General features: G+C 41.7%; 1 long non-coding RNA gene across 1 annotated transcript; it reads right to left on the bottom strand.

Moving 5' to 3' along the window:
- Positions 1–17,391: 17,391 nt before the first annotated feature.
- On the bottom strand, positions 17,392–47,023 carry LOC135983989 (uncharacterized). The gene is made up of 3 exons (XR_010601889.1): positions 46,831–47,023; positions 46,144–46,253; positions 17,392–17,545 (listed from the first exon to the last, which is right to left on the bottom strand). It is a non-coding gene; the product is annotated as an uncharacterized LOC135983989 (long non-coding RNA).
- Positions 47,024–72,089: the final 25,066 nt, after the last annotated feature.

The raw sequence follows: 72,089 nt of genomic DNA, 5'->3' as shown, positions 1-72,089 counted from the left end.
CTGACATCCCATTGGCAGAGTCGCAGAGCATCTGACTGGCCCATCGGCCCTACTTAAGCCAGCAACAGGAATAGGAAGCTGTCTGAACAACTAGGATCCACCCTGCTCTGGACTGTGTGCCTCTTGCTTCTGCTCCCCAGCTTGACTTCCTGATGTCCTGATCTGGCTTAGCTCCTGGCTCTGACCCCCGGTATCTTGACTTGGCCTGGCTCTGGTTATTCACTTGTGCTTCTGATTTACAGTTTGTCCCTTGCTTCTAATCTTCCAGTATCCTGACCCAGCTGACTCTTGAGTCCTGACTGTGGTCTCTGGCTTTGACCACTAGGTCAGGCTGCCCACGACCCAGCCTTGACAGCTTGTTTGGACCACAAGAAGGATGGGCTTTCCCATTGTAAGCATTGGACTCACCTGATTGGGCCCTCTGCCTCCATGTGGAAAATCAAGCCCTGCAGGTCCAAGTCGTGCAGCTGATTGGGCAGCACTGAGAACATCATGCTGAGAGCACTGCCTTCAGTGCCTTTCCCAGAACACAGATGCCTGTGATACCCTTGCATGAAAGGTTCGACAGGAACTACCAGTAGTTCTGGGGGTTCATAAATCAATGCCACCTTCTGTTCCTGATGCACCCCAGAATCTATGCCTCTGACCAGTTCAAGGTGGCCTTGGTAATCAGTCTGATGACAGGAGATGCCTTAGACTGGGCCTCTTGCCTGCTAGAAGGCCATAGCCCAGTGCTGTTGAACTGGGATGCCTTTCTCCAGTTGAAATCAATCATCTTTGATGACTTGCACCAAGCTCAAATGGCCAAGGCCACCCTGAGGAGACTCTAGCTGGGCCAGGCATAGTTGCATCCTATGTGGCACCCCCACCACCTCTCAGCAGATACTGAGTGGAATGAAGCAGTGCAGCTGTATCAGTTCCAGCAGGGCTTGCAGGAAGAGATCATGGTTGGCTATGAGAACAAGATAGGGGAAAAGCGGTTCCCTCCAGTCCCTCTCCTTGTGTGTTGGGACCTCACCTTCTGTATCACCTGCTGAACCCACACACCCCATTCTGACTCATCGGCGGTTCACCCTGAAGAAAAAGAATGGTGCCATCATCACCACCTGCACTTCTACTGCGGCAAACCTGGCCATGTCATCTCAACCTGTCCAGTACAAACACTGAGGTGCTTGTGGAAACACGCCAGTTCAAACATAGTGGGGGAACTGGCCTGGTCCTTGAGAAAAGAGAATTTCCTTGTAGCCTAGTCCTTACTAAGATGGCCACCCCAATCCCCATCAGGGGGCTTCCCATTTGCAGGTGCCTATCCAGCTGTGCATCCCAGGGGACCTCTGGCAGATCCCCCTCCAACAGGCCCACATTAATTGGGGAGCAGTGGATAATTTTATGGATGCAGCTACAGCTCAGGCCTACAGATTCCCCTGTGACACAAGGCCACACCAAACATGATTGAAACTCTTGATGGCTCCCCACTGTCTTCAGGTCTGGTTGTGGAGGAGACTGTCCCTCTACAGGTCACTATTCAGGGACACAGAGAGCTAATTTGATTTGGTGCGATCCATTCCCCTCATTTTCCACGATCCTTGGTATCTTCTGGCTAACTCTTCACAACCCCCTCATTCAGTGGTGAGAATGGAAGGTCATTTTCCCATCAGAATTCTGCAATCAGCATGGCCAGGGACCAATGAGTGTTGCATCCAGACCCAAGAAGGTCCAAGTAGATTTAGTTGCCCGCATCGAAACACTTACTGAGGAAACTATGGAACTTTCTTCCAAGTACTGCGACTATGTTAACATCTTCAAAAAGAAGAATGCCGAAAGCCTTCCTTCCCCACATTGGGACTATGATAATCCCTGGCTGGAGTTCTATGGGGTAAAGATACCATTTGGGTGGATCTACACAAGACATCTCAGACATGTCTGAGTCTGAAATGGTAGCTTTGCAAGAATACCTCCAAGAGATCCTGACCCAGTGGTTCATCCACCGGTCAACCTCACCAGATGATGCCCCAATCCTTTTAATAAAATATAAAGATAGCAACCTCTGTCTTTGTGTCAATTACTGAGCCCTAAATCAGGTAACAATTTGGAACCCTTACGCACTACCCCAAATCCCTGAATTGTTGCCCTCTCCAGTACAAGTATAAGGTCAGAAGGGATATATCATACACAAAGTCCTCAATTCCAAGGTAAACTGTAGTACCTGATTGACTGGGAAAGCTATGGCCCAAAGGAATGCCCTTGGGAGCCAGCAGAGAATGGTCATGCTCCCGTCTTGGTTAGGGCCTTCTGTAGAAGTCATCCCAAGAAACTTGGACCCAGGTCACGCAGAGGGCACCCTTAAGGGTGGGGGTGATGTCATGAACCATGGGCCTAGAAAGTTGGTCCATGGGGTTCACATAAGCAGCCACGCTTCAACCCTCCACTTGGCACCCTGCTGACAACTGCTGACCCAGGACTCATGAAGTCAAGACCCAGTTTGAGGCTGTTCCCCTGACATCCCATTGGCAGAGTCCCAGAGCACTGATTGACCTGCTGGTCCTACTTAAGCCAGCAACAGGAAGCTGTCCAAACAACTGATATGTGGTTCTGATCTCTGGTTTGTCTCCTGCCTCTGACCCGGCCTGACTCAGTAACCGTCGTGTGGTTCAGATCTCCAGTTTGTCTCCTGCATCTAATCTCCTGATATCCTGACCCAGCTGACTTTCGACTACTGAGTATGGACTCTGGCTCTGACCACTAGATCTGGCTGCCCATGACCTGGTCTTGGCATTTGACAGTGAGATAGTTAGGAGAAGATGTCAGAGAAACCAGCTGAACAGTGGGATTGGATGGAGGGAGGCAAGTCAGAAATGGAAAGGTAGATCTGTCAGTCATCAGCATAAATATGGTAGCTGAAGCTATTGCGCTGATTCAGTACTGCATAAGAGGGAAAAGGTCAACTACACAATCACCATCACTACTTACTTTGGGGTTTTGAATGTCTCCCATCCAGATACTGACCTTCTTTATCCCAATTTGTTTATCTTGTGTGATCTGTTGGGATGACAGCACTGTTTTACAGGCTACACAACAATTACTTGCATTTAAAAAAATAGTTTGTGAGCAGGACACCCATACTTCGTTTTGGATTAGAACTCTCATCCAGTTCTGCTTCTTGTCTTAACAGCTTTTCTCACTTAACTTCACACTTGAACCATCTGCAAATGCTTGCCAGCTGTTTAACACTGTTGTATTAAATTAGATGGACTATATGGGCCCAACGAGTCAACGGTGTTAATATAGTCCTGTCACTCTCCAACATAACACAATTTTAAACAAGATTTGGGGTTGGTATACAGAGACTTCAGCCTGCTTAGTCCCAGGGCAAATACTATTAAAAATCCTTTAAACCTTTTATTGAAGATTCAGAAAAAGAAGGAAAAAAGATTTAAAACGTTTGAAATGTAAGGTATTAAATAAGGCCTTCATTTTAATAACATCCCTTGCTCCTTTTCACTTTAGCTGGAGAAAGTCTTTAAAGGTCTCCACTGTTTGACAGGCTCTTATATGTAGAGCCCTGAAAATCTGCGGATATCTGCTTTATGTCCACAGACCATGTTTGCTGATCGTGGATGGATGCAGATCCAAATTTTATATCTAGAACCCTGCAAATCTGCGGATATCCACTTTATATCTGCAGATAGCCATGGACCATATTTGCCAATTGCAGATCAGATGCAGATACAAATTTTTTATCTGTGCAGGGCTATACTTACATGGTATTAAAAATGGTAATAACTGTCCTTTAGGGAAAAAGAGAAGACATTAGTAGAGACTGGACTGGAACTGTCATTGTTCGTTAAAGTCAATCTCATTTCCTAAAAGACAAGACTGACAACTACACACAAAACTGGGGAAAGAAAATAACAGCAAAGATAGAAAATTCAGCTTCTGTCTCTACTATGGACCTTCACTTGCAACCTCACTGCTAAAAAAACTCAGATACAGCACATGTTTTTTTCAGCCACTCCCAAACTTGGCAAACTATCAAGCTGTTTAGGGCATTCCATTTAGTGGTCTTTCCAGTCACTGGCTTACAGCAATTTGCTAAATGTGCCATCTTGGCTGGTTAATCCAGTCCCTTATTACACAGAAGGAAGAAGGAGAGAGATAGGAAAGAGAAGGACAAGGACATTGCTGGAGGGGGAGGGAGGAGACAAAGTTTCACATCCTAGCTGGTATTCAGGATTTATTTGCAGCCAGTAAAGATAGTGATGTCATTTGGTTCACTCTCTCTGGCCTCATCTGGTCAGGACATCTCAGGATTAGGATGAAGACGGCCCGGAGTGTCAGGAGATCATGGAGGTGGTAGTCAGCCTGCATCGCCATAGCCTGCATTTCCTCTCAAAGTCTCTTTTTAAGGACCCTGTTACAGAGCGCCTGCCCCACACTGGCCCTGAGAGGAATAAAACCAGTCTAGGGCGGCTGAGCGGCAGGCAGCCAAAGGAGTGGCTGCAGGAGAAACAGCCAATTAGGGCAGCAGCTGCAGACAATTAGGGTGGCGGCTGGACCAGCCAATTGGGGCCCAGCCAGCCCATATAAAAGGAAGATGTAGACCAGAGCGAGTTAGTCTGCTGCAGGAAACCTTAGGGAGAAGATTGGCTTCCTAGAGGGCACCTGGCAGGCTGCCAGGACTTACAGTCTCGAGGCCCTGGGAAGAGGGCAAAGGAGCTGGAGCTAGAGGCAGGACCAGAATGATCTGAGGCTGCGGAGAAGTGGCCCAGGGAATAGAGACAGTGGGAAGGAAGAGGCACCAGGAAGCTGCTGTTTGCAGGGGTTGCCCAGAGTAGTGGGCAGGCCTGGCCCTGCCCCCATTAGCCGCTGAAGGAGTGGCCTGGCTGTAGACTGCTAAGCAGCTGTGAGGAGCAGCTGGACTCTTGTTGGAGGAGTCCCCTGGAAGGGGGAGAAACCGGATGGTGACATGGCTAGAGGACTGTGCCACAAAGCAAACGCCGAGAGAAAGGGGTCGTAACAGATCTGCAGACGGAGGTGAGGACAGGAGAGCCGCCGACACCCGAGGGCGCACCCACTGGGACTGAGCTGGGCCAAAACGCCCAGCAGCAGACGCCAGTGCGGTGAGTGACCCCGTGACAGATCCCAAAAGTGAGTGTTGGGCAGAATGGTCCCTCCTCTCATTATTTTGTCTACCAATAGGCCTAATTTCCAACACACCTATTTTGATTAATTGATTTCCAGACCTCTGCTCCTCTGATTTACCAGTTATAATCTCAACACAGTCCTTGATTGTTAACAGTATAACACTTTCTGTTTGAATTAATTTAGTCTTTCTGTCTTCTTCTTACTTACATCTTTTCTTAAACAATTCTATATAATACATCGTTACAATTTATGGACTTTCAGTCACTTTTTACAGTTGAGCTTACAGTCAGGATATATTTGTAGGCCCAATTATCACAACAACTCCCTGCTATACTCTCCCGATAAACTCAACTGGGGTCAAAACCTTCACCTTTTCCTTGGTTCCCACTTAAAACATTTCAGGTAGATCTAGAACTGATGATCTAAAATTACTATTATGCAACTAAATTAAAAAAATGCTGTATCCATTTGCTCAACACAGAAATCTGACAGTTTTAAAGCTAAGAAACACTTCTCAGCATGAATAAACTCTGAAAAGTATTTGAAAATTAAGCTTTTAATTAAAATTAGCATTAACACTTTTTTCTCCCAAAATGCATTCCAGAGTCTGAGCAAGATATATACAGTTTTCCAATAAAGAACTTGAAAAATATTGGCGCATGGTTACTTCTGACACAGAAGAAAATACTATATTTATATCACATTGCAATCCATTCATTGCTTTATGGACCTTTGGTTCTCCTGGGAGCATCCCTAATTCACATGATTCCCCAAGTGCAGGATTTTGCATTTGAATCTCTGATCTAGCTGAAAGATGTATAAAAGACCCATGTAGCCAGACAGCTCCCTATTGACTACACATCTAAGGAGGCTGAGGAGCGCAAGTTATTTCAGCAAGGACATGGAATAAATTATGCTTAATAATTTGCCCCTAAATCAGCCTTTTTCACACAGTAGAATAATTTATTTATTTGGACAAACCAAACCCCTCTTTGGAGATCTTGTTATCACAAATGCAGAGGATATGAACTTTTAGCAAGAGAGCAAAATACTAGTTGATCAAATATTTGGTATGGAGGCTGTTTTCACAGCATCTTGAACACAACTTATTTCAGTTTGCAGAGACAGGCGGCGTGGATCAGAAAATTCAGCTCTTTGTATGCATGTGTGACAGTCTCATTTGGATTAATAATGGCTTTGAAGAAACCTCCAAGGAGACTTTGACATTACAGGCCATAATAGCCAAGATGGTGATAGTTATTTCAAATTTCAGGTACTAATCTGTGATGGGAGAACCTCAAAAAGTTTGGCAGTTTGGTTAATATAACCCCCCAAATGTTCAAACAATTATCTGAACATGATCAGAATTTCACAACATTATTCAGCCTCCCACTTCACACAATCCTACCTCACTGATCTGCTGCTTGAATGGTACATTCTGTTCTTTACAGTCAAGTCCATTGTAGGGATGAGAGGATATCCCAGATTTCCATTGCTTGCAGTCCAGAATGCACATATTTGCTTCTAGAACCCCAGAGAGTAAAAGATTTAATAGGCTCCAGCACTACTGAAATTCCCACTGAGCTCTGGAGCTCAAGGAACAAGGTGACTCTACAGTGATAGTTAAATTGAGAAGAGCCATTACTGCAGGGTCCAACAGAGAGGTTAAAGGCTTCTGCTGTTACGGTATGTTGGCATCCTGGCATCTGCCCCAAAAGAGGATCTTCCATTGCAACTCACCCAACAAGGACTCAGTACTGGAGAAGACAAAGTCTGCCCAGAAAGGAAAAAGGGCAGTGAAGTCATAGGAAGATCCACATTCCATCTGTAGGATGATTGAAAATTCATGTTTCTTATTTTTTCTAAAGTGGTTTGCCCATCTAGAGTACCAATATGGAGAATCAAGAAGCCTTTGACAAAATAATCCATTATAATCCCTGTGGACAACTATGGCAATAATCTGTTCAAGGAGACTGGAATAGGAATGAGTAAACTAGTCCACTTAAAGCCTCATAGAACCTTTTCCCATTTCTCCAAACCTTTCTGATCCTTCAGAATGTTCAGCTCTCTAATGCCTACATAAAATGTCAAAATATTGCCACAAATGCTGTTTTCAGAGTATTTCTGACAGAGTCCAAATCACAAGGTATTCAAAACCTTATGAGAAAGCCTGCTCACATGGCATCAGCATACCCAACCTCCCATAAGCCTTCTCTCACCATATGTGCACATCACTCCTATTGACATCACTGGGAACTACACCTGGGAATGGCGAAAATAACCCCATAAAAATTAAGGTTCTTTTATATAACATTAATCTTCAGTGTGTGACACAAGGAGTTAGCTTTTCACACCATACAAAAAATATGTACATATTACAGGAAAAAACAAACTAGCTGCAGCCTAACTTTAAGAAAAGAGGAAGGGAGTATCTCTAGTACTCATTTTTGGAGAGTGTTGAATTCCATTTTTGATTATCATGTGTGGGCCTGGGCAGAAATTTAGAACCCCATGCTGCCCTCCCATCATGGTGAATGGGAGGTTTCCACAAAGGGGAGGCTATTAGTTATCTAATAACTAAACTTTGAGTCATCATCATCATTATTTATTAAAGTTACAGTCAGCCACGCTCAGTGAGAAGATATGCTGACCTTTAGGACCAGCACTAGTTCTACCCTGTGTTTCTCTCCATCCTTCTTTTCCTGTTACTCAATCGTAGGTAACAGAGAGAGAAACTTCTTTCCTTCCCTCTGAATTTCATTCCCTGAAGTAACAAATGATTTTCAGCCCACTTTGGACTTTATTCTTATCCCATTCTCTATCCCTTCATATAAAATAATTAGCAAAGGAATAGTTATATAATGACATGTAAAGCATCATCATTAGGCTTTAAATTAGACACCCCAAATTAGATTATTGGTTGGGAGAGTTCACATCACCCAGTGCCATTGTTTTAGGCTGTCTACAAACAACATTTATTAGTTACACTTGCTCTGCATTTAGAAGAATTACTCTGCAGCCATGAAGTCTAGAACATATTTCTTTTTTATTATTTATTGAATGAAACTTAGGCCTGATTGACCTACAGAAATTGCACTGATTTAACTAAATCAGTTTCTAAATCCATGTAGTTAAATGGATGAAATTCCTTTGTGTAGACATGTATATTACAAAATTCATTTAGAAACTGATTTAAGACTGTCCACAAACCCGGTTTAGTTTCTGTGGGTATGTCTACACTATGAAATTACTTCAAATTTATAGAAGTCGATTTTTTTAGGAAGCGATTGTATGCAGTCGATTGTGTGTGTCCCCACTAAGTGCATTAAGTCAGTGGAGTGCATCCACAGTACTGTGGCTAGCATCAACTTTCAGATTGTTGCTCTGTGGATAGCTATCCCACAGTTTCCGCAGTCTCCGCCGCCCATTGGAATTCTAGGTTGAGCTCCCAGTGCCTGATGGGGCAAAAACATTGTCACAGGTGGTTTTGGGTACATGTCGTCAGTTGCCCCTCCCTCCATGAAAGCAATGGCAAACAAACGTTTCGCACCTTTTTTCCCGTGTGGGCGCCATACTGCTTTCAGCAGACGGTGCAGTAGGACTGCTAACCATCGTCATCGAACGACTGTTTCCACAGCCACTCTGCTCTCCTGAATCCACCTCGTGGGTCCTCTCGTCATTCTGAATAAATATCTATTCTCGTGGCATCCGCTGCAACTCCTGCTCTTGTCTCGCCATACCACGGCAAGTGTGCAGCCCGCTCAGCTCAACTAGGGGACACTGCTGCTGTTGTGTCCTGGTGCTGCTGGCAGAAGATGGTGCAATAGGTCGGCAAAACTAGCCATCCAACCACCGCTTCCACTGCCACTCTGCTCTCCTGGTACCATGAATGCACCTCGCAGGTCCTCTATATGACCGTCGTCATCCACCGCTTCCGCTGCAATTCTGCTCTCCTGCTCTTGTCTCGATCGATAGCGAATTTCTCTATGTTGGCTGTCATGGGCTCCCACTTCCACTGCAACTCTGCTTTCCTGCTCTCATGAATCCACCTCGCAGATCCTCTCGTCGTTCTCTATAAATATCTATTCTCGTGGCATCTCTCTATAAATATCTATTCCTTCATCCACCGCTTCTGCTGCAACTCTGCTCTCCTGAAGACACCATAACATGGCAAGCACGGAGCCCGCTCAGATCACCGTGGCAGTTATGAGCATTGTAAACACCTCACACATTATCCTGCAGTATGTGCAGAACCAGAACCTGCAAAAGCAGGCGAGGAGGCAAAAGAGAGAGTGGTATTTAAAAAGACACATTTTTAGAGAACAGTGGGTAGACTCTTTCACAGTGAACCAAGCTGTTAACATTACATAGCACATCTGCTTTCGGTACAAGATCGCATTTCGCCTCTGAATGTCCCCTTAATAAAATTCCCCTATTTCAATCAGGTGACCATGAATGATATCACTCTCCTGAGGATAACACAGAGAGATAAAGAACAGATGTTGCTTGAATGCAGTCCAGTAGCTGTACTGGCCGCAAATTCATCCTAAGTCTTCCGGGCAAATTAATCATTAAACACGCTTGCTTTTAGACCATGTATTATATTTACAAAGGCACACTCACAAGAGGTGCCTTCTCCGCCTTCAAGGTCCGGGAGCCCACCTTGGGAGGATTGGGAGGGTAATGTCTCCAGGGTGATAAACAGTTCCTGGCTGTCAGGGAGCACGCTTTCTCTGCTTGCCTGCTGTGCGCTACCCTCCTCCTCCTCATCATCATCATCTTCCTCATCCCCCAAATCCTCATCCCTGTTGAGTGAGATTCCCCCCTTGCAGGAGTCCACAAACAGGGGTGGGGTAGTGGTAGGGGCACCCCCTAGAATTGCATGCAGCTCATCATAGAAGCGGCATGTCTGGGGGGTTTGACCTGGAGCGGCTGTTTGCCTCTTTGGTTTTTTGGTAGGCTTGCCTGAGCTCCTTCAAGTTTCACACACTGCTGTGGGTCCCTGTTTATAGCCTCTGTCCTTCATACCCTTGGAGATTTTTTTCAAATATTTTGGCATTTCGTCTTTTGGAATGGAGTTCTGATAGCACGGATTCATCTCCCCATACAGCGATCAGATCCAGTACCTCCCGTTCGGTCCATGCTGGAGCTCTTTTGCGATTCTGGGACTCCATGGTCACCTCTGCTGATGAGCTCTGCACGGTCACCTGTGCTGATCAGCTTGCCATGCTGGCCAAACAGAAAATGAAATTCAAAAGTTCATGGGGCTTTTCCTGTCTACCTGGCCAGTGCATCTGAGTTGAGAGTGCTGTCCAGAGCTGTCGCAATGGAACACTCTGGGATAGTTCCTGAAGGCCAATACCGTCGAATTGCGTCCACACTGCCCCAAATTCGACCCGGCGATGTCGATTTCAGCGCTAATCCCTCAGCAGGGAGGAGTACAGAAATCAATTTTAAGAGCCCTTTAAGTCGACAAAAATGGCTTCGTCATGTGGATGGGTGCAGGGTTAAATTGATCTAACGCTGCTAAATTCGACCTAAACTCATAGTGTAGACCAGGGCTGTGTGTACAAGTTTAACTAAACTGTTTTACAAACTTTGTAACTTCTGTGTGTACAAGTTTAACTAAACTGGTTCTGTTAAACTGGTATAATTTCTGTGTGTACAAGTCCTTAGATTCAGTACAATCTGAATATGTTATGCAAGCCATTTATAAACACCAAGATGACCAGATGTAGCCAAGACACGTCTGCTCCAGTGGTTAGAGCAGACTGTAGGTGAGATACGGGTTCTCCTCCTGGTTCTACCACTAATGCACCATCTCACCCTTGGCAACTCACTTAACTTTTCTGTGACTCTTTCTCCATCTTTAATATGGGTCTTATAAAAGGGTACTGCATGAGCGTTAACTAACTTGTTTGCAAAATACTTGGAAAACTTTTACTGAAAAGCACAATGTAGAGGCAACGTATTACTATTCTAGAATTATTGTAAAACAACGTCATGATAAAATAAAGGAAACAAAATGTGCAGCTTTTTTCTTCATTGTGATCCACTTCTTGTCAGTATGAATAGTTTATTTTTCTGTATTTTGCAAGGCAGAAACACAGAATAGATATCTGTGATTCCGACAAGAATAAGATACATTTTGGGCACTTTTAAAAAAAGCTAATTAAACAATTAAAAAATCTGTCACTAAAATCACCAAATTAGAAGCTATTTCAGTTCACCTTGTTCAGACCCCTTTATGATATTGCTGTATGGTATTGGTGAAAATTCTTATGACCAGTGTTTTGTTCATGTAAGTGTTCACAAAAAGCAAATTTCAGGCCCGCCAGCGGATTACCCTGATGGGCCAAGTGCAGCCTGCGGGCCGCAGGTTGCCCACCACTGCTCTAACAGCAAATTCCAAGTATGCATTATGATACAGTCTTGAATGACAGGATCACAGACTATTTTTTCCCACAAGACTCCGGCCTCATTGTGCACAGAACAAATGATGCTCACTCAACAAGCAGCTATTCAGTATTCTGTTTTCTCCTCATTATTCAATGTGTGGCTGTGTGACGGTGTCTATCGGACCTTCTGCCCTGTGCTGGAGGCATCAGCACCTGGACACTCTCCACCCAAGGAAAATCCACTCACACTGGGTGACCAATAAGCCAGTCCTCCAGAGGCCTACAAGGGCCAGGAGGAAATACTGACCAATCAAGAAGCAGCTGGCCAGTTAAGAAGGCTTGCCTGCTTTTGCTCATGGGCAAAGCTGAGTGACAGTGGGGCAGAGGAAGAACTCCTCATTGTTAACTCAGAACCCAGGTCCAAGCCAGGGCCTTGCCCTTGCTCTAAGTGCTGCAACTAAGTACTTACATTTGAAGGTTTTTCTCTTTGTTTAAAGGTGCAGACAGCCAAATCCCGAGCTGCTATTTTGTTTCTTGGTTGTTTAGAGACTGATGCATAGCATACAACATAGCCTACCCCAAGCAGGAGGCCAAGCCTTGCAGACTTGAGTGCCTGCAGTACCATGAGTGGACCTGAAAGGGGCACTGCAGAGCAGTCCTACCTCCCATAGGTTCATAGTTCAATGTGTGACTATTATCAAATTTCTGTTCCCCTTATGTACTTATAGACTGTGATCAAGCCACCTCTTTAACAGTCTGTAACCCTTCTTTCAGGTGATCTCGGCAGCAACAAGGGCCAGGTTCAATATCTAGAAATTCCTCTTAACAATACAAAACAGAACCAGCTCAAGCCCCCATCCAGTAATCTGGGAAAACTCAACACCACCCTGGGCGCCTCTAAGGGTACGTCTACACTACCCGCCAGATCAGCGGGTAGCCATCGATCTATCAAGGATTGATTTATCATGCGTAGTGTAGATGCAATAAAATCGATCCCCGATCGCTTTCCCGTCGACTGCTGAACTCCAGCTCGGCGAGAGGCGGAAACAAAGTTGACAGGGGAGCACCGGCCATCCATCCCGCGCCGCGAGGACACGAAGTAAGTGATTCTAAGTTGATTTAAGATACGTCAACTTCAGCTACGCTATTCTCTTAGCTGAAGTTACGTATCTTAGACTGATTTCCTCCCCCCCTCCCTCCCGGGTAGCCCAGGCCTAAGAGACAATGCTTCCCCACTCACAGGCTGTGTATAACAAAAGTTATATTGAAAGGGAACCCAGAATTAATTTGTGAAAACATCACAACCAGGCTTCCAAAGCATGTAAACATAAGCAAACACCCACCCCATAGTACATTGGGCAGCATCCTTTGCCTCAGTTTCCCACCATGTATTGTGAAAATCCAACAAATGAATGTCTCTCTAACACCCCACTCCCCTTCCCTCTGCTGCACCCCACTCACAGTTGGTTGTCCTTAGCGAAGATCCAGAGTTCAGAGGTGTGTTCACGTGGGTTCACCTCCCACCCCGAAAGAGACGGGGGTTTCAAGCAACATCTCCACTGCTGCCACATGCCCTGAAACTAGCTTATTGCTGCTGCTGTTATGATTAGGTGAATTTTAGGGCATAATTTGTCTAAAGTCTAAAGTATTCAAATGGCTGAGATAACTCTTAGTTTAAAATATAAGGAGATGGGCTGCTCCTTAGATTTGAATTATGCTTACAATTTACCAAAAGAGAAGAGGTTTTTTGTGTCAGTGAGACAATTATTTAAACTATTCTGTTACCACTCTCAATAGTTTAATATGATTTTTTTCAGGCAACTTCTGTATTAGAAGTAACACAGTGACCATAGAATTATTGAATTTATTAAATGTTTTACGAACAAGAGTATATGGCCTCTTCCCCACAGCTCTATCTCTGACTCATGTACACTGCTAGATGTTCAGCATCAGTAATCTTGGGACTACAGAAGTGGAATTTAGCCAAATGAAGAAATGAAATATTGTATCTCCAAAAAGGATCAAGAATATTCCTTTATTTTGAACTTAGAAGGTAACAAAAGACATTTGCACTCTTCAGTGTTCAACACACTTTGGGATGAGCCAGAAAATGTCACTTCTTTTTTGATGTACATTTTTCTTCTTTACACATATTTCCTCTCAGAAGTAAAGATGTATCACTGAAACACAAGAGAAGAGAAGCTATCCATATATGGTCATAGTGGCAGTGCCCTGAAGATCACAAGAGTGATGGAATGGGGCCTCTCTTTACCACTAGGTAAAATGATTATTTGTAAACTGCAGTTATAAATATGTGGAATTGGATATAATTTAATGTATTCCCTCTGTTATAAGTAGTCACGGAGGATTCATAGTGTAAGACAACTGTTGCACCCAGTTGATAGAGTATTTAGAGAAAAACAAGAGGTTAGGAAGATCAGAATGTAAGAGTGGCCAAGGTGTACATAGATTACAATGTTGAACATGAATAGAAAATATTTTTTAAAACTTAGTTAGCTCCTAGAGCTAATAGGCCCTGTGGCCTAGAGGCTAGGGAATTAGACGGGGAGTCAGAAAAGCTGGGTTCTATTTCCAGCTCTGTTACTGGCCTGCTGGTGACTTTGAGCAAGTCACTTCATCTTGGTGTGCCTCATTTTCCCCATCTCTCAAAAGGGGATAGTGATATTGACCTCCCTTTGTTGGGCACTTTGAGATCTCCTTATGAAAAGTGCTATATAAGAGCTATGTATCATGATTAACTAATGGGTGGCATTTTCAAAAGTGCTCAGTGTTGGTCTAACTTTTGTATTAATGCCAGTTAGAGTCTTATCTTTGACATCAATGGGAGAAGAGGTACACCAACTCTGAGTGGTTTTGAACATCCAATATCAAATGTTTATATTGACAAATGCATTTTAATTTAAAAACAATTCAGTTCTTTCATTTATTTCTTAAGAAATGCTTGAGTCAGTGTTCCGAGGGTTCTGCTGAAATCATTATTTTTTGTTATTATTTATATTACAGTAGATTCCTAAAGGCCCAACTAGAATTGGGGACCCATTGTTGTAGGCACAAATTTTTATTGGGGGCAGGGCCCAGGTCATGACCAGTCAAACCAATGCAGACCTAAACCGCTGGCAACTCACCCCTAAAGAGAGAATGAGAGAGAGTGCTGGTGATGCTTAACTTGTGCTAGTACTCTGGTCAGCCAGACCATACTATCTCCAGTTTCCTCACAAGGAACCCAGTCCAGAAGGAATCTGAGAAACAAGTCAACCCAGGCTCGGTGAAGTGGACTAGCCTGGGCGTTCTGAGAGAGTATGCCCTGAAGCTCCAACTGAGGTCCTGTCAGGGACACGTGCTGGCTCCCATCAACCAGCAATGGACTTACAAGTCCCAATCGAGTTGCAAATCCTGGGGCTTTCCCAACCACTCCCTCTGCAGCAGGCCCTCATTGACTTGGCTTGGCAGACAATTTCATTGATGCAAAGGTGGCCCAGGCACTACAGATTTTCCTGCAGTCCAAGCCTGTTCCAGATCTGATAGAGACAATCGAGGGTCCCTCTTATCATCTGGACAAGTGACTACAGAAACTTCCACTTGAAGTAATGATCCAGGGGCATTGAGACATCCTATGGTTTAGTGCCATCTGTTCCCTGCACTTCCCTCTGATCCTGGGTATCTCATGTCTGGTCATCCACAACCACTTTTCTGCTGATGTGAACTAAAAGTTGAATTCCATTCAGAATTCTGCCAGCAGCACTGCTTTACCCCAGGAATTGGGCAGCGCGCAATAGGTCCCCAATGGTCACATGCCAGGATAGCAGGCCAGCAGAGCCACTTATCAACTCTGGCCTTCAACTTCCATCCAAATACAGTGACTACAAAGATTATTTGAAAAAGAAGAATGCTGACACCCTGCCCCTACACAGGGACTACAACTGCCCATTTGAGCTACAAGCAGGGGCAAACATTCTGTTTAGGGGTATATATGATATGTCAAGCCTGAACTAACTGTGCTGCACACTCTCCTTCAGGGAAACCTAAACAAGGGCTTTATTCATATATCCATGTTGCCTGTCAGGGCACCAGTCCTCTTTGTTAAAAAGAAGGATGGGAGTTCTATGTGTTGCCTATTGGATCCTAAATCAGATCACCATTAGAAACTGGTACATGTTGCCAGCAATCCCCGAGCTAATGGACTGTGTGAGTACTGCCCAGGTGTACACAAAGTTAAACCTCCAGGGGGCCTACAATCTTGTGCATGTTAGAGCTGGGGGCGAATGGAAGACCATCTTTCAAATAGGTTGTGGCCACTTTTAGAGTATTTGTGACGCCCTTTGGGTTGACAATGCACCCACGATGATCCAGCATTTTATTAAATTATTCTGGACCAACATGTGGTGCCTGGTTATTTCCTTGGGCAATGCTGAACAGCACACTATGCACATCTGTTCCATCCTATGCCAACATGGCCTCTATATCAAATTAGAAAAATGTGCTTTCGATCAGTCCTCCATTGAATTCCTAGGATTCATCATATTTCCTGCTGGTATCAAAATGGACCCATGCAAGGTAAAGGCAGTTCTCAAGTGAGCAGTGCCATAGAATGTTGTGAAATACAACTCTTCTTGGGGTTCACGAACTTCTATGGTAGGCTCATACTAAAATTCTAGGAATGAATTGACCCTCTCACAGCCCTGCTCTGCAAAAACACCCACGTTTCTCTGGTCTCTCAAGGCCCAACAGGACTTAGAACAATTAAAATTTGACTTTACCACCACTCCCATATTGGTCCACCCCAACACCATTTAAGCCATCAATCTCAAAGCAGGTGCTTCCAACTTAACAATCAGAATCGTACTAACCGAAAGTCACAGTCATCAACAACTGCTACATCCATTCTCCTTCTATTCCAGAAAACTGCCCCCAAAGTTCCCAACTGGGGGGAACATACAGCCCCAAGACTGGCTGAGGGACTCTATCTAAACCAAGAAGTAACGACAGGAAGTTGTCTGAGCAACTAGGGGAATCCATGGCTGGCTGCTACTATGGAGCCCTCCTGCGTACCTGACTCCTGAGCCCTGCATTCTTGTCCTCCTAGCCCAGACTTCTGTCTACTCCCAGATCCTGCTCTCCTACACTACTCCACGTCCCTGCTCTTCTGTCTTACCCCTGGCTCTAACCCCCAGTCTGGCACCTGACACTATCTCTGGCTTTTCAGCTTGGTAACTGATGCTGTTTTCGGTTTTGACCCTTGGCTCTGACCACTAGGCATGACTGCCCACACTCCAGTCATTGCAAGGTCAGGAGGCCAACTTGGCACAAATTAGCCCCAGAATCAGGGAAGAATAAAAGTGGCTTAAAGCCACATTTGCCTACCCTTTGCCTAAGAGCTGTGCCAGACTCAGTAAGGAAGGGAACAAAGTGCTGGCCATTGAGGCTAAAACATGATTTCCATTCTAAAGAGATAAGCATGTCAAACTCCTAGATGCGTAAACAAACCAAGTGTTTGTTCACCTAAATATCACTGGCTAGATTTTGAACTGGTGACTAGCAGTGAATGGTTCAATATCTGATTACAAATTTCTGAAGCCATTTGTCTGCACTACTAGTCTAGGATCTAAAACAGATGTTTTTAAAGCTTTGTCAAATTGCAGTTATAGTATTGATCATTGTTCAGAGTATAAAAAATGCAAAAATGTAAACTAATAAACCACTGCCATGGTATTAGTGAAGATACAAAATGGTCCCGGACTAGTTTCCAGCAAACAGGTCTCCACATTACAAAAATGCTGCATCACACAGACCAAAGACTGACAGGACACAAAAACCCCTTCACCTTTAGAGACAGCCCCTTTAGGTTGTGTTTGAGACACTTTGGTGGGGTAGCTTTCATTGCCCACATTGTTATCAGTTCTGTGGATAAACATGGGATTTCAGTCTCCATTGCTGTCACACCAGCTCCTTTCACAAGCACTTTAAAGTCACAAAGATACAAGCTGTAAGAGAAACATAACAGTCTGGTTTTTCAGCAGTAATATGTTCACCTCATGGGAACTAGAAACTAAACTCCAGAACTGGCCTACTTCAATATTAGAGAAAGGTTTAAAGATACATTAGGAGTAAACATTTTTCTATTACTTCTATCATATTATTTCTTGTGAAGGAAAGGAGAATTCAGAAAAGGAGGACGAGATGGGGTATACAGGCCACATCATTCCATCCCCCAGCCCCACATCTACAGAGGACCAGTTCTCTAGGAGCAAAAGAAGCAGAAACCCCACTGCCCAGCACTGATGTCTCCAAAAAAGGTACTTTAAAAAAAAATCTTAGAAATGAAAGAGGATATTAGATTTCTGACTATCCCAATATTGTATGAATATTTGGGGCTAGACACAGGTATTATAATATATTTCACCAAATAAATCCAGATATTTGATTGTTTAAGAATTGCTGCTTCCTGGAATGATCAAGGGAGATTAGCTTTTAAAGTGCCATGTAAAAGTTTATCTTTTAATAGGAAAGAACACTCATTGTGTATATCTCTTTAGGAATTTTTATATGGAAAACAATTTCCTTATGAAAAATATTTGCCCTTCCATTGTAAATGGACTTTTGTGTATCACTACAGGAATGTTTTGCTAAAAACTTATGTGAAAAAAGGTAAAAAAAAATACATAGCAGAAGTTAAAAATACTTACCAGCTGGAAGCCAGGCAGATGCAGTAAGCAGGAGCCAGTTTCAAAATGGTCACTTTAGGACTGGAGCTCTTTGGCAATGCCACATTTAAAGAGCCACCTACAGAAAGGCATGTTGAGAAAAAACGTTCTGCTAACAGGGCATCCCTGTATTGGGAAGGGTTAGTGTGGATTAGTTAGCCATAAGGGAAGGTGCTCCACTGTCTGTTACGTACCACTGTTGTAGAAGCATTTTACGAAACTATTACTGAGGAGTAACAAAGGAGTTGCAAAGAGTTACTAGGACATTAAAAATAAAATAGTAATTGGCTGTCCTACAAACTCTGCCAGTATCCTCTTAAAGTGCCAATTGTTTTTTTGTCCCTGGAATCCCACTGACAAAATACACTAGAAAAACAGTCTGTGTTAAAATAAGTGAACGCGATAGATAATACGAAGCATTAAAAGAAGAAAAAACATGTTGTAAAGATTCTAAGCATTAAGCAAAAATTATATTAATTAGTATTATGTATTATTTGTATTATAGTAGTGCTCACTGGCTCCCATCAGCATCTGGGACTCAAATTTCAGTTGTATCTCCCTGGAATATTTCCCTTTTAAAAAATAGGTTTTGGAGAAACCACTCATTATATCAATACGGCGTTTGATCTTTATCTTCACTTAAAAAGCAAATTTGTAAGGTATGTAACATGCTAACACCACTGGATTGTTTGTGTTTTTCCAGCATAAAAATGATTCGCAATCAGGTAGAAATTATTTGTTTTTCCTTTAATGGTTTCCATTAAATAATCATCACCTTCATTAGTGTGATCACTAGACAATTCGCTTCCTCATCCCATCATCTCTAGTTAGCTCTCATTTCTGTTGGCTCTGAATGGTGGAAAGAGGCACTCTTCTTGGTTGTCATATAGGCCATGATTCAGCAAAGCACTTAAGCATATGCTTAACTTCAAGTGTGTAAACAATCCCATCCCTATTCAGAAAGTATTTATGCAAATACTTAACTTCAAACATGGGTTTAAGGCCCACTTGCTTTAGTGCTTTGCTGAATTACCTATATGTTTAAAGTTAAGCCTGTGCTTAAGTGTTTTCTGAACCAAGGCAGAGGAAATGTCAGAGCAGAAGTAGAAAAAGCAAAGTATGGCAGCAGAGCAAAGACTCCACTGAACATCTCATCAGTGTAACTAAGGGTTTGCTTTTGTTTTACATGTCAGAATATATACTATAGAAACAGTTGTTTTATAATTCCTACAGTGGGCAAACAGGAGAAGACAAAATTTGTTAAAAAAATTGTTTATATAAATGATTCACTCATTTCTAATGATAACCTGTCTAGTGCTGGTTGGAACATGATCATTTTTTCTGCAAAAAATTCTATGGCTGCCCCTACCCCGGCACCAGAGCTTGGTTGGGTGGAACAAAGGTGGCTGAAGGCCACTTTAGTCTCCTCTTCCTCCTAAGTTGCTGCTTGTGCGCTGTATTTCAGGAGACTAAATTCATGTTTCATGTGTCATTAGGCTGCTGTGCAAAAGGCTCACAGCAATCTAGTGATCAGGTCATTTCTGGCTAGGTTGCCTCTCTTTGACTGCGTCATTTCTTGTTTGATGATTATCACTGAATACGGGTATGTCGTTATTGCTTGTTAACTGTGTATTGCTAAATCAATGAGAAGAATAGAGACATTAGATAGTAGATAAGGAATCGCTCTGTTTGGAAACTGAAGAGAATTAGGATGCCTTATCAGTCACAGAGTTTAGCTTTAAAAAGAAACACCAAGAGAACTATTCTTAATTCTAATTGTCTCTGGTTTTGACATGATAAGTGTGAATGTGATGGAGAGGGTCAAGGGGGCTCATGTGGTGGAGGATAAAGACAAATCTTCTCCCACTGAAAGCTACCTAAGAAGGGAAAAGTTGCTCAGAAAACTCAGAGGAGATGAACTCCATGAAGCTTCCTCTTAGGAGACTGCACAAGTGGGAGGGAATGGTGCCTGGAAAGCCTGTGGAGCCTTAGGTTCTGAAAGGACACCAGACTTCTGCACACCCTGTGTGCAGTGTTTCCCTAGCTCTGCTCTTCCTCGCAGCATAGCTCTCTTGGAGCCTGTGGAGCTTGAAACCAGAGCAACAGGAGTGGAGGGAGGAGGGAAAACAACTGAGAGAAAATGGTACTTTCTCTCCCTTCTTATGTTTTTTTAATCGTACTTCCCCAGTAGAAAAAGGGGAGAGGGAGAGGAACAAAACAAAACGACCCAAAACTTTTTGAAACAAAATGAAAACGTTCGTGTCATTTTGCAAGTTCTTAGCTAATAAAACAATTCTGCTCTTCTCTGCTCCCCACAACAGGCTTTTTCTGACCTATTCTGTTCCCATCTCCCAAAGTATCTAGGGTTGGGATGCGTACATGCAAATATATTTTTGGTTGTGAGAGTGAGATCTATACATCAGCTCCAAACAATCCCCTTAAACATCTATCTATATCATGTATAAGTGATGGAGACACCCATTAAAATTTCCCAAGTGAAATAAATGGTGTATTGAACCAATGAATGACCGAAGTTGCCTTTACTATAGAAGCTTGAATTTATAAAGGGGAAAGGTACTGCTGTAAAAGCTAATTTTAAATGTTGTCTCAGGAAAACATAAGGCCCTGATACTGCAAATGCTTATGTCCTAAGGAACTTCTCACTATTAAAGATAAGCACACACTTAGGTGCTTGCAGGATATGGGCCTAAATGGGAACTGGTATTAAAATTCTTCACCAAGAAAGATTTACCTACCTTATTCACATGTGCACCCACCCTTACTTCTTTCCTCCTCATTTGTTATGGTGCAGAATCTGGTTTGTAAAGTATTTTATTAATAATTTGCATCAGCAATAAAAAAGGTCTGTTATTACAGAAATCTGCCCAAGGGCACCTTTAGCTAGCAACCAAAAGGTTCTGAAATGTATTTTTAAATATAAATAAATATCTTTACCGAGGGGATCAAATACTTTGAACATATAAAAGGCAACATGGCACTGGATGTAGTAGAAGAAGATAGATAGAAAAAAATATATAGCTACAGACATGTAATATGTTAAGACAAAATCTGCTTAAATATGCATGTGCAAAAGATCTTGAAAGAGGTCCAAAGAAGTCATTCCAGTCTTCCTGATAAATCATAGACAGTACATTTTACAACCTCCTATAAAAGAGATGTTAATAATCCCAAGGAAAGGAAATAAAAAGGGTTTCAGTTACTGTTAAGTTTGTGACACAAAGCAATAAAAATTCAAAATTAATGCTGGTATTCTGGAGTATATACTGTTGTTCATCTGCACATAACTCCCATTGACATCAATGGGAAAACTGTGTGTTGGTTGAGGGCAATATATGTGCCGCAGTAAGTGAACTCATATCACCTGAAGGGATTGACAGCAATCAAGTTTGTTCATCTGTGCTTGCGCCAGGTTGGGACATTTGGGTTTTGAAGGTTGGGGTGTCAACATCCACCAGCTCCCCAACCCAGGACAAGGCTGTGGGTCTGCAGCCCAGTCCCTCTCTGTCTGCTACTCCAGCTTATGGGGTGGAATAGCTTCCACAGGCCTGGCCCTCTGAATTCCCTGAGCAGGGATTTTGAGTCACTGGATCTGAGTAATCATGGATCCAATTGCCTTGACCCCAACCCATCTACAACTCTGCCCCCTATACCAGTTTGATTTGAGATGTGCAGGGGATGAGGACACCCCTATACACACCCCATTCAGTTCAGGTCTTCCCCCTCCTTCAGAAGACAAATACAGGGCTGAACTGGTGCTAAAGACTTTGCATGGGTAAATTTCATGACAGGTAAACTGAACTCTCTGTCAGTGGTTCCTATCCTTTCTTTTGCTAGCATCCCTGCTCATGATGAATTGTCCAATAAACATCCTTTCCTCCATGTCACCTCAGGCCACATTCCCCACACACATGCCACCTGAGGAGCGTTTCTCTCTGTCTTGGTATTATTGTCTCTTTTTTTTTCTTAGTTTCTTATACACATGAGCTGATCAAATGTCATTGTGTTTGGGGCCACCAGTGACGCAGGGAAGGAAAGTGGATGGGTTTCTGGGAGCTGCCTGCAGTTTCAGGAACATGTTTATGATGGGCGAAAAGACAGATCCTGAGTCATGCAGCTTTTCCTCCATCCACTGCTGTTGTCTTCGGTGTTTCTGACCCCTTCCCCCCACTTATCTGGTGCTCCCCAAGGGACAAAATAGGATCTATTATTATTTATCATTTATATTGGAGTGATGCCTAGAGGCCATATCATGGCCCCATTGTTCTAGGTGCTGAGCAAACATATAGTGAATCACAATCCCTGCCCCCAAACGGTTTACAATATGTAATTAGTTTATATAACTTCTTATGGGAATGTATGTTTGTGAAAGATGCTGGACTGAAAGTGCAGGACACTGAAATCTGTTTCTTCAGAGAACACATACCATATAGGCAGTAGCAAAGCACAATTCCCCCTGTTGCTTTGCTAATGTGCCACTATTCTGCCTTGAAGGAAAGATCAGCAGGGTGAAAGGGAAGCTCTCTCTATATATATTCACATTGTGCCCTTTATGCTTCTGTGGCTAAAGAAAGTGCCTGTCACATATATCTCCTACAAGTACTGAATCCATCTGCATAGAGAAATTCTTGAGAGGGCTTCTCTGATGAGTATAAGACCACCATTTTCACTCAGTTTGTTTATAGCTTTTCAATGCAGAGAGGAACTCCCTCTTATGTCTTAGGTTTTATGTAGTGTCTCTCAAGAGCAGACTAATTTAGGCCACTTATCTCCTTCTATACCCTTCATCAGTAAGCAACAGTCCAACAATATAACAAAGGATGAATTTATTTATACACAGTAACAATTAAACCAAAATGCATCCTTTACTAACCAAGAGCTAGATTCTGCCCCTAGCTGCATGTGTGCAACTCTTATGGCAGTCAATAGGGATTCTTGGTGCATAACTGAGGACAAAATTTGGCCTTAAGTAAATGTAGGACAGCTTAAACTCTTTCCCCCTAAGCTTTCAGACTTAGGGCTTGTCTATGCACGGAGTTGCACCAGTTTAAACCAGGCTTATTTCAATTTAGTTTAAATTAATTAGGAACAGGTCTAAACTAAAATGAAATAAGCTTCTCTGAGTAAAATAAGAGTGTCTACACTGGGGTTTGCACCAGTTTAATAGTTTTAATTAAACTGATGCAAATCTGTGTGTAGACAAGGCTTCACACAGAGCTGTGTAGAGCACACTTAACCAGGTCCTTCTAGCTGTTATCCAACAATGTGCTATTCATATTGGCAAAATATTAGTTTTCTTTCAGTCTTTTGGAATGTTCCCAGTGTTCCAAGATTTATTGAAAATCAACATTAATGGTTCAGCAAGCTCCTCAGCTAGCTCCTTTAAAACTCTTGGCATGGGGCTCTTGAGCTTTTCCTCTCCTATATCTACGGCTTCCAACCCTCCATCGTCCTCCTGCACACTCTTTCTCCTCTTCTGAACAGCACAGAATCTGACTATTGTCTCTTCTCCCCCTCCATGTGGCTGTCATCTACCATTCACACAACTCCTTCCCATCAGCCTTCCTCTCCAATTTGGACTCCTGGCTCTTTCTCTTCCTCTCCTCACAGTCTCCCACATTCATCCTTGGTGACTTCAACCTCCATTCCGATGACACAACTGACTTCTTAGCTGCATGTTTCCACATCCTCACTTTTTGATGTGGCCTATAGCCCATGTTCAACTCTCCCAGTCATCAAAAGGGACATTTACTTGAATTGGTCTTCATCAAGCACTGCTCTCTCTTTCCTGATCTTTCTGTTGCTTAGTTCCCCCCTTCAGCCATCTCCTGGTCTCTTTCAACATTGCCCTTCATCCCCATCTTCACCCGTGGTCACTCAGTCTTTCTGTGACTTCCAGTCCATTAGTGTTGATGACTTCCCATCTGCTCTCAGTCCTTTCCTCTCTTCTCTTAATTCCACTGATATATTTATTGATTCTCTCCATTTCTCACTGTCCTCCACCCTTGTCTATTTTGCCCCTCTCTCCCATCACAAAGCCCTCTTGCAATCCCCAGCCCTGACTCACTCCCAAAATCTGCTTCCTCCAGACCTGCTCTTGCATTGCAGAGCATCTGTGGTGGAACTCCCATGACCATGCTGACTTCCTCCACTACAGATGTGTTCTTTCCTCATCCTAGTAAAACAAGTATATTTCTCCAGCTCAACTGAATCCCAAGCCTGCAATCCCAGGTGACTTCTCCCCACCTTTGACTCACTTCTCAAACCCTCCTCTATTCCTGCCTCCACTTTTCTCCACACAAGATCTCAACCATTTCTTTCAAGAGAAATTTGATAAATTTGATAAAATATAACATGACTGTTACTTTCCTTTCCCTCCTTCTCCTTCTTCCCTGTGACAGATGCAGAAGTTTCTTCTATGATCTCCCCCTTTAGCCCCTCAATTTGCCCCAGTGGCCCCATCACATCCAGCTCCTGATCTGCCTCACTCCCACTCTCATCTCCTCCCTATCTTCTCCCCTTAACCTCTCACTCTCCTCTGGCTCTTTACCTTCACAATACAAGCATGTTTTAGGGTCTCTCATATTAAAAAACTCACCCATGACCCCATTTTCCTCTCCAGTTATTGCCACATCTGCCTTCCCCCTTTTATCTCTAATCTCATGGAATGCACTGTTGACAATCACTGTCTGGAGTTCCTCCCCTCTAGTTCCACCCTAGATCCTCCCATTCCAGCTTCTACCCCTTGAACTCCACTCAAACAGCTCTGGTCAAAGTCTCTAATGACTTCTTCTTAGCTAAAAGTCAGAACCAATATATTATCTTCATCTTCCTTGACCCGTCAGCCACCGTTCACACTGTTGACCATGTTCTTCTTCTTGAAATCTTGTCCTCCTTTGGCTTCTATGATTCTGTCCTCTCCTGGGTCTTCTCCTTCCTTTCTAAATGTTCCTTCAGCATGTCCTTCTCAAGTTCCTCCTCATTCCCTCTCCAACTTTCTGTGAGGATTCCACTGGGCTCTGTCCTTGGTCCCCTTCTCTTCTTCTACACCTTACCTCTGGATAATCTCATCTGAAAACAAATTCAACCACCACCTCTATGGTGATGACTCAAAGATCTTCCTCTCTACTACAGATACGTTTCCTTCTGACCAAACTAAAATCTCAGCCTGTCTTTCTGGCAGCCCCTTGTGGATGTCTAGCCATCAACTCAAGCTCAACATGGCTAAAACAGAGCTCTTAGTCTTCCCTTCAAGCCCTTCCCACTACCTCCTTTCAGATCACTGTGAACTACATCATCAATCTGCCTGTCACTAAGGCCTGTAACCTGCACATCATCTTGGACCTCTCTCTTGGACCTCATATCCAGGCTATGTCCTGGTCTACACTTAACACATAAGTCAACATAGCTACGGCGCTCAGGGATGTGAAAAATCCACACTCCTAAGTGCCATAGCTATGCTACCCTAACCCCTAGTGTAGACACAATTAGGTTGATGGAAGAATACTTCCATTGACATAGCTACCATTGCTTGGAGAGGAGGCATTCCTACAGTAATGGAAAATCATCTTCTGTCACTGCAGATTGTGTCTACTTTATGGGGTTATGCTGGCAGAGTTATGGCACCATAACTATGATTTCATAGTCCCTGGGCTGAGTTCACTGTCTATTCTGCTAACCAATATTGTGTCATTGTTTCCTTGTACTTCCCCATCCATATTTACCGATGTGCTGTCTCTTAGAATCATAGACTCATAGAACTGGAAGGGACCTTGAGAGGTCATCTAGTCCAGTCCTCTGCACTCGTGGCAGGACTAAGTATTCATAGAATCATAGAATATCAGGGTTGGAAGGGACCTCAGGAGGTCATCTAGTCCAAACCCCTGCTCAAAGCAGGACCAATCCCCAACTAAATCATCCCAGCCAGGGCTTTGTCAAGCCTGACCTTAAAAACCTCTAAGGAAGGAGATTCCACCACCTCCCTAGGTAACCCATTCCAGTGCTTCACCACACTCCTAGTGAATTTTTTTTTCCTAATATCCAACCTAAACCTCCCCCACTGCAACTTGAGACTATTACTCCTTGTTCTGTCATCTGGTACCACTGAGAACAGTCTAGATCCATCCTCTTTGGAACCCCCTTTCAGGTAGTTGAAAGCAGTTATCAAATCCCCCCTCATTCTTCTCTTCTGCAGACTGAACAATCCCAGTTCCATCAACCTCTCCTCATAAGTCATGTGCTCCAGCCCCCTAGTCATTTTTGTTGCCCTCCGCTGGACTCTTTCCAATTTTTCCACATCCTTCTTGTAGTGTGGGGCCCAAAACTGGACACAGTACTCCAGATGAGGCCTCACCAATGTCGGATAAAGGGGAATGATCATGTCCCTCTATCTGCTGGCAATGCCCCTACTTATACAGTCCAAATTGCCATTAGCCTTCTTGGCAACAAGGGCACAGTGTTGACTCATATCCAGCTTCTCGTCCACTGTAACCCCTATGTTCTTTTCTGCAGAACTGCTGCCTAGCCACTCGGTCCCTAGTCTGTAACAGTGAATGGGATTCTTCCGTCTTAAGTGCAGGACTTGCCCTTGTCCTTGTCGAACCGCATCAGGTTTCTTTTGGTCTAATCCTCTAATTTGTCTAGGTCCCTCTGTATCCTATCCCTACCCTCCAGCGTATCTACCACTCCTCCCAATTTAGTGTCATCTGCAAACTTGCTGAGGGTGCAGTCCACGCCATCCTCCAGATCATTAATGAAGATATTGAACAAAACCGGCCCCAGGACTGACCCTTGGGGCACTCCGCTTGATACCGGCTGCCAACTAGACATGGAGCCATTGATCACTACCCGTTGAGCCTGACGATCTAGCTAGCTTTCTATCCACCTTATAGTCCATTCATCCAGCCCATACTATTATCTAGAGTCTAGACCATTCCTGACAGGTGTTTGTCTAACCTGCTTTTATAAATCTCCAATGATGGAGACTCCACAACCACCCAAAGCAATTTATTCCAGTGCTTAACCATCCTGACAATTAGGAAGTTTTTCCTAATATCCAACCTAAACCTCCTTTGCTGCAATTTAAGCCCATTGCTTCTTGTCCTATTCTCAGAGGTTAGGAAAAACAATTTTTCTTCCTCCTCCTTGTAACAACCTTTTACATACTTGAAAACTGTTATCATGTCCCCTCTCAGTCTTCTCTTTTCCAGATTAAACAAAACCAATTTTTTCAATCTTCCCTCAGAGATCATGTTTTCTAGACCTTTAATCATTTTTGTCACTCTTCTCTGGACTCTCTCCAATTTGTTCACATCCTTCCTGAAATGTGGTGCCCAGAACTGGACACAATACTCCAGTTGAGGCCTAATCAGCATGGAGTAGAGCAGAAGAATTACTTCTCATGTCTTGTTTACAACACTCCTGCTAATACATCCCAGAATGATGTTCGCTTTTTTTGCAACAGCATTACACTGTTGACTCATATTTAGCTTGTGGTCCACTCTGACCCCCAGATCCCTTTCTGCAGTACTCCTTCCTAGGCAGTCATTTCCCATTTTGTATGTGTGCAACTGAATGTTCCTTCCTAAGTCGAGTACTTTGCATTTGTCCTTATTGAATTTCATCCTATTTACTTCAGACCATTTCTCCAGTTTGTCCAGATCATTTTGAATTTTAATCCTATCCTCCAAAGCACTTGCAACCCCTCCCAGCTTGGTATCATCCGCAAGTTTTATAAGTGTACTCTGTATGTCATTATCTAAATAATTGATGAAGATATTGAACAGAACTGGACCCAGATCTGATCCCTGCAGGACTCCACTCATTATGCCCTTCCAGCATGACTGTGAACCACTGATAACTACTCTCTGGGAGTGGTTTTCCAACCAGTTTTGCACCCACCTCATAGTGGCTTCATCTAGGCTTCATTTCCTTGTTTGTTTATGAGAAGGTCATGCGTGACAGTATCAAAAGCTTTACTAAAGTCAAGATATACCACGTCTACAACTTCCCCCCATCAACAAGGCTTGTTACCCTGTCAAAGAAAGCTATCAGGTTGGTTTGACAGGATTTGTTTTTGACAAATCCATCCTGACTGTTACTTATCACCTTATTATCTTCTAGATGTTTGCAAATTGATTGTTTAATTATTTGCTCCATTATCTTTCCGGGTACAGAAGTTGTGCTGACTGATCTGTAATTCCCTGGGTTATCCTGATTTCCCTTTTTATAGATTGGCACTATATTTGCCCTTTTCCAGTCTTCTGGAATCTCTCCCGTCTTCTATGACTTTTCAAAGATAATTGCTAATGGCTCAGATATCTCCTCAGTCAGCTCTTTGAGTATTCTTGGATGCATTTCAGCATGCCCTGTGACTTGAAGACATCTAATTTGTCCATGTAATTTTTAACTTGTTCTTTCCCTATTTTAGCCTCTTCTGATCCTACCTCATTTTCACTGACATTCACTATGTTAGACATCCAATCACCACCAACCTTCTTGGTGAAAACCGAAACAAATAAGTCATTAAGCACCTCCATTTCCACATTTTCTGTTATTATTCTTCCCTCCCCCCGCCCCATTGAGTAATAGTCCTACTCTGTCCTTGGTCTTCCTCTTACTTCTAATGTATTTGTAGAATGTTTTCTTGTTACCCTTTATGTCTCTAGCTAGTTTAATCTCATTTTTTGTGTTGGCCTTTCTAATTTTATCCCTACATACTTGTGTTATTTGTTTATATTCATCCTTTGACATTTGACCTAGTTTCTACTTTTTGTAGGATTCTTTTTTGATTTTTATATCACTGAATATCTCCTGGTTATGCCAGGGTGGTCTCTAGCCATACCTCCTATCTTTCCTATGCAGTGGGATAGTTTGCTCTTATGCCCTTAACAATGTCTCTTTGAAAAACTGCCAACTGTCTTCTATTGTTTTTCCCCTTAGATTTGCTTCCCATGGGATCTTACCTACCAAACTCCCTGAGTTTGCTAAAGTCTGCCTTCTTGGAATCCATTGTCTTTATTTTGCTGTTCTTCCTCCTACCATTCCTTAGAATCATGAACTCTATCATTTCATGATCACCTTCACCCAAGCTGCCTTCCACTTTCAAATTCTCAACCAGTTCCTCCGTATTTATTAAAACCAAATCTAGAATAGCCTCTCCCCTAGTAGCTGTTTCCACCTTCTGAAATAACAAATTGTCTCCAATACATTCCAAGAACTTATTGGATAATCTGTGCCCTGCTGTGTTATTTTCCCATCAGATGTCTGGGTAGTTGAAGTGTCCAATCATCACAAAGTCCTGTGCTTTGAATGATTTTGTTAGCTGTTTAAAAATAGCCTCATCCACCTCTTCTTCCTGGTTAGGTGGTCTGTAGTAGACCCCTACCATGACATCACCCTTGTTTTTTGCTCTTTTTATCCTTACTCAGAGACTTTCAACAAGGCTGTCTCCTATTTCCATCTCTTATCTTCTACTTAGCTCTCTGAGGCAGGGGCTGTCTTTTTGTTCTGTGTTTGTATAGCACCTAGCACCCTGGGGTCCTGGTCCACGACTTTCTAGGTGCTATGGTAATACCAATCATAATAACAATTTCTACTGTTCCGTCTATAGAGCTCACCCACTGAGCTGATAACCTAAATGGAACTTAAAGTGATTAATAATGCACCCTCCTACTGACTTTCTTACATTTTATTATTCCTTTCACCTACCAATCCCTACTCTAGAACTCAGTCCCAAAAGATTACAGAATTTTATCAAGGGAGTTACCAAAACAACCCTTGGATGTCATCTTTGGAATCTCAGTGGGCTGCAAATTCCAGCTTTATTGCTGTGCTAATTAATTTAGATTGTTATGTGGACATTTGTCCACTAGAAACTAGACTGAGAGACTGTCAACCCATTTCACACAGGCCACTGAACAGTCAGCAGATGATAATGAATTTTGGTTACTACCAACCTGGGCCAGATTTGAAGCAGTGACCCAGAGGTGAAAAACTCTACATCTCATTACCAATCCCCTGAGCAATCCAGCCCCTGACTCATATTATGAAAAGTGGAGGAAAAAACCAAACCTCAGCAGTGTGAGTTAAAGGGTCAGTGTTAACTTCAAATGTTAAAGCTTTTGTCCTCTATGCATCGCTAACATAATTATATGTAAATATCCTGTAAAGTAGACAATTATATCCTTGAGAAACCAACTGGTCACAATAAAAAGACAAATACAGTTTCTCAAATAGTAGGAGGGCAGTTGTTCCTCTGCTTCCCCCTGCCTTCATCCCCCACCATTTCCCATTGTTATGACAAGGCTGATGGGGGAGCTCTGATTAAATCTGATTGCCTACGATTCTGCTTACTTGACAGCACACCTATTGTGCTTTCAAAAACAAGCATCATGACTGTGTATGCACAAGAGGCTCAAAAACATACATGACCTCTTTGATGTTATATTTGGTTTTACTGATTTTTGTTTTCATAGTTGGAAGTTATCTAGCTGAGGAAATTGTCGGTGTAGTGAACGACCCACTCCAGTCCCCCACTCACAGGTTTTCACGTAACCATTTGCAGGATCTTAAACCCAACTTAACCATCTTTTAGTGGAGGACTGATGGAGATGATATGACCAGATTGTAATGAATACATGCATGTTTCAGCTTTCACTAAATGGTTTCTAGGAATATAAGCAGTAAAAGGATTGCAAACTGGTGTCACAGGAATCACAGCTAAAGAATAAACATCATACAATAGAATTCATTTCCACTTTACATTAGACCTTTTGCTGTAATTCTTTATATAAAAATCTCTTTTTTTTTCTTGACCGTTAATACCGATAATTATATCTGTATTTCTTAAGAATATTATGAGTTGCCATTTCAGCATAGTAGCAGATTGAATTTATTCACCTTACGGATATATTATTATCACAGATAATAACTGCAGCATGATAATTATCATTAATTATTCATTTGGATTAAGAGGCAAATAGGCTTGCATTCAAGGGTCTTCCAGAGCACTGTTCATTGTTCCAGAGCCCTGTGTGCCAGTGTGACTAATTCATACTCTTTTCAGTGCCACTGTTGACATCTGACTGGTCCCATATGTATTTATTTGAAAATATTATAAAAGGAATAAGTGCATCATTTCAGGACATAACCACTAAAATAGACATATGATATCTTTTCTGCCTTTGAGTGAGGATATGCAATTTTCTATTAAGGACTGTGTTCACAGAGCATCATTTCAATAGATCTGTATGTATGTCCTATCTTTGCATTCCTGTGTCATATTATTTAAGCTTATATAAGCCAATGTATTTACATAATAGCTTTTAGCACAAATAGTATTGTGTGAAGCTGTACCATTTGTCAGTCACTGAATATAATGTTAGCAGAATTGTTTTTAATCCACTTTGAAGCAGATCTAAGTTTAATGTGCAAGGATCTTCTCAGTGTAAGGTTAGAAAAATCCAAGGAAATGGGGGGGGGGATTAAAAAGAAGGGGGGATGGGAGGATGAAAACAGAACAATAAATAATATAAATGCTAATTCCTTTATGTGGCTTTCATCCTATACTTATTAATGAGCCACACTCTCTCTTGATAATCTTTGCTTCATATCTAACAAAATGTCTCAAAGATAGTAACATGATCATTTGAGAACCACCATGACAGATCCAATATGCACTGTGTGATAAATTTCACTATGGTTTTTATAGCTCTGAGAATGCACTTACATATGACCACAGTGATTTACTATTTCTGCTTCCAATTATGATACATTTTCATTGTTAATATTTTTGCAAGGTTTCAATGACATCTGATTTGACTCCTTCTATAACAGTCTGGAGCATTTCTTCTCTAGCTCCAGTTTTGCTTGTTCGACTGTTCCTAGGCTTTTCTGGGAAGTCTCCCCTAAGGAGCCAGTGAAGTTATGCTGAAGCTTCCATTTTGGGCCTAATGGTCTTTACTGGATGTAAGCAGGGGGAGAGAAAAGAAGACCAGACAGATAAAGAGACTGCAAAGGAAAATGAGCCATAAAGCTATTAAACGGAAAAATATTATGTATAAATGCCATTTAAAGGTCGCAAATTTCAACATAAAAATATTGCCCCAAAACAGGAAATGTAAAAGTTAAGTTTCTCATTGCAATATCCATTTGCTCATGTTGCAGATTTATAGCATTGTCAACATCTAGCTAGGCTGTTAAATGTTTGCCCTTTATACACAGGTCCTTTACCAGAAGAGATGGCAGGGATAACATTTGCTCAATAGAAGCAATCAAACTACTTGCTCAATAGACGCAATCACACTCCCCCAGAACAGTGTAGCAGCAGACAGATATCTAGCAAAAAAGGGGCTGGGATATAAGGGCAATTATATATTGACGCAATAGCTGCAAAACCTCCAATAAACAGTGATAAACCCAGCAAAGCTAACTCAATATTGATACCTAGTAAAGGGTGTCTTGTAGGATTCAAGAACAAGAACATTGTTTAATGGAACCGAAGCTGAATGGGAATGATACTGTGTTGATGAATATCCGATAAATATTAGAGCTAGAAAGAATAGTTAAATTAAGTAGGAATTTAAGTTCGGGGTACGCGGAAGATGATGATGATGATGAAGACAATGAAGATAGCTCACAGCAAGGAAGCGGAGAAACCAGTTTCCCCAACTACCAGGATATGTTTATCACCCTGGACCTGGAACCAGTAACCCCCGAACTCACCCAAGGGTGCTCCCAGACCCTGAGGGCACACAAGGGACCTCTGGTGAGTGTACCTTTGTAAATATCACACATGGTTTAAAAGCAGGCGTGTTTAATGATTAATGATTAATTTGCCCTGGCAATCGCGGCCAGTACAGCTACTGGAAAAATCTGTTAACATGTATGGGGATGGAGCGGAAATCCTCCAGGGACATCTCCAGAAAGCTCTCCTTCATGTACTCCCAAAGCCTTTGCAAAAGGTTTCTGGGGAGGGCTGCCTTATCCCATCTGCCATGGTAGGACACTTTACCATGCCAGGCCAGTAGCACATAGTCTGGAATCATTGCATAACAAAGCATGGCAGCGTATGGTCCCGGTGTTTGCTGGCATGCAGACAACATCCATTCCTTATCTCTCTTTGTTATCCTCAGGAGAGTGATATCATTCACGGTCACCTGGTTGAAATGGGGTGATTTTATTAAGGGGGCATTCAGAGGTGCCCGTTCCTGCTCGGCTGAACAGGAATGTTCCCCGCTGTTAGCCACGCGGTGGGGGAGGGGTGAAGGGATCATCCCAGAGAATTGGGTGTGTGTGTGGGGGGGTAGTTGGGTTTGTGCTGCATGTTAACCCGGAAACCCCAGCCCCTCCCTTTACATTGCAAACCCATTTTAAATGGCCAACCCAACGGGTCCTTGGTATGGGAAATGAGGGCGCTACTGTTTGAAACCATTCCCACATGTTATGAGGGTTAAAAAAACCAAAAGACTGTGGCTTACCATGGCTGCCTGCAAGCCGAATTCTGTTGCCTGGCACCGCGTGAGTGATCTCTCACACCAAACCGGCAGGCCCTCAATATAAGAGGAAAAATGCGACCTTGTAACGAAAGCACATGTGCTGTGTAATGTGAACAGCAAAATTTAACGTGAAAGAGTGTACCCATTGTTCTCTAAAATGTGTCTTTTTTAACCACCTCTCCCTTGTCCTCCACCAGCTGCAAATGTTTCTCCTTCGCAGAGGCTGGGAAAGATTAGAAGGAGAAAATGGCAGACTCAGGATGATATGTTCACGGAGCTCCAGATGTCCTCCCATGCTGAAAGAGCACAGCAGAATGCGTGGAGGCAGTCAGTCAATGTCAGACTACAGAAAAGCACAATATGAACGAGAGGAGAAGTGGTGGGCTGAATCGCGGGATGAACAGAGCAAGTGGTGGGCTGAAGATGATAGTTGGCGTCAGCTTGCAGACAGAAGGCAAGAGTCAATGCTCCGGCTGCTGGAGCATCCAACTGATATGCTTCAGCGTATGGTTGAGCTGCAGGAAAGGCAGCAGAAGCAGAGACTGCCGCTACAGCCCCGTGTAACCAACAGCCCTCCTCCCCAAGTTCCATAGCCTCCTCATCCAGATGCCCAAGAACACGGTGGGGGGGCCTCCAGCCACCCAGTCACTCCACCCCAGATGATTGCCCGAGCATCAGAAGGCTGGCCTTCAATAAGAGTTAAAGTTTTAAAGTTTTAAAGTTTTAAACTGCAGTGTGTCCTTTTCCTTCCCTCCTCCCCCACCCCCTCAGGCTACCTTGGCAATTATCCCCCTAGTTGTGTGATGAATTAATAAAGAATGCATGAATGTGAAGTAACAATGACTTTATTGCCTCTGCAAGTGGTGCTCGAAGGGGGGAGGGGAGGGTGGGGTGGTTGGTTTACAGGGAAGTAGAGTGAACCAGGTGTGGCGGGGCGGAGGGTTCATCAAGAAGAAACAAACAGAAGTTTCACACCGTAGCCTGGCCAGTCACAAAACTGGTTTTCAAAGCTTCTCTGATGCGCACCATGCCCTGCTGTACTCTTCTAACCGCCCTGGTGCCTGGCTGTGCGTAATCAGCGGCCAGGCGATTTGCCTCAACCTCCCACCCCACCATAAATGTCTCCCCCTTACTCTCACAGATATTGTGGAGCGCACAGCAAGCAGCAATAACAATGGGGATATTCTTTTCGCTGAGGTCTGAGCGAGTCAGTAAGCTGCGCCAGCGTGCTTTTAAATGTCCAAATGCACATTCCACCACCATTCGGCACTTGCTCAGCCTGTAGTTGAACAGGTCCTGACTACTGTCCAGGCTGCCTGTGTATGGCTTCATGAGCCATAGCATTAAGGGGTAGGCTGGGTCCCCAAGGGTCACGATAGGCATTTCAACATCTCCAATGGTTATTTTCTGGTCTGAGAAGAAAGTCCCTTCCTCCAGTTTTCGAAACAGACCAGAGTGCCTGAAGACGCGAGCATCATGTACCTTTCCCGGCCATCCCACGTTGATGTTGGTGAAATGTCCCTTGTGATCCACCAGGGCTTGCAGCAGCATTGAAAAGTACCCCTTGTGGTTTATGTACTCGGTGGCTTGGTGCTCCGGTGCAAAGATAGGGATATGGGTTCCATCTATCGCCCCACCACAATTTGGGAATCCCATTGCAGCAAAGCCATCCACTATGGCCTGCACGTTTCCCAGAGTCACTACCCTTGATATCAGCAGGTCTTTGATTGCCCTGGCAACTTGGATCACAGCAGCCCCCACAGTAGATTTGCCCACTCCAAACTGATTCCCGACTGACCGGTAGCTGTCTGGCGTTGCAAGCTTCCACAGGGCTATCGCCACGCGCTTCTCAACTGTGAGGGCTGCTCTCATCCTGGTATTCTGGCATTTTAGGGCAGGGGAAAGCAAGTCACAAAGTTCCATGAAAGTGCCTTTACGCATGCAAAAGTTTCGCAGCCACTGGGAATCGTCCCAGACCTGCAACACAATGCGGTCCCACCAGTCTGTGCTTGTTTCCCGGGCCCAGAATCGGCATTCCACGGCATGAACCTGCCCCAGTAACACCATGATTTGCACATTGCTGGGGCCTGTACCTTGTGTGAGGGCTGTGTCCATGTCAATTTCCTTATCACTCTCGTCGCCGCGCTGCAATCGCCTCATCGGCTGGTCCTGGTTTTGCTTTGGCATGTCCTGGCTCTGCATATACTCCAGGACAATGCGCGTGTTGTTCATAGTGCTCATAATTGCCGCGGTGATCTGAGCGGGCTCCATGATCCCATTGCTATGGCATCTGGTCTGAAAAAAGGCGCAAAACTGACGGAGGGAGGGAGGGGCGACTGACGACATGGCGTACAGGTACAGGGAATTAAAATCAACAAAGGTGGCTGTGCATCAGGGAGAAACACAAACAACTGTCACACAGAATGGCCCCCCCCAAAGATTGAACTCAAAACCCTGGGTTTAGCAGGCCATTGATTTCACGGAGGGAGGGGGAAGCAAATGAATACATGTAAAAAATAGATCTTAAGCTGGCAGCAGACGGTGCAGCATGACTGATAGCCCTCGGCATCTTCTGGGTGCTTGGCAGAAGATACTGTATTACGATTGCTAGCCATCATTGTCAAGATGATTCAATAGGACTGCCGGCAGGACTGAGTCTCCAGGAGACAAAGCATGTCTGCCCAGGTGCCTATGAAAGAACTGGAATACGACGACGATGGATACCAATCATAATACACCATCTACTGCCAAAAGGCAAGGGGCAGCTGCTGTGTAGCAATGCAGCCCCACATCTGCCAGCACCCAGATAGCCGATGAAGGCTACCAGTCATACTGCACCGTCTACTGCCAAAAAGCAATTAGCTGCTGCTGTGTAGCAATGCAGTACCACGTCTGCCGGCGCCCAGATGACATATGGTGATGGTGAGCTGAGCTGAGCTGAGCGGGCTCCATGCTTGCCATGGTACGTTGTCTGCACAGGTAACCCAGGTAAAAAGGTGCACAAATCGATTTTCTGCCGTTGCTCTGATGGGGGGGGGGGCCTGATGGCATGTACCCAGAACCCCCCGTGACACTGTTTTGCATCATCAGGCATTGGGATCTCAACCCAGAATTCCAATGGGCGGCGGAGACTGCGGAAACTGTGGGATAGCTACCCACAGTGCAATGCTCCGGAAGTCGACGCTAGCCTCGGTACTGTGGACGCGGCCCACCGGCTTCATGCACTTAGAGCATTTTATGTGGGGACACACACAATCGACTGTATAAAACCGATATCTATAAAACCGGCTTCTATAAATTCGACCTAATTTCGTCGTGTAGACATACCCTAAGAGATAGTCTCCTGAAGAGTTTAGAATCTACAATCATACAAGTGGACTACCTCATGTGTTGCCATCTTCAAGAATTAGAAAAAAAGAGGTCAAATAATGCCCCAAGACATGAATGCAGTGAGCCACTGCCTGACCAAATTCCTTTCACGTCTCATGTCAAACTGAGTGCAGTGTCAAGCTAGGCACTTACCATGGTGTTACAGCATGGAAGTCACCCCACTGCACCCCACTGCACCCCACTGCAGTCAGGCATGATGCCACAGGTGAGCCCTGCCTCAATTTCCCTTCATCCAAAGTATAAATAAGTCCAAGCAGGCCTTTCCAGTACTTAAGAGCACCCTGTTGGAAGGTCTCATTTATTTAACTGAAAAGGGCAAACAAAACATAAGCGAAACCTTCAGTCACCTACTCTGCCGGAAGCCCCTCCACTTCTGCAAAATGTTCTGCTGGCACTTTCCCCCCTGACAGTTAATTGTTCTTTGCTGAGTAAATCCCTAGTGGCTCCCCAGAATGTCCCACACCCAGTTCATTCTCCTGACCTGTTTCTATCACTTCCCTAGGATGTCTTTCTCTCTGGGACTGCTCCTCTCTCTGCAAGCCTCCCTCCAGAAGCACCTTCTTCCAGGGAGTAGCTTCTAACCAGCTCTCCTGAGGAGTCTGTCTCCTCAGGAGCTTCCTCTGTTCCTCATGTTCCTTAACTAATTAACTGCCTCCCCGCCACCTAGGCAATTAAGTAATTACAGTGGGTATATGTTGGCTCATTCTCCTAAGTGGAACCTGCCACAGGTAGTCTGGGTGCCTGACCCCCTAAGAGGATCAGCTACTCTGTGACATATTTCCCCCCACCTATTTTTCCATGACCTTGCCCTTCCCAGGCCAAGATTCAGTATCTGCCCGTGACTATATGGATTCAACCTGAGTGGCCCTGTTCATCACCTTCTCTAGAACTGAAAGCCTATTTACCTCTCATGATCATTTCTTCCAGCCAGGGGAGCACTTCTTGCTTGGCTGACTCAAGGTAGTCTGCAAGCCCTTTAACCATTTTTCTATTCTCATCAGTGACATACAATGATACTAGAAGTCATGTTCCCTAAACTCCTATGTCAGTTGTGTGGTGAATGAACTTTCCCATAGTCTTTGGTACATCATAATTCAAAACAAAGTGCACATCTCCTAAGTCTAGTCTTCAGACCACATAAGAGGTAATCAACAGCACTGTGCTCTCACCCTTGGCAAACTTTCATAAGGGTGCTTCTTAGTCTTCTCGGCCTTCCGGGATACATTTGCAGACACACTCTTCGGAGTAAGGGTTGTCCTTCATCCAGCTTTACTCCCCATTAGGATTTCTAATGATTACCCATCACATCTTTTTTCCTATGGCCTTCTGTAAAGAGCTTATAAGAGCCCATTTCTGACCCTTTTGATCCCACATCATGTTGTGAGTCATGTTATCCATTGGAAAATCACTTTTATTCTCCTTCCTTGAGAGGTTCATCTTTACTTTTAGGCTGAACTTCATTTAGCTTCCCTTTGATTAAGGTCTTGTACAGTTGTTTCCAAATCTCTGGTCAGAGAGAGGAGCCTCAGCCCTTCCTTTTCTACTTCAGCTCCCTCTTGGGCATGCTTTTCTTCCTCTCTCGCTCTCATATGTCAGAGCTTGATATCCAGGTTCCATAACCAGAGGATGGCATCTAATCTTCTCCCTGACTCGCAGGATGAATCCTCAGTTGCTAATCATTTGTTGGATGAACCAAACCAATGACTTGTAGAAGTATGTATAGGCTGATGATATCTGTATTGCTGACACTGGAGATGACTTCCACAGAGTTTTTGAAGGGAATGTTAGCCAAGACATGGATACTTTGACTATTTACTTCCTAGCAATGGAGACTAATTCTCAGTGAAAATAAGATAGTATTTCCTCTAGCCCTTGTAAAGCTACCGTCAGCCTTTTGGTCCTGTAGAGCATCACATTGTGCAATGATTACTGCTTTTACCCTGTCAGCTGCAGCGACCTTGTCTTCAGTGGGATGGTATACCTTGCTGCCCATCTCATCTTTTATCTGAAGGAGCCTTTCCTTTTCTTTCTGACGTAATTCCAGCTTTTTCTGCAAGGCAGTCCCCTCAGCCTCTAGGTCCTCAGAGGGCCAGCTACCCTGTGACAGGTGAACATTGACCTCTGTGCTCTGCTTTGGCCACTGTCCATTCAGAAGGTAGAGATTCAGAAGGAAGGTTGATTCCTTATATGTATAAGTTCTTTCAGGCCGGGAACATCTTTTGTTCTGTGTTTTTACAACACCTAGCTCAATGTGGCTTGGTCCATGACTAGAGCCCCACTGGGAACTACAGTAATACATGTGTTAAGTAACATAAATAAATAATAATAATTAATAATAATTAATATGGCCTTTAAGAACCTTCCAGAGGAGCAGGAGGAGAATGGTGGCAGGTCTAGTTCTAGGTTTTTCAGTGCATCTTGTGAAATCAGATGTGTGGGTCCTCGCACTACTGGGAAGAGTTTCTTCTTGAGGTCCCTCTTTCTATGCATTAGGCCACTATGAGCAAGGATCTTTTCACGCCATAGCACTGCACAGCATTGCATAACTTAATTGTAGGGAAAGTAATAGTAATTTCTGCTGCATAAGTATAGTGTTTTCAGGTAGTATAGGATATGGGCCTGACTCTGTTGCCCTTCACCTTTGTGTAGTCATTTCCACTAATGCAAATTCAGAGCAATGTGGGTGTAAATCCTACCAAATCAGAAGGGTAACATTTTATATCCATTTAGCATTTATGAAATAAAAAGGGAAACACAGAAACTGGAGAGAGAAGGGGCAGAAATAATGAAAGGAAGGAGAATAGACAATAAGGAATGTGTGGAAATATAAGGCCAAATTGTACTCTTAGTTACACTCGTGTAAATCTATTGGGCCAAATTAACAATAGGCATAAGGAGATGCTTCTTTATTGACTTCAATTATAATTCTTATAATTATAAACATCTCCTTATGCCTATTGTTAATTTGGGAGGAGGTAAACTGGAACACAAGAGAGCCCTTTGAAGCCAGTGGAGCTGTGTGCTCAGCACCTTTGAAAATCAGGGCCCAATGGAGAGGTCTAAACATGGATTTAAGTTCCTAATTGTAAGATCCCAAGTTTGATATTTTTAGCTTTAACCTATCTGTGCCTCAGTTTACCTACCTGTAAAATGGGTTTCATACTATTTCCACATGCTTCAGGTGTTGTGTGAGGCGTTATTAATCAGTGTTGGTAAGAGACCTTGGCGATAGATGAATGCCTCTATGGCACTGATTGAGAAAAGCATTTATGCATTTACTTAACTTTAAGCATGTGTCTATTGAGTTGAGTGGGACATGCTAAAGTGTTTTGCTGAATGGGAATGGGTTTAAGCATATGCTTACAGTTGATCATGAGCTTACATGCTTTCCTGAATTGAGGTCTGTATGAGTACAAAGTGGTATTATATATAGTACATTAAAAGGCAAAAGTTGGTTCATTTAGTACTACCTGTGTCAGGCTACTTCTTTGGGGAAAGTACTTTGGTGGGGTTCTTCCACATAACAAACATTGCTGTGATGTGTATCAGAGGGGTAGCAGTGTTAGTCTGAATCTGTAAAAAGCAACAGAGGGTCCTGTGGCACCTTTAAGACTAACAGAAGTATTGGGAGCATAAGCTTTTGTGGGTAAGAACCTCACTTCTTCAGATGCAAGTAATGGAAATTTCCAGTATACTGATTTATACCTGCCTCTGGAAATTTCCATTACTTGCATCTGAAGAAGTGAGGTTCTTGCCCACGAAAGCTTATGCTCCCAATACTTCTGTTAGTCTTAAAGGTGCCACAGGACCCTCTGTTGCTTATTGCTGTGATGCTGTATGGCCAGAAACATTAGTCTATTAGATGAATGCCAAACAGTGACTGGGCATGTCTGGACTCTGAATTTTCCATAAGTATAAAGCAGATAGCAAAGGAAAGTATTCCAAAGCTGTACATTTTCCACATTCACAAGCACTTACTTTTTGAGAACCAGTTTGCATATTGCTAGTTTTTTATTCCCCCCCACCAGTATCTTCCAATCAAACTTATTAGGAAAGGTTTTTTTAATTTATTTAGGGGAAGATATATTTACAGGATAATTCAGTGAAACTTGACATCTTTCTTGCAATAGGACCCCAAAGACACATTACTCTGTGCACAGCAATATAATATACATCTGAGATGCACACGTATACTCATAACATTTGTTAGTCATCTGAAGTGCACAGTGATCAGGTATTCAGTATGCTCTAATTCTCTATTTAAATATTATGAAGGTAGATTGTCATACTTCAGTAGAGCAAGAATGACACATTACCATAACTGCTACTCCCTTAAATGGTCATTATGATTGGATTGGAACAGTTTAAACTTCTTCAAAAAGTAAGATCAACTTTATGTCTACATTAATACAACCCATTTGCCAGGTGGGTCTTCATATTGCATGTAAGCCATTTTAATTGAGGTTATTGAGTTTGAGCTCTTTTCTTTGCAGCTAACAGTTGTTACTATCTTCGAGCAAAATTACCCTCCTGACCCACATGCAAATCTAAATTCCAATATTCTGGTCTCTGATTGGAAACTCAGTACAGATCTGCAAATAGAATTTTAGACTTATAATTTATATTAAATTAAGTTCTCCTTTAAAAATCTATAGATATTGTTATCTTCTTTTAAATGGCTATGTTTAAAGACTGCCTTGTGCTTTTACAGGTAAATTATTAATCTGCTGCAATGCTCAGGGTATTAACACTGGGAAGCTCTAACACACACATTCAGGGGCAGATCCAGAATGCATTAACTCTTCCCTTCTGTTAGCTGCTGCAGTAGCATGCAGCTGTGAGGGTTTATTGGAAAGTTGGTACAGTACTTCCAAAGGAATGGCCCACTCCCTAGTAAATGGAGCTGCAGTGGAAGTGCATTTTTCTCCATATATCTAGTATATTAAGTATCTCTGAGGTAGTTAAAAAGAGTCATAACAAAAAAGGGAATAGGCCAAGGACTGATGATGATGGGAGTTTAAATAGAGTTAAACAAACAGAATATCCTACAGCTGCAGTGTATATGTACAGAGAGAGAGAGAAAGAGAGAGAGAAGGTCAACCTGACGTGCCATTGCAGATTTCATTCCATTCCCAAAATTAGTGAAACCTACATTCCCCTTTCATTTTAATTAGGAGAAAAATACCTTCCCTAATCTTTTGTGGCGTGTTATTGGTATTATAATGCCCATTTCCTTTCACCCTCAGAGGTGACTGAAATGTAGTGACAATGAAGTGAAATGATCCCTATTGCGATAGAGTTTGTAGATCTGGGTGCACTGTGCCAAACTTCTTTAGATGATCAGTCATGTTTTGCAGTGAATTTGCTCAAGAAATGTGTCTTGCATTTTTTGTGTCCATTTTCCACCACCATTTAAGGAATAAACAGTCCCATTGGCAAGCTACATTCATGAGTAATCATGGGAAAAGATCTTTGCATTAGTACGCCTGAATACTCATGAGCTTGCATAATCATCCAATCCAGGAAGAAAATACCAAGTGACTTATGATGAATTACAACTAACTTAGGCCACAGTTCAGAAAGGTACTTAAATACATGACTAACTTTATGTATTTGAGTAGTTACTGATTTCAGTGGCACTGCTCATGTGCTTAAGTTTAGTAACATGCTTAAGCACCTTATTAAATCAAGACCCCAGAGAAGCTGGCTAGGAATATTCACGGAGCACTGTTTGTGATCAATCCATAGCATTACAAAGTTCACTAAAAAATTCATTGAATATTTCAGGCAATAGTGATCTCTTTGAGGCTGAGCAGAGAGGTTAAATTCATTGAATAAGTTACTCATTGTGAATTATTCACTCAGCTTTAATAGTTAGTAATTCTATAACATGCTTTGCTAAAGAAAAGTCCCGTATAAATCAATCCATAGTATTGATATGTAGGATTTCATCATGGGAGATTTTTTTCTCCTTTGTGAACTGATTTTCAGTAAATTGTGTCACCTTGACACTAACCACCCTGGTGTGTTCCTTCTTCTAGTCACTGCTGCTGATCCAACCAGTCCATCACAGTGCTACAGCTATGACATGCAGACATTAGACCTCATTCTCTTTCACGCTGATTTACACCATTGACCACAATGGAATTTCACTGTTTGATTAGACCTGTTGCATCTGCTTTATAAATCCAAAATATCTAAGTAATGAACATAAATAACTACAATTTTACCTACAATCAAATCCCAGTTATATCCTCAGTAAATTAGGAGCATATATTATTCATGGTGATAGGATGTAAATGTGTACTAGGTTCTTTTCAATCATAAAATAAGGACTCCAAAGTGCTTACAGTCTAAGGCCCTGATAATGCAAACACTTAGGCGCAACTTAGCTTTATGCATATGACTTGTCCCATAGATCCCCTTTTTTCTTCCTCCCCTTCTTCCCAGCCCTTGAATTCACTCAGGGACTTATCCTGCATCCATCAAAACTCTGATTGATTTATATGGGCATTAAACCAAGCCCTCATTGCTTCCTATCATAGTTCAATCACTTCAAACCCAATTATTCCCCATTCTTCCTCTTCCTCCTCCCTCCACAGTGCAATTCCTAGTCTCCTCCCCATACTTCCCTTTCAGCAGTCAATGCTATGTACACAAGGGAGCACTGAGGCAGTATTACTGTCATTTGTGAGGCCTCCAATGCTGTGAAGTTACACTCCTGTAACTTCTCCTGCCATACCTGAGAAAACCCTTCCTTGGGCCTTTGTACTGGTTGCCCCAAGGAAGTGGGCTGGGATTCCTGTCCCATGTTGGGGTGGGGTGGGCCTGGTGCTTCTTTTCTCTGCTTCCATTGGAAAACTAAAAGGCCTAATTTTCCTTGCCCCTGCTGCTGCCAGTCCCATCTCATGTCCCTTTTATCTAATTAAAGAAGCTTGACATTCTATAATGAGATTCTATTTTTAACTTCCAGGGAGTGCTTGTTTTTCAGTTTTACATGCAGGTACCAAGTTATGCTGACCTACTTCTCTTTTCTTCTGCTAATTTCTTTTCTTTCTAACTCGTTAATTTCAAGCTCTCTTTTTTCTTCATGGGACCTTACAACTCATGGATGAACCCCCACAAAATGTTTGAAGATTGGGTTTGTTTTGAATTAGATGCTTGCCCAAATTTTTTTGAACAGGAAACCTCACGAGTTCATGCTCTCTTTAAATACTTCTGCTGCTGATCTGGATATAGCATGTCACCAAGAACAGCTTTGTTCAGTGTATTGCGAATCTGGCCCCGCACAAAACGAGAAAGCTCCGATGCAAGTTAAAAGTTAACAAAAATCATCCAGATTCCGCAAACCCCAAAAGAGATTCAAACTTGTTTATGGTTTTGGGCATGACTCAGGAAAAATTAATTCTGCTTATACTAAAGCTATGTTTACACTACAGACTACATCGGCAAAACTTATGTCGCTCTGGGGTATGAATATTCCACCCCCCGAGCGACACAAATTACACCCACATAAGTGCTTGTGTGCACACAGCTTATGCCACTCGCGGAGGTAGGATTTTTTATGCCGACAAGAGAACTCTCTCTCATTGGCATAGAGTATCGTCACCAGACGCGCTGCAGCAGCGCAGCTATATCAGTACAGCTGCACCGCTGCGGCACTGTACGTATAGTCATGGCCTAAGTAGTAATCTCTGTTAAGAAGCAGAATTACCAGTTAACTAACAAATCTTATTCATGGTATTGCACTGATCTCGTGAATGACAGATTTAGACTGACAGCTAAGGAGATGTGTCTTCTTTGATATATTGTACAGGGCCAACCACATGTTGATACTCAGATGACAATAGATTATCCAGTGGTTTAAGCAATGGGGCAGTTCATTTAAAGCCTTATATGGGCATTCCTTACTCTTGTAAATAGTCCCACTGAAGGTAATAGAGTTAATCGAACAATTTGCCAAAGGTCGTGGTGAATTCTCCATCACTGACCATTTTAAAATCAAGATTGGATGTTTGTTGTAAAAATATACTCTCAGAATTATTGCAAAGAAGCTCTATGGTCTGTGTTATACAGGAGGTCAGACTAGATGATCACAATGGTCCCTTCTGACCTTAGAATCTATGAATTTATGAATCTATGAAATAAGAAAAATTTGCTCACATGAGAAAGGGTTGGCAGAATCTAATCAACAATGTATTTATCTCTTATACAGCAAAGCTTTATAAAAGTGCTAAGTATTATTATTATTATTTATTATTTATTATTTATTTTATTACTAACGATGATGTTTGAAAAACAAAGAAGAAACCCCATTCCTGTGTTGATCCCAGAAGAACCATGGAATAAAACAACAACAGGATTTGCTAAAAGGAAAGGAAAAAACACACAAGGGAAAGCAAAGTTATTTTAAAGCTTTTAAGGCAGCACTACAAATATAGCGCCCAATTCTGCCCTCATTAATCTCAAGTAGTATCTCATCTGTGAGTAGGCCCATCAGTTTATCAGTAGAACTCAACACAGAGTAAGGTACTGCTCCTTGTGAGAAAGAACAGTATAGTCTGGATCAAAGGCAAGTAGAAAACAAAATTAAAACTATAAAAATATCCTTTAAGCAATGCTAACTCAAAATCACTTTTATGTATATGACCCAGAGCTAAAATGCCCTTAACATGGTGCATGATGGGTTTTCATAACTTCCTTCATTTGCCTAGCCTAAACACCAGTTCCTTTTTTAAACTCTGAACAGGACTAGGGAACCATCCACTTTTTGAAAAAAAAATATATATATATTACCCATAAACAACTTTAGAGACAAGCTTTTGTTTTGTTTTATTTTGTTTTTATTTTTTTAAAGGATAGCAAGAGACAAAAGAATATACTTTGTTGGGATCAATTATACTCTATATAGATCCTCTATGTCCTCCTAAAATAAGTATAATCAGAAAAATACTGATAACATAAAAATCCTACCAAGTTCAAGGGTCATTCAGTTTCTTCAGTCGTCCCTGCACCTTTGAGAGACAATGTCCACGAAAATCCTAGGTTGCACAAGACATTTCTTCAGCATTAGTGCCACCAACCTGAAACAAGAAAGAATATCAGCAGTTTCATTAGGAGCTCCAAATATGTGTGTATCCCTTTGCTAACGGGAACAGTTCCACTGCTCACGACTTTGTGGCACCTCTGAGAGAGGTGAAGGACCCTTTTCCTCTTGCACAGCAGTAGTGTAGGGCCACAGCTGGCTCTCAGCCTGGTCACTAGGCAACACAACAAGCCCAGCTAGGCCCAATGAGTCTCCCAAAATGATGGTGCTTCCTGGTTGAGTAAGGGAGCCAGTGGTCTGCTACCTCAGCCCTGCAGCAGCACAGCAGCTGCTCAATGTTTAACCCACAGCTATGCTTACCCTGCTCTCACTTCCACTTCCTGCTCTTGCCTTGCTCCATCCTGTCCTTGCTCCAATCCCAGCCACAACCTCCCTGTCTGTTCTGGTTTCTGACTCCTGGCTCTGACCCCCTGGTTACATCTCTGACTATCCCTCTGGCTTACCCTGTGGCTTAGGCTTCTGACTCCAGTTTTGACTTCAGCTTGGCTCATCAACCCTGACTTGGAGTCACCCTTGAACCAATGCCTGATCCCTGGATCTTTGCTTGTCTTTACCTGAATGGCCACCACAACCACCAGGCAAGGTCCTGTTCCACCCACTAGGTAGGACACCCCTGACCTGGCAGCTTACAAGTAGAATCAGACTTCAAAAATTCTTTATGCTATAGCTGGTCCAATTTGGAATGAAGCTACTGCCACTAGTGCTCTAGCCATCTTCTCATTTCTTCTGATGCAGATCATCAGTGCATCATTATCATCATCATCTGATGATGATGAAAACCTGTAAGGACAAAGCCAAGGAAGAGGACATTTAAGAACCACGCTGTCAAGGTAAATAGAAGCATAGAAGAATATCTGTATAATAGAAATACAAAGAAGAAGGGTGAATTTAGAGACAATTAAATTAATTAAAAATTGGCTGGAGGGCACAGATCCTTTTGCATGTCTACACTGCAATTAAACACCTGTGGTAGGCCAGTGTCAGCTGATTTGGGCTTGTGGGGCTGAAAGGGGGAGGATCCCAGAGCCCTGGCTCAAGGCCCAGCCCAAACCCAAATGTCTACACTGCAATTTTACAGCCCTACAAGCCCAAGTCAGTTGACAAAGGCCAGCTGTGGGTGTTTAATTGCAATGTTGATGTCTCCTGAATGGAATCTCACAGTCCTGAAACCCCACAGCCCACTTGTGCCCCTAGGAGGATCCCTCCTTTAGACTAAAATCTGTCAGAAGACGGGGTGGTTGGTTTAGAACACAGCATTGTCTCCCTTCCTGCTAACCTGGAAGAATACCCATCACATGAATTGTGCATGTTTGGAATTCCATGGGATTTGTGGACTATGATAGCACCATGAAACTGCTGAGATTTTCCTACATTAAAGTAGACTTCATCAAAAGGTTTACTTCTGGATGAAAAACAGCTGTCTCAGTCGGACCCTGGGCAAGACCAAGGTGAGACTGGTCAGAAGGGGAAACATGTTGAAGAGTTAGCCTACACATTGTCCCCCCCACCACTGAAAGAATCCAACCCCAGTTAGTCAAAGACATGTGATGCCTCAGTGTCCCATTTGACTCATAACTAAGTCCAGATGATCAGGTAGCATCAATGGAAAAATACAAAGAAAAAAATTCTTCCACTTTTAGCATGATATAGCCCTGTACTCTCCTTTCCAGAAAAACATCTTTCCACCAGGAATTCATCATCTCCACACTGAATGGCTTCAATTCACAGAATCTTCAGCTGAATGTGGAAGCAATGAGGACTCTTCAGCTTGTGCAGAATGTGCCTACCCAACTTCTCAACAGAATGAGCTGCCATGAACACATTGCTCTTGTGCTCTAATCTTTCTGTTAAATCCCTTCTGTTTATCCTTATGTTGCTAGTTCTAAGACTTAGTTCTAAACTTCAGCACAATCAGTGGATCAGAACCTAGTTACATCAGTGACCACACTTACATGCATGCCTGGCTTAGACAACTGCACACCCCTGGGACAATTTAGCTTACAAAGCTCAGGATGAAGTGTCAGAGCCAAAGATAAAGCATTTTGGTTGAGGGCACTCAGTTATGGAACTGGATCTAGGGGATACTAGACTGATCCAGAGTCAAAGCACCTTCAGGCCATGCAGCAAGGACCTCCTCTTTGACAGAACTATTCCATGAGAACTAGCATGGTGATGGTGGGGGACGGAGGATTATTCCTCAAGCAAAATCTCCTTTAATCAGGAAATAGAAAAAAGCAACAAAATCTAAGAGCGAGCTCACACAGCAGATCTAATTTACCTTGGATGTCCTTGCCTACTATTATTATAAGTTCTGTAGAAAATACTAGAGATAGATATATGTCACCATCAGCTCATAGAATCATAGAATCATAAAATCATAGGACTGGAGGGACCTCGAGAGGTCATCTGGTCCAGTCCCTTGCACTCGTGGCAGGACTAAGTATTATTAGTCTGCAGAAGAGAAGATTAGTCTGCAGAAGAGAAGAATGAGGGGGATTTGATAGCTGCTTTCAACTACCTGAAAGGGGGTTCCAAAGAGGACAGATCTAGACTGTTCTCAGTGGTACCAGATGACAGAACAAGAAGTAATGGTCTCAAGTTGCAGTGGGAGAGGTTTAGGTTGGATATTAGGAAAAACTTTTTCACTAGGAGGATGGTGAAGCACTGGAATGGATTACCTAGGGAGGTGGTGGAATGTCCTTCCTTAGAGGTTTTTAAGGTCAAGCTTGACAAAGCCCTGGCTAGGATGATTTAGTTGGGGATTGGTCCTTCTTTGAGCAGGGGGTTGGACTAGATGACCTCCTGAGGTCCCTTCCAACCCTGATATTCTATGATTCTGTGAATACTTAGTCCTGCCATGAGTGCAGAGGACTGGACTAGATGACCTCTCGAGGTCCCTTCCAGTTCTATGAGTCTATGATTCTAAGAGACAGCTCATCAGTAAAGATGAATGGGGAAGTACAAGGAAACAATGACACAATATTGGTTAGCACAATAGACAGTGGACTCAGCCCAGGGACTATGAAATCATAGTTATGGTGCCATAACTATGCCAGCATAACCCCATAAAGTAGACACAGTCTACAGTGAGAGAAGATGATTTTCCATTACCTATTATTCTAGACCATCCCTGACAGGTGTTTGTCTAACCTGCTCTTTAAAATCTCCAGTGAGGAAGATTCCACAACTCTCCTGGGCAATTTATTCCAGTGCTTAACCACGCTGACAGTTAGGAAGTTTTTTCTAATGTCCAACCTAAATCTCCCTTGCTGCTATTTAAGCCCATTCCTTCTTGCCCTATCCTCAGTGGTTAAGAAGAACAATTTTTCTCCCTCCCCCTTGTAACAATCTTTTATGTACTTGAAAACTGTTATCATGTCTCCTCTCAGTCTTCTCTTCTCCATACTGAACAAACCCAATTTTTTCAATCTTCCCTCATTAGTCATCTTTTCTATACCTTTAATCATTTTTGTTGCTCTTCTCTGGACTTTCTCCAATTTGTCCGCATCTTTCCAGAAATGTAGCACCCAGAACTGGATATAATACTTCAGTTGAGGCCTAATCAGTGCAGAGTAGAGCAGAAGAATTACTTCTCATGTCTTGTTTACAAGTCTCCTGCTAATACATCGGAGAATGATGTTTTCTTTTTTTGCAACAGTGTTACACTGTTGACTCATATTTAGCTTGTGATCCACTATGACCCCCAGATCTGCTTCTGCAGTACTCCTTCCTAGGCAGTTATTTCCCATTGTATATGTGTGCAACTGATTGTTCCTTCCTAAGTGGAGTACTTTGAATTTGTCCTTATTGAATTTCATCCTATTTACTTCAGACCATTTCTCCAGTTTGTCCAGATCATTTTGAATTTTAATCCTATCCTCCAAAGCACTTGCAACCCCTCCCAGCTTGGTATCATCTGCAAACTTTATAAGTGTACTCTGTATGTCATTATCTAAATAATTGATGAAGATATTGAACAGAACCGGACCCAGAACCGAGCCTTGTGGGACCCCACTCGATATGCCCTTCCAGTGAACCACTGATAACTACTCTCTGGGAACTGTTTTCAGATGAGTTCTGCACCCACCTTAGAGTAGCTTTATCTGGGTTGTATTCCCCAGTTTGTTTATGCGTAGGTCATGCGAGACAGTATTTAAAGCCTTTCTAAAGCCTTACTCATGTGCACTCCTACTCTGCACCTTCAGACTCTCACTCCCATCCCAAAAGGAGGGCTGGTCAGTTTCATGCAGGGTGATGACCTCTGTCTCTCCCATGGTCCAGATCCACAGAGATACTGAGGCACCTAAGTCTAACATTTAGACTTCATACTGGCCAAGTCTTCCGGTATGTCAGGGAGACTCCTGTTTACAACCCAAACTCCCCTGACACCTGATTTAATAATGTTGTCTCCTGCACAAAAAAAATCCATTTATGCCAAATTCAAAAATTCAGCTCCATTATTCAGAATCATAAGTGTCAGCCACATGTGAGCATCAGCATAGGCCATCAAGCTGGAAGTGGGGTGCTAGGTGAGGGAAGTTGGGCCATGGCCTAACCACTTTTTGGCCAGACCAAACCTGAGCAGCCCCATAACCCCAATACACCAGGTCACAATGCCACTCTCTCAAATTTGGAGGGCAAACTTGTGGAGGGGCAAAAATGCTATGTTCACTGTACTTCAGTAAGACCATTAATAAGGTAAATACTTGTTTCTATGTTTTATGTAGCAAAGTAATATAAGGGAACTTATACTGTGTCTATTCAGATAGACTTTAGTAGCAAATTAAGTACCACCTCCAATGTCCCTGAAATTAACGTGAAAATGTTGGTCACTTTGGACACCACTGATATTTCCCAAAACCAGCACTCAGTGTGAGAGAAGGGGGCAGGGATCCCGTGGGAAAATAGTATGTAATCATGTAATTAAAGATTGTACCATAATGCATTGCACAAGCAACCTGAATATTAACATTGCTGAAATTGCGAGTGCTTGACTTTGTGACCTTAAAAATGTATTTTCAACATTGCTTACTTTCAGTATGTCTACACTGCACACTCTTTGTGCCAGCTTGTAAAGAACATACAGTATATGCGCCCCCTAGCATGGGTATAAATACCAGTGTAGATGGTGAGGCATTGCTTATGTGGGTAAAGACATGCCTGCGCCCTGTGGGTATGTACCCTACACAGCTCTCTACACGTCCAAGCGGTGCCACCCCCATTTACACTGCTATTTTTTTGCAATTGGGAAAGGTTTCACCTCAGGGAGTGGCCAGAGCCTTTCCCCACCACAGGGAAAGGCTCCGGCAAAGAGTAGGCAGCAGGAAAAGATTGCAGCCCTTCCTTGACATGTGTAGCTACATACCACTGAGAACACAGCCTTTCACTGTGGCGTGTAGCTATACATACCCTACACACCACCACCATTTGTGTGCAGTGTAGTCGTAGGCTTTGTGTGTAATATAAGAACATAAGAACAGTCATACTGGGACAGACCAAAGGTCCATCTAGCCCAGTATCCTGTCTTCTGACAATGGCCAATGCCAGGTGCTCCAGACAGAATGAACAGAACAGGTAATCATTGCGTGATCCATCCCCTGTCGTCCATTCCCAGCTTCTGGCAAACAGAGGCTAGGGACAGCATCCCAGCACATCTTGGCTAATAGCCATTGATAGACCTATCCTCCACGAATTTATCTAGTTATTTTTTGAACCCTGTTATAGTCTTTATCTTTATATTATATATATCGTTATGTTACTGACAGGGGATCTTAACCCACTGTTTAAAATTATATTTTAAAAGCTTTGTACTGTAGATGTGCACCTTAACAGAAAATAAGCAAAGAAGCGATCAGATTCTACTGTTCCTCAGCAACCTATCAAACAACACGATAGCAGACACATCATATTTTTAAAATGCATGTAATGGAGAGATTATTCAGAGAGATGTATCTTTAGTGGGGGAACAAATATGACCCCAGAGAGTCTGAGTTTAGCCTCTTAAGTGTTCCTCCTACTGAAATTTGAGAATACTACCATGCAAAGGAGTTCATTTTATACTTCTGCTTTTCTTATATTATATATAGTTTTAATACCCCAAGAAATAAAAGTGCTGAACCATGTCTGATATTTTATTGTACTCCTAAACTATTATGAGTTAAGTATGACAAATACCCCACTGCTTGAACTAAGGAAGTTTTTCTTCTAACTCAATCAGAGAGCATTTCCATTAAAAGCTGAAGACCTCAGTTCTAACCCCAGCAGTACCTTCTCTGCATGATTAATTATTTTTATGTGCACTGTAGTCCATTAGGGAAGTGTCTGATGGCCTCAGGACACAGATATCTGGCCTTTATATGCATTATTTTGCCAACCTCTATCTCTCTCTTCTATCTTTATCCAGTGAAATACAAAACATCATGTTACTAGTACCTTTATCTTTTGATTGTTTTGGGGTGGGGTTGTCTCTAAAAGATTTTCCTTATAAGTTATCAACATAATCTTGAGGCAGTATTTTCAATGTTTGTGTCACTTAACCAGTTTAACATTTTAAAAAAGATACATTGGAAATATGGGCCCAACATCAGTTTTTTATGGAAAGAAATCTTACACAAAAATTCAGGAGTCTTACAGCACACCACTGATTTTGGAAAAAATGTGTAAAATAAATAGAGGCCACAGAAGAATTTGTTATATCTGTTAAGAATACTAGACCAATTTTGGTCTCAGTAATGATGTGTAAAATTAGAAAAACTCAAATTACTTCAGTGGAGTTACCCCAGTTTTACAGCAGTGTAATAGAGAAATGAATTGTTCCCCTAGTCTCTGTTGATAACCTTAATATGATCCGTTGTCTGCTATTTCAGTAGTATTAGTGGGAAGAGAAATATACTTAAATATCATTATCTTATTGTGATCAAGAGCTAACTCTGGCCTGTAAAATACATTCATGATTTTTCTTCACTGTTTATGCCTTACACATAAAATAATAATAATAATAAAAAACCCTGCTAGTTAAGCTGGTTCTGAAGTATAAGGAAAAATAAATTAATAAATATTTCCTAAATCATTCTTTCAGATACGCTGCCAAAGATCTATTAAAGAGTCCTGATGTACATATACTCAGAGAAAAGAATGAACAGTACATCAGAAATGGAGAAACCTGGGAAAATCCTCACCGCATTGCACTCAATTGTAAAACTCCCACTGACTTCAGTGGGGCAAGAATTTCACCCAACATGGGGAAACAAAAGGCTTTTTTTTAAAAAAATTCGATTAGATGTTCTTAAGTATAAAAAAAGTACCTTCATTATATTTCAAGCACAAAATATGTGCAACACCTCTCAGCTTCAATGAGAGTTGAGTGTACTCTGAAAATTGGGCCTAAACGTGGATCTAAATTTTGGTACCCAAGTTTGAATTTTTTAGCCATTGTACCTAAGTAACAGTGCCCTTGGTTACATTGAAATCAACAGTGATGCTCCCATTGAATTCAGTGACAATAGGGTTAGGCTACGTATCTGTTATCATAGTACTGCTAAATAGCACAGTACTAGCACAAATGATGCCACTGACAAAGCATCCCTCCATACTAAAGGGACTACAAACTGAGGAATGCCATCCCCCCCTCCCCCGCCTCCAAAAATATCAGTGGGAAACTTAGATGTGTCACTTATTTTTACAGTTATGCCTTCAAAAGTAAACCAGGTGAACCCATCTGATCCACGACTATTTCTTCCCGACAGCAACATGATTACGCCCCTTCTTTTTACCTGGGCTATATAGGCATTAAAAGCTTCCTTGTAGCTGGATGGCACGTGAGAGCATTTAATGTTTCTTAGATACCGCTCTGTTGTTTCCTCCATCTGTGCTAAGGAACCCCACTCATGGTGGGAGTATTATCACAACATTGCCTTTACCATGACAAACAGAGGTCTTTTCTTTCCATTTCAGTTTCCAGACACGACCTATATGGGGGCATGCTTAGAGATAAGTAGCTCATCCACATCTGCAAACAGTTCTATTTTACATATTCCCAACTCCCCTAGATTTCAAACATACATTTATTTTGGGGTTTACTCCCAGGTTTTCTATGTGTTGAATGATATATCTTTTTAAAAACAAATTTACGTAAATACAGTAAACACATAGGCCCATGCCCACAAACATACTTAGGACTTGAGATGCTCAGCATCACAATGCCTAACTTTTAGATGCCTAGAAAAATCACTGTGATAACACAGTGATCCACAAAACCTGAGTTAGGAGCCTGGGCTCCCTATACAATGAGTGGGTAGAGATAGGCGCCTTAGACTGGGATCCACAAAAGCCAGCACATTAGGTGGGGAGCCACTGAAACTAGCCAACAGAAGATGCTGAGGGGGTGTTTGCTAAAAGAAAGCATTTATCACAACTATTATCATAGTGATCTTTTTCTTTCCTTTCCAGTTTCTAGACACATACCTGTATGGAGACATGGTTAGAGATAAGTCTCTCTTGTGGATTTTGGCACCTAAATCTGGGCTGAATGGAGGCATCTATCTCCACTAGCCATTCACAAACTGAGGGAAAATAGGCAATCCTCCATCTAAGTGGTGTGCAGGGTCCAATCCTGCACAGTGAACACAGGTGTACTGAGAAATTATTAGGGATTTTCATGGTGCACCACAGTGGCTCAGCAAGAGGAAAGACCATGGTGCAGCATGGTAGATGTAGTCCAGCCAAGGAGTCTGGTTTACAGGGCAGATTGGGCACATGAGCCACCTGAACTTCAATTTCCGTGAGGCATGGTGGCAGCATTTCCAAATCAAAATGTTGAGTTTTCAGCTGAAAGCATTTGGCCAAAAAAATTTTGATTTAGTTTTTCGGCCTAAACGGTTTTTTTTCTTTTTTCAGAGAAAAAACTTCCAACCAGTTCTACTAGGGAATCATAAAACCATGCAAGCTGAACCTGCTTGGAAGACTCACAGTGAACCCAAACAGCCCAGTATGACGTAGCTCCATTCAGCGCCTATTTCTTTGTTTAGGCCTCTTCCTTCCTTTCTTCTCACCAATCCCTGCTATCTTGAATCCGATATTACATAGATCTTTTAAGGATTCTAGCACGTTGCCTGGCTGTTCCAGCACAGAATTCTCTGCTGGGTATACAAATCTCTGGAGGCCAGCAATACAGGCCAAAACACTTCTGAATGAAAAGCAGTCTGCTGTGGAAGCCAAAAAAACAAGTCCCAAGAGATTTGTAGAAGTGAGTCAGGGAACTGAGTTGACAATAGGGGGTTCATGCAATTGAATTCCACATCTCCATGCCCTTTAACTCTGATTTCTCAAGCTTTGCCAACCCAGCTCAGAGGATATATTGCAGTTCTGTATGCCCCACTGCAGGTCTGAGGGACTTCAGGCACTGGGTTCAGACTCCCTGTAGGAGGCATTTAATTCAGGACATATTTAACTATAGAATTCAAATACACTCCTGGATAAAATAATGCTTTTTCTCCTCCTCACCTGATCAGGGAACAGATTTCAGTAAGTTTTTTATTCGATGCTTCCTATTTAAGGTACACAATAGACGTTGTGAAAAAGAAGATACTGATCACCAGGAAAACCCTTATCTTACCTATTTTTAAAAATTCCATTCTAAATTAAAGGTTTTAAGTTTTAAGATAAAAAGTAGTATTTGAAGTCCTGAAAGTTACCCATTGGCTGCTTTTAGATCTCATCTGTAATCCCCCGATGTCCTTTCTGAAGTAATCTCAGTAATTTAATTTAACAAAATTTAAGGAGAAGGTTGGTGGTTTTGTTCTTGATTGTATGATAAGTACTATAAAGTATTCTTTGGGTAGTATTCTTGTCCATTGCGGGGCAAAATTATTCTCCGTGGTCTGGAGGAGGTTGAGTAGGGTCTGTGCTAAGGCCAGAGGCCCCAGAAGGAATTCCTTTGAAGGTCTTTGTGGTGTGCATATCAGAGTGGTAGTTTAGCTGACCTTGTGGCTGGGTAGACGGTAACTATGTTCTCACGTAGCCAGACCTGAGTAGCTCTTAATGAGCACAGACCTTAAAAATGGATGCCATTTCCCCCATCTTGTGGAGGTTATTGCAGGGTTTGCAGGGTGGGTCCCATATGACCTCAAGCCAGCCTTGCTTACACTCACTATTTTAAACTCTCTAATTTTCTCCTTGGGCAAATTTTCCCTATTGCCAAGTGATCTCTGTCCTGTCCTCCCTTTTATCCTCCCCCTTTTTTGTTCCTCCCACCACCCTTAAATCAGTCCTTCAGAAGCCTGCTTAGTTACATACAAATCTGAATGGAGAACTTGGGCCTTTCTTGTATACATAATTTTCAAATCCCCAGATATGGTCTGTAGTGGGAATAGACTGTTTGTGCTTACTAAAATTTAAAAAGTGCTTAAAATAGCCACTCTTCATATTGCAGAGTTTAATGGCTTGATTTTTAAAGGTATTGAGCACCTGTAGCTGGTATTGACTTCAATAGGAATTGTGTGTGCTCCTCCCCCCTGCAAATCAGACCATAAATGTTTCATTCTAAATATATACAATCTCTGGAGCTGGACAAGTGGTTAATTCGGTGCCTGACCCATTTGGAGGTATTCATGACTCCAGTACATCTGGTTCATAATATGCTCAAATTCCACCTGAAGCTTTTAATTCATACATTTTAGTGAGTATTTACTCCGTTTAACTAGATGCATTGCAAATGATCTTCCTTTTCATCTCGAATGTTGTTCATCCTCTGAACACCTGCACTGGGTTTTCACATAGAAATCCTACAATTATTTCCCTCCTTCTCTTTCTATCGCAACCAGGTGGGCAAATGATTCATTTATTTAAATTTCAGAGGGTTTTTTGTTTAGTTTTTGTTTGTTATTTTTTTAAATCACAGTTCTATAGGGAATATGTCGCTAATTTAAAATACTTCACAAAATTGCACTGTAAGGTGCTCCATAAAAGAATGACACTACAACTTACATCAAACAAGCAAACATTTGTTATGGGGACAGTAAAATTTACTTTTCACAAAAGGAGCCTACAGTAATAATGCATTCAATTCTATTTCCCAGAATGCTTCTTAAGTATGTTAATAAAGTCTTTATTGTGTCTGCTTATAAAAGTTGCCACCATTTCCCATTAGAAAGTCTCTGTTTATTCATCAAACATTTACTGACAGTGACTGCTGGGAGCAGACTCAGATTTCCACTCCATTACACGTTTGTGGCATAAAACACATTAATTATAGATATATTACAATATTCAACTCATTGAGGAAAAATTAGATGATCAAGGCTCATTTTCCTTGACAATAAGCAAGTTAATGAAAATACTAATTACCTGATGATGAAGTGGAGCCTTCAGGATTGAATGCTTAGCATCTGTAGAAGAGCTCTGTGAATCTAGCACAGAATATTAAAGCCAGAAGCACTGGAAGTCTAAAGGGTGGTTCACGAGGTCATCAAATGCCCTTTAATCACAGGACAGAGAGTTGTTAGTTTATGATATAAACTTTCATATGCAGCTTTGATGGAAGTTATGAAAAGTCACACAAGCATAATATTCATGTAAAGCTAATTCTCACCATGAACTGATCTCCTCCATTTATTCTTTGAATTAGTAGTTAAATTACCCTACTGGATCAGTAATCCTACTGTATGGCTCAGGATTAAAAGAAAACTACCTAATCTAAAGGGTACTAACAGCAGAACGAGAAATATGTGGCTCTTAGGAACATAGTAGGATAAAGCATGTTCACAAGAATTACTGTATCTGTTCTGAGTTCACTTAAGTCATCAAAACTACTAACAGCTGAAGTTAAGCTATAATCTTCTTCAGAAGGAATTTTTTTAATTGCAACTGCCTCTGCACTTGTATATTTCTTATTGTCAGTTCTACTTAATGCTGTAAATCAGAACGACTAAACTGCTGATCCCATCTTTTGGTTTCTGGCCAAGATCAATTTTTACTTCCCATCTGTTTTTGACATTCTACCAATAGCTCTATTAAGCTGTTCTTTCTTTTCTGGACATTATGTATTGAAAAGTATTCCAACACACTATGCATGTTGGTGATAAAAGCAAAGCTTTGATTTATGTTTATTCAGTGTAGCTCTTTTTTTCCCCCCACTCCATATGTCTGACATTAACTTTTTAGCATACAGGGGTGAACATCATTTTAAATATGCTAATATTTTACCTCACAGTTTAGTACTCTTCCAAACTGTTAAATGGTAAACAATAATCTACTAATCACACAATATTTTTGTCATATATGATTCAACAAACCTGCTACTTAGATTTTCTGTGATCATAAATGCTGCTGCATCTAATGAAAACAGTATGCTTTCTCTCTACCTGGTTCATTCATTTCTAGATATCTGAGTTCAAATTGCATTATAGTGAGAAATGAAAATTTATTTGATGTGATTTGTTGGGTTGACACCCATTTGTTAAAATCCTGTTTCCCATTTATGGATGTATAAAGCTACTGGGTAGTTGGCAGCCTCATTCCCAGGTACACAATAGTAGGGAATATGTAGAATAGGATTGATCACATAGGAAAATCTGTCTGCATTGTGACTGCTAGAGCATTACAAAATATTTGATTTGAAAGTGAACAGCACTCCAAATCAGACCTTTTTTTCATTTAAGTTGCAGTGTTTTTAAAGCTTTTTTTTTTTTGGTATCTCCAAAACTTTTATTAAAATTGTACAGAAATGGCCTAGTTTTTCTATCCCACACCTCTAAAAACAAGCTACAAATGTTTGGACCGTCTAGATGGCAGCAAGGATTTTGAGGGAGTTAACCACAGAGCATTTCACATGTCGAATTTTGAGCTTGGATTAGTCACATGACATGGTCTCTCTTCACTTTCACTGAATGGCCAAGCCTACCACATGTGCTCAGGAAGGTCAGAGAAGACATTTTGAATACAGAGGGAGAGGCTACATTTATTGTTCTAATTCCCCTCTTCCCCCCATGCCCTGCCATTCTTGTGTCTGTTAGACTACTAACACATCAGCTTTATGTGCTTATAGTTCAACCAGTTTGCAGGAAGAGTGGCTCAGCTGCAGCGCTTTCATATACCCTAGTGTCTGTGTCTGTGCGTTCCTGGCCTGGCAGAGAGAGGCCTAGGCTGCTATGCTCCTCTAGGCCAGAACCAGTAGTGTCAGTTTCTGGAATTCTCTAAGGTATTACTACTATTGCTGGGAAATCAACAATTTTTAGTTTCTGAGATTTCTGAAATTCACATTAACAGGCTTTTAGTGCTAGCTCCCTAGGTAGGCCTGAGTTTTGCTTGGAGTACCAAAAGAGGGACATGCCAGTCTTCTGCCATTCTTCCCTGGTCCCGAGAACAGCTGGAAACCAGGTACAACAGCTTCAGTCACCAGTCTAGGATCACTGAAGCACAGAAAGCTCCAGCCATACTTTTGCCTCCTATGCCTGGCTTGCCCCTGTAACACCCACTATGTCAGAGGACCAGAAGCTGGTGGCAAAGATCTGGCTACACTTACTGACACCACTCAGGGATTCTCCTAAAGAAGGAATGCTTAGAGGGCCACTGCATTAGCCAGGATCGCTGGAGTACATCCTGCCCTGCTGGGCCCTTTTCTTGTCTTCATGCCCTCATGCCAGATAGCCAGAAGCATCTTTAAGTTCTTTGTGCCAATGGACTAGTGCAAAGGTGAATTATGAGGGACCAAGGATCTGGGGCCATCTGTTTATTGTGCCCTGCACTTACCTGTGCTACTGCCTTTTTATCTTCTTTCATGTTGAATTTATTTTTTCCAGTGTTCGAAATTCTAAATAAATATTACTGTATCATTATTCATTATTATTTATCTTACTGCTTTACAAAGGAACACAGTTCCCTGACAAAGATCAAATATTGGGAAAAGGGGCCTGTGCCCAGGCTATATAAATGGGGAATATCAATCTGTAACATAGGAGATGCAGGCATTAATATAGAAACACTAGTGCTTTGATGCAAAAGCAGACCAGAACTATGACCACAATCAGGGAGTTGTAAAATAGTATGGCAATAATATTGTGATGCTTATATAGAATCTTGGATTCAAACAAACACTCTCTTTATGAGCAAAAGTGGATTTACATAGAAAACATGGACATTTCACCTTTACTTCATCATCTTTGTCTCTCTTGAGGAAAAAATAATTTTCATAATATGAAATTCTGTAAAACATTATCACATAAAGTTTTGTATAACAATTTTCACCAGGTTTATAAAGCTCTAGAAAACTTGTCATATTTTACCCTGGTTCTGCAGACAGAGTTCTCATTTACATCAACATGAGTTCTATGTAATTATAAATAAATGGAGATATACCTATCTCATAGAACTGGAATGGACCCTGAAAGGTCATGGAGTCCAGCCCCCTACCTTCACTAGGAGGACCATGTACTGATTTTGCCCCAGATCCCTAAGTTGCCCCCTCAAGAATTGAACTCACAACCCTGGGTTTAACAAGCCAATGTTCAAACCACTGAGCTATCTCTGCCCCCCAACCCAATTGCCTAGCATTGGGTCAAGTCAGTATTATGTGATATTTCTCCTTAAGTTGCATGAACATACAGTTTAGTCACAATTTAAAAGGAACGGTGGGAATGATTGGTAGAGTAGTAAACAGAAACCTATTTTTGAGTGTATGTTAAACACCGTAGCATAAATTTTGGAAACAATTTGTCATAGAGATGCCATAGTGTAGCATGACACTTGATTACATTTCTGACAAAGAAATAAGCAACAAAGGCAGCCTCAAGCAATGGCATGAAGAGGAAACTGACAGCCACACGTTACCAGTATGGAATGCCCTTTTCAACAGCCGCTGTCCAAAGTCTCTTGAACTCTGGATAAACTGTGATTAGAGATGGGCCTGAGCCAAAACACTGGATTCAAACACCCCAAATCTTTGGGGTTTTCAAACTCTGGAATTAATGTCTGCAGCCTACACCCATCTCTGCTGGGGATATTTCTGTCTGTTAAGGGAAATAAATTTACATATCGGCAACTGGAAATTATTATTATTATTTCCATCTAGACAAGCATACAAATCTAGCATTCTAAGCACCGAAGGGCCAGATTTTCAAAGGTATTTAGATGCCTAATGATGTAGATAGGCATCTAATGGGATATTCAAAAGGCCCTAAGCAGGTTAGGTGCCTAATTCCCATTGAAATCAATAGGAGTTAGGTACCTAAACTGCTTAGATGCTTCTGATAATCCTACTAGGTGCCTATCTGCAGCTTTAGACCGTTACTACCTTGGAAAATCTGCCTCCCCTTGGGGTAAATCACAGCAAACAAATCAGCTGACCCAGCAGCTAAGTCTACCCACATCCAACAAGACAGAACAAGGAGCAATGGTCTCAAGTTGCGGTGGGGGAAGTCCAGGTTGGATATCAGGAAAAACTATTTCACTAGGAGGGTGGTGAAACACTGGAATGCGTTACCTAGGGAGGTGGTGGAGTCTCCTTCCTTGGAGGTTTTTAAGGCCCGGCTTGACAAAGCCCTGGCTGGGATGATTTAGCTGGGAATTGGTCCTGCTTTGAGCAGGGGGTTGGACTAGATGACCTCTTGAGGTCCCTTCCAACTCTGATATTCTATGATTCTAAGAGAAATTGACCTACAACAGAAATCCTGCAAATTGCTCCCTTCCCAGCCAAACCTCAGCCCCCTTTACAAGCCATTCTGTTCCCAAAAGCCTGAGAAAAAAGATATGTCTTATTGAGTGTCATGAAGGTCAACAGACATGGGCTATTTTGGACCAAGAATGGGAACACGTCCCAAAGATGAAAGCACTCTCTCTTTGAAATCAAAAGGACTCCAGGTGAGGAAGATCTATTCTCCACTGAGTGAAATTATTACAATAGTGGGTCTCTGCATTTTCCTATTTTGTAAAGGGCCTGATTCTTCTGAAGGCATTTGTTTAACTTTGCTTTTATTTTGCAGAGTTATTTGGCCAGATTCTTTTCTCAGTTACACTGGGGTAAATCAGGAGTAGCTCCAAAGAAGACAATGGAAATACACTGGCACAAAGCTATGTAAGGCAGTGCAGAATCAGATCCACTGTCTTAGTATCGGCAACATTTAACTCAGGAATGACATTGTCAGCTGTAGTCCGAATATTGTCATATACTCTGTCCATCATTTCAAGCTCAACTTTTGACACCACTTTCTATATCCCTTAAGAAGTTCATCTTGTGCATAATATGACTCACCAGAAGAGACAATACTAATCATATCAGATACTAGTAGCATGAATCCATGCTCAGCAAAGGATGGTGTGGTGATGTGGAGTTCATTTCCTCTAGAGAGCTATCCCCACAAGGTTTGGTTCAAATCAGAATTTCAGAATTAAAAAAGGTATATGACCCAGCCCCAACCCCCATCCCTATCACACACAGACACAAGGAAGCAGGCCCCCAGCTCTCAGATTTTTAAAAGATGAACATGTTTGTGATTCAAGTTAGAAATACATTCTCCCACTGTTAAAATATTAGATCTTTCTGAAAGAGAAAGACACATTTTTCTTCACTAGTTTAATCTCTAACACTTTAAAATTCTTTAGAGGCTTAGTGCCTAGCTCTAGATATTTGTTAATGTGATTTTTCTGACCTGAACATTTTTCTATAATTTTATCCCTCCAGCATGGCATGTTACAGCTAAGTTAAAAAGACTGTGGGGATACAAAGAAGAAATTATTGTGCAAGAGTCTGAAGTTAAATTGCAGTGTTTACAAAGAACTGGTTGAAAAGAAACCCTTAATGTCTTAATTCATAGAGATATTTATTTTGAAGAATTTTGACAGCTGTAATATAATAAGAAAGAAAGAAAGAAAGAAAGAAAGAAAGAAAGAAAGAAAGAAAGAAAGAAAACATTTTTCTTTATCTCTAAAATGCTTTCTTCTTTGTACGTAGCAGGTGCCTCAAGCCACCTTATACTGCCTGCTTTAATTTGTCTTTAATATCAGATGTGCCTTATTGATTTCTACTGTGTATGTTTTCATTCTGAATAATTCAGAGGTACAATTTTTTTCCATTATGGTCAATAGCAGGAGGAAATTTTGAAGATAATCAATTGAGCCTTGCCTGACGATTACTAGTGTTGATATCCCCTGAAGTGAGGGAGTAGAAAAGGCAGGGGATACTATGACATAACAGTCAAGCACTGCAATCAGTAGATGTATCAACACTAGTTTTATGATGGGAGTCCAGATCCATAGCTAGGGTCCATAATGCCTGCTAATAGTTCTCACACTTTACTTTTCATCACATGGTATACCAGCTGTGCTGTGTAGATCTATGTTTAAAAAGCCTTTCCGTTTTTTCTGTGTTTTTCTCAACCTGTTATAACCATGAAAACAATTTGTGTTACATTACTGAACATGAACATTCCCTAAACACAATATGCTAGATTTCATTTATGTTATTTGAAAATATTCCTAGACTGTTATATCATATAAAAATATACATTATGTCCCTTTGGTAATTTCCGATTGTTACTATTTTTTAAAATGATATTAGAGTACTTTGACTTGGATACAATCATATGCATACTTTCTCTAGTCCAAGATCATATAAGTTCACATACCATTTCTTATCACCTCCACATAATCAGAGCACCTTGTGTTAAAAGTGAAACATGAAAAGTGACTTTTTTTTAATGCAGAAGTGTAATGAAGCCACTAATGGTATCTAAAGACAACAATACAAAGCAGCAAGCTGCTACTGACTTAAGGCTTGATGCCGCTATTACTTAAGCCAATGGCAAGAATCTTATTGACTTCCTTGGGAACTGGATCCAATCCTGCAACATATATGTGAGTAAAGTTATTCACATGTGTAAATGGCTACTGTAGGTATGTGGCTTGCCACATCTTAGATCCATAAAATAGCAACATCTGGAATTAATTGCTAAATAGCTTATAACTAAATAGTTTAATGAGAATCCAATGTGTACAAAGTAAAAGAGTAAATTGGCAGCACTAGCTGAGTTTCCCATGGATAACTTATTTATAAATCTCCCTGTGATTTATTATTAATCTGCTTATGCAATAATCACTCATGCATATAAACATAGCTAAGCTTAAAAATTATATTCTGATTCATGTTTCTTTACAAAAGAGATGTTTTGACTATGGAACTCAATTCATCACTATTTTAAAGGTTTTGAAGACATTAAAGTCAGAAATTATGGAAAAATATAATTTTTGCTAGCGTCAGGTTTGTTTATTGTTCATTTTTTCATCAATATAGTCTGGTAGAAATAACATGAGACTATTACCCTCAATTAAGCATATCAATAACTGAGGCTATTTGTTTTAATTACAATTAGTTTAATTAGAATTTAAGTAACTTAACTTTAAATTAGGAAGGTGATGCACCAAAGAACCCAACATATTTATAGAATTTATAAAAAGCAACAGAGGGTCCTGTGGCACCTTTGAGACTAACAGAAGTACTGGGAGCATAAGCTTTCGTGGGTAAGAACCTCACTTCTTCAGATGCAAGTCTTGCATCTGAAGAAGTGAGGTTCTTACCCCCGAAAGCTTATGCTCCCAGTACTTCTGTTAGTCTCAAAGGTGCCACAGGACCCTCTGTTGCTTTTTACAGATTCAGACTAACACGGCTACCCCTCTGATATAGAATTTATGTTAAAAGTAAAAGTTTTCTCATAAATATTAATATTTTTTATGTTGCAAACATATGTGATATGCTCTATATTATTTTCACAAAAATAGGTCACCGTGCATTTTACTCCTATTTTCCTTATTCCCTGGATCACAAAACATGATACGATGCTTGTTCCACAGTCCTGGACATAACATCGTTACAAAAGGAGTTACCGTCTAGCACCAAGATGGCACACAGAGTTGGGATGAAGTTGTTACAGTATAAATGATCGTCTCTACTGCTGTAGTATACCAAGCAATAAATATCTGCTGCAATTGATTAAAGACTGATGTGAAGCTGAGCCACTAAATCGATTGCAAAAGCCACTTATTGCAATAGAGGTTTTTATTGTTATTCAATGAGCTAAATATGAAACACAAGGAAATAAAAAAATGTTATTCTTTTGTGTAGGCTTGAAAGTGGCAGGCTGCCTTTGCAGTGGGCTTATTTGTCAGAGAGGTTGACTTAAGTGTGTAGCTAAGGGTCCAGTGCTAGAAGAATCAGGAAAGCCCTTCACTCCCATTAAAATTAATGGGAGTGAAGGAAATTCAACCCTTCTCAGAATCTGGCCTTCACTGAGCAGGGGCAGAGTTAAGTTCCACTGGACTCAGTGAAGATAAGTATGTAATGTGAGTTTAGAGAGTGGAGTGTGAGAAAAGGGAGTAATAGAAGGGGGGATATGGAGAGTTATTGAGAGTTTCAGTGTTGTTTGCCAAGACAGGATGGATTTTTCTGGACTGTGATTGTCTGACATTCTTCTCTAATTTTCATGCTATCAACCCTGAGATGGGTGGGAGAGGGGGAAAATGCCTGATTTGCTTCTATTTTGCCTGCTTCCCTGTGGACTTGTCCCTCCACATATTGATCTTCCTAGAAGCAAGTCAGTCCCTAGGGACAACATAATATTTGTCTCTTCTTTTTTGGTTAGGTTCTTATATCACACTAATCAATGTGGTGTCTGAGCACATGCGATAGTGTGGCAGAGCAGGACTGTAACCTCAGGACTTTTTAAAGCTATCATGTTTATCCCATTTTTATACTACCCCTTACTTCCCAAATTCTCCTAGGACTCTTCCTACCCAAACATGATGCTGTTCTACATCTGCAACATGTTCTGAAGACCTAACCTGTGCTATTCACAGCCCCTATGCCACAACTTCAAGAGTCAGACCTTTTTCTCCTCCTATACAAGTAGTAGGAGATGCTGCTTGAAGCAATGGTAGAAATTCCTCATAGTAGTGGAAAGCATTAGGACAATGATGCTCCCAGCTGCATGAACCCAAAAACTAACGTCCAAGTTCCAATCAATATCAGATCTTTTGTACCATAGCTAATTCAAGTTCTTAGTTTTTTTGAATAAAATGAAAGTTGGTTCCAATGGATTTTTATGAAAAAAAAATATACTGCTTGTAGAGTCCACTGATTTTTTGATATTTGGTCCATATATCAAGTGCATAGATAATATCGTAACAAGCACCACTATAAGAATCTAGATACCTAGACAGATTTTTGTGAATCTGAAATAAACTCATGTTTAAAACTTAATTTTATCAGCTCTAAAAGCAGGAGAAGATACAATACTACTATACTATTTACTGTTCAGACAGCTATGTTTCTTTATTTCAGCGGGAAGGGGAATATGATGCCTTGGCATTGTCTGTTTGTCAGAAAGGGCAAACCAAAGAGGTTTTTAGGTGTAATGTTAATGTGATTTCTATGGTCTACCTATGAAATGATCTAGAATAAAGAATTTTATTAGTCATAAATATTGTGAGAAAAACAAATATTTTATAAAAACCTACTAGTGTTTTTGAAGTACATTACCAGCAGTAAGATTGCACTAGGGACATTAACTGAAGTTATAATTTAATTATTTGATTATTAGGATTGATACAGTTAATTGAGAATAGGATACTAGTAGGGTTTGGTGATTTCCATTTAAAGTTGAATACTGATTAAATCCTTAAATAGGCTATATAGAAATACTTAATTATAGCTAACATCATACTGTAAAAAAATCTATAGCATGCTTTCTACATTAGCCACCTTCTGTTTTTACTATGTGAGATATCACACTTATCTTGTGGGGAAATACCAGTCTATTAATACCAAATAAGAAAGACATTTAGGCCCATTCATAAATCATGTTAAAATGACCCTTATGAATAAAGTGTTACTATAATTTCTATTAGCATAAATTTGACAATCAAGTTCTATATAAAGAGGTTTATTCCATCTGAAGGCAGATATAAAAATCTATCATCTACCTTTATAGAATTAGGACTATAATATTTTAGTTTATTTTTATATTGCTGTTTAAAACTATAACATTTATTCTCACACACACATGAGAATGGTAGATTACATATAAATCTACTTATAAGATGAAGCTTCATTAGAGGGCAAGATTAACAACGGTACAGGTAAACCTTGATTTCATAAAAGTCTCAGGGGATACACAAAACTTCATATATATTTTCCTCTTTCAGTGCATACAAAATGCTGCTGCTCAGTTTATTTTCTCTGCCTTTCAGTTTGATCCTCCCTCTTTTGAATCCCTCCACTGTGTTCCCATCTCAGACTGCATCAAACCTTAGCCATCATAACTCTCTTCCTCCCTACTTATCTTCCTTTGTCAAGCTTTGCCATGGGTGCTCCCCCACAATCTCACTGCTCTGCCAATACAATCAAGTCCATGCCTTCTTGCATGCAGCCCCCTCTGTGTTCAGCCCAGTCTCATCCACAAGGCCCCTATTTCAGCCAGTCAAACAAGACCCAACTTCTGCCAGCCTGCCCATATGAATCAAATTGGCACATAGATAAATCGCATAGAAGTTACCTATCGTTATTCTTTTTCCTCTTACCCCAGTCCTTAGTTTGTGAGCTCCTCAGAGCAAGGAATTTCCTTAAGTGTTTGGAAAGCATCTAGTACCAGTGGATGCTGGTGCAAGTAAATCAATCAATAAATTACATCACAACAATGCAATTTTTGTAGCTCCCCCCTCCACACATTCTTCTGTTTGCCTCATCTACAGTTGTAGCTCTCACTAGTTGTGCTATGTCTACCATTAGAATGGAAGCTTTCTGGGGAAAGGACTGTGTCTATGCACATTTTAAGTGCTCCTGCAATATGAACAATCATCCTTCATTTAAGAAGCCCAATTGTGACGGACTCTACAGGCCTTTAAAACATTATTTAGAATCATGCAGTAATTTTAAAATAGATGAAATTCACTGGCCAGCCCTGAGGAGCCCAGACTAGATGATTTAAATGGCCTCTTCTGGCCTTAAAATCTATGACAATTAGACATTGTATCCAAATAACTCTGGGAATGGGAGCAAACATCCAACATCCTCAACACACAATACATAAACAGACCCATGGTAAACAACACAAACTAAAACAAACCTGAAGGAGGCCACCAATATATTCTAGTGAATATTGAGAAGGAAGGGAAGAACATTCCAATTTCCCAGGCTTTATCTAATATCCCAAAATCCTAACACAGTTCATCAATCTATGGACAATGTAATGTAATATAATGACTGGCAAATGACTATGCAAAAAAGATGACTTCTGCCCTGTCATGTATATGCTCCCCCAAACCAAGGGAAGTTTTGCCCCAAGTTAGACTACACTCCTTGCCAGCATCATCAGTCAAATAACACAAAAGTCTCTGACCTTCACAGTACCCTAGGAATGATGGCCAGAGATTAAAGACAATCCTGAGTGTTGGCTCAGTCACCTTATCCTTTGAAATATAATTGCAAATAATACTTCACTTAAAAATAGCAATTCTTAAATCTGTGCCAAGATGAAAGAAATAAAGAGAAATAAAGACTCAAAAAGCAGCTGTCATGCTTTCTGCACTGTAGCACATAATGCCCAAGAAACTCAATAACCCCAAAACCAACCTGAGTGGGTGAGATTATTGCTAAATAGAGCCCCCAAAAGAGATTGGCCAACTAAATTTGACTGCCAAACAACCAACTGCCAGAAAATGCCATTAATAAGGATGACCAAGCTTCTTCCTGATTAAAATAACTTGGAAGGGAGATTATTATACCAGCTGCCCTCCACTACCCCTTTGTGGACCAAAACAATGGTGCCACCAGGTCCCTAATGTAAGGGTATCCCACCTCAAGTACCATGTGGGGCAGAAGCCCAACCACCAACCCCTGGAGAAAAACTACACAGGCCCCCGCTCCCCTGGGAGGAAAGACTCCCATCAACAGTAACTGGGATACACCTTCACTGCTCAGAAACCAGTGGTACCAGCCTCAGTGTGCTGTTTCTTTGTGTAGAGATAGGGAGTGTCTTTTGGCAGGAAGGGGTGGGGATGAGACCTGGAGGTACAAGGCCAGGAAGAAGCTGGCTGGGTGGGTGGGTAGGCAGAGGCTGAATGAACAAGGAAACAAGGTAGGGTAGCAGGCAGCAAACTGAACATAGGAACATAAGAATGGCCATACTGGGTCAGACCAAAGGTCCATCTAGCCCAGTATCCTGTCTTCCAACAGCGGCCAATACTAACTGCTTCCAAAGAAGTTAACAGAACAAGTAATCATCAAGTGATCAATCCCCTGTTGCCAATTCCCAGCTTCTGGCAAACAGAGGCTAGGGACACCATCCCTGCCCATCCTGGCTAATAGCCATTGATGGACCTATCCTCCATGAACTTAGCTAGTTGTTTTTTGAATCCTGTTATAGTCTTGGCCTTCACAACATTCTCTGGCAAAGTGTTCCACAGACTGCTGTGCGTTGTGTTAAGAAATACTTTCTTTTGTTTGTTTTAAACCTACTGCCTATTAATTTCATTTGGTGACCCTAGTTCTTGTGTTATGAGAAGGAGTGAATAACACCTCCTTATTTACTTTCTTCACACCAGTCATGATGTCGTCTCTTTTCCAAGCTGAAAAGTCCCAGTTTTATTAATCTCTCCTCATACGGAAGCTGTTCCATACCCCTAATCATTTTTGTTCTCCTTTTCTGTACTTTTTCCAATTCCAATATATCTTTTTTGTGATGGGGCTACCAGATCTTCATGCAGTATTAAAGATGTGGGGGTACCATGGATTTATATAGAGGCAATAGGATATTTTCTGTCTTATTATCGATCCCTTTCTTAATGATTCCCAACATTCTGTTAGCTTTTTTGACTGTCGCTGCACATTGAGTGGATGTCTTCTGAGAACTATCCACAATGACTCCAAAATCACTTTCTTGAGTGGTAACAGCTCATTTAGACCTCCCATCATTTTATATGTATAGTGGAGATTATGTTTTCCAATATGCATTCCTTTCCATTTTAAAAAGTGTTAGAAAAGGGTTAAAATCAAATGATGGGCAAGGGATGGAAGGGAGCAGCAGCTGAATACGTGAGATCCGAGGTGTCTGAGGCTCTTTTTAGCACATTTTTGAGCGTTAAGCAAACAATAAATAAAATTGTATTAAGAAAGTGTGTTTGATTTCACATGTAATATTACTCTACAGTGCTACACAATGTATTGAAATTACTCCTGCATGCCAACCTTTCACTCATTAAGAAAATATTTAGGTTGTTTGCTCAGGTTACAGCTGCATTAAGTTCATAAACATAAACATAAACACTAAAGGATATTTCTGCTAAGAATCCGGATTTAAGACATGACTGTGCACAGATTTACGGGTGTGGAGGGGGATCCTGTCCCCTCAGAGTTTCCCCTGTCAAGAAGCAGACACTCCTATAGTCCTTGCACTCTCCTTAATGCTAGGACTGAATCTTCCTAGTGCACCTGGTGGTGCTAGCCCTCTTACAGGAGAGGAGGCAGGAGGAGGGAGGGCCGTTGGCTCCACTGGCTCTTCAAAGGCCAGAAGGGCGGTCTGTGAATGGAGGGGAGCGTATGGTGCACCCTCTATCAATCGTAATACATTAGCTGCATTCCCCAGGAGCTCCGAGAGGGATTGGACACAATCCCTCCTGGAACTCATGCTGAGGAAATGCATCTCTGCACTACCCCCAATGTGGCGCCATGCCTTCAAGGCACAGTTGAGTCCTTAGTGTTTTGTCCAAGCTATTTCTTCAGAGCTTGAATTTATTACATGAACTGAGATAGCACAGCTCTTATCCAAAGTTAATCATCAAATATTTATGTACATTTTATACTACAGTTATTCATAGACAGAGATAAAAATACTGCTTTATGGACAGGGCCACTTCATTTCTTGTATGGGTGCTGATATTATGAAGATTCCCAGCATCTTCAGCGCCCATGCCACAAAACTCCAAATGCCCCTTTCCCATAAGAAGAATCAAGTTCTTGCATAGACCTGCCTAATATTTGTACCCAATAATAATAAAAAAAAAATCAAACATCTCTATTCAAAAAATAAACACATAATTCATAATAAATTAATTATTTTAGTGGAATTTATCTGAACACTGAGAGAATAAAAAGAGACAAGGTGGAGACAGATCTGGGAAATGTACTCGGAGTGCCACAGCTAAATACAAGGTGGCCCAGATTGTTTAGCATAAGCGATTAATGCATCTTTCAAGGGACATTAAAGGTGAAGTCAGCCTGTTAACACCTCTCTAGTCATGGAGAGAGAAGAGATAGGGCAATGGTTTAGGCGATGTCTACACTCCAGAGTTAAGTCGACTTAAATTACATTGACAATCATAAGCCACTTTAATTACATCAGTTGTGCATGTCATGTGCATCCACAGTCAGTGCTCTTGCATCAACAGAGAGAGTGTTGCATCATGGGTAGCTATCCCACTGTGCAACTCGCCACCCTCTGCCACCCTCTGCTGCTGGAAGCTCTGGGAATGGATTGTGGTACATCATAGGGACATGCTCACTGTCCCATGATGCAGTTCTTTCTGTCCCATCATTACAGGGGCTTCCAAATTTGTTTTGTGCCATTGTTCACCATCCTTTGTTAGCTGTGCACCTGCCATCTCTGCCTGAAAGCATGGATCCTGAACTGCTGATGAGTCTGGTAATGAGTGTTATGAACACACCACGGCTGGTCCTGCACTATTTCATGAGTTGTGAATCAGAAAGTCAATTGGTGGTGCCTGCCCTGCTCTGTGCCATGGAAAGAAATAATTCAAGATTGATGTTGGCATTCAC

The sequence above is a fragment of the Chrysemys picta genome, chromosome 1, assembly GCF_011386835.1.
Source record: "Chrysemys picta bellii isolate R12L10 chromosome 1, ASM1138683v2, whole genome shotgun sequence".
NCBI lineage: Eukaryota > Metazoa > Chordata > Testudines > Emydidae > Chrysemys > Chrysemys picta.
This window is presented reverse-complemented; position numbering and strand designations above follow the sequence as displayed.